A 72,089-nucleotide genomic window follows, 5' to 3' on the forward strand; every position below is an offset into this window, starting at 1 on the left:
ACTTCCACATCAGAAAAGAATTACTTTGGTCTTCGAATAAAATAGTATTTGTATTTGTGATAAACGATGGAAGCCAACACTAGTAGAATGGTTACTTTGAGTGGCGTAAATTATGCCATTTGGAAGGGCAAAATGGAAGATTTGCTCTATGTCAAGAATTTTCATCAACCTGTCTTTGGAAATAAAAAGCCTGATAATAAATCAGATGAAGAGTGGAATTTGTTGCATCGGCAGGTTTGTGGCTTTATTAGACAGTGGGTTGACGATAATGTGTTGAACCATATTTCTGGAGAGACACATGCTCGGACCCTATGGGAGCATCTTGAAAGTTTGTATGCTCGAAAAACTGTGTAATAACGAGTATAAATACTCCTAAGACCACTACACCCTCAAAAGAAATAACACTCTTTTGATTTTTCCACCTCACTACAATATCACTCACACTCTATTTTTCTTCACAGACTATTTTCTTACAGTCTATGGAATACCTCACTTTTGCTCTCACTCAGATGTATTGTCTGAGATTTTGGTGTATATAGCAAATGATCTTGGTGATGATACAGATGAACCATAAGCCGCCTATTTATAGGAATGAATTTCCAAACAGAGTTCCCCTGCGGTTGCTTTGCAAAGTGATGTTCCAAACAGAATTCCCCTGCGGTTGCTTTGCAAAGTGATGTTCCAAACAGAGTTTGGTATGGAAAGGATGTTTCCTATGACCACTTGAAAGTGTTTGGTTGTAAAGCTTTTGTACATGTGCCTAAAGATGAAAGGTCGAAATTAACTGCCAAGACAAGGCAGTGCATCTTCATTGGTTATGGCCTTGATGAGTTTGGTTACAGGCTATATGATCCAATTGAGAAGAAGGTTGTGAGAAGCCGTGATGTTATCTTCATGGAGGATCAAACCATTGAAGATATTAACAAAGCGGAGAAGATAAAATCTTCAAGTTCTGAAGGTTTAGTTAATCTTGATCAAGTTCCTCATACAAATGCTGATGAAGTTGGTGGGCTCGATGACGATGGTGATGCCCAGAATCATGTTCCAGATCAGCATGTTGATGATGATAACGATGCTGCTATTGATGAAGCAGATGCTCCTACTCATGAAGTCGTGGATGAGTCAGATATTCCACTTAGAAGGTCTACTAGACAGCATGTTCCTTCTTCCCGTTATTCACCTAATGAGTATGTATTACTCACTGATGGGGGAGAACCTGAATGTTATGAGGAGGCCATGGAAGATGAGCACAAGGATCAATGGATTGAAGCCATGCAAGATGAGATGAAATCTCTGCGTGAGAACCATACTTATGAGTTGGTGAACTTGCCTAAGGGCATGAGAGCTTTGAAGAACAAGTGGGTGTTCAAAGTTAAAGCCGAAGAACACAGCTTGAAGCCCAGATACAAAGCTAGATTGGTTGTTAAGGGATTTGGTCAAAGGAAAGGTATTGACTTTGACGAAATATTTTCTCCTGTCGTGAAAATGTCCTCCATTCGGACAGTTCTTGGTTTGACTGCTAGTCTTGATTTGGAGATTGAGCAGATGGATGTGAAGACTGCTTTTCTTCATGGTGACTTAGAAGAGGAGATTTATATGGAACAACCTGAAGGCTTCAAGGCAAAAGGTAAAGAAAATCTTGTATGCAAACTCAAGAAGAGTCTCTATGGATTGAAGCAAGCTCCCAGACAGTGGTACAAGAAGTTTGAGTCTGTTATGGGGGAGCAAGGCTACAAGAAGACTTCTTCAGATCACTGTGTGTTTGTACAAAGATTTTCTGATGGTGACTTTATCATCCTTCTGCTATATGTGGATGATATGTTGATTGTAGGCAAAAATGCTTCCAGGATTGACGAGTTGAAGAAACAGTTGAGTAAGTCTTTTGCAATGAAAGACTTGGGTCATGCTAAGCAGATTTTGGGCATGAGAATTACTCGTTCGAGAGATGAAAAGAAGCTTTATTTGTCGCAGAAAAAGTACATAGAACGTGTACTAGAGCGCTTCAATATGAAGAGTGCTAAGTGGGTTAGCACACCTCTTCCTGGTCATCTGAAATTGAGCAAAAAGTTGTGTCCTACAACAACAGAGGAAAAACAGAGAATGGCCAAGATTCCTTATTCCTCTGCCGTCGGAAGTTTAATGTATGCAATGGTATGCACTCGACCAGATATTGCTCATGCCGTCGGTGTTGTTAGCAGATTTCTCGAAAATCCAGGGAAAGAGCATTGGGAAGCTATGAAGTGGATACTCAGGTATCTAAGAGGAAGCTCAGGGGGAGCTATACCATGGCAGTCGAAGTTGCAGAAGTGTGTCGCACTATCAGATATGCTGACCAAGGTGGTACCGAGAGACAAGTTCGAATCGTGCAAAGAACTTGTCGGCATGCACTCAAATTAGAAGCCAGTGTACCCTCCTTCAGGTGAATGGGACTGGAGGGGGAGATTTGTGGGGTCCAGTCCTCTATTCCATATTTTAAGAAAGGAAGATTTTTCTTCCTTTGACAAAATCACATTGGTAGCAATTGTGGAATTGGCCAACAAGTCAATTCTTTTGTTCACATAGCCGTGATGTAAGCGCTTACCTCATCTTAGTCGTGATGTAAGCGCTTACCTCATCATAGTCGTGATGTAAGCGCTTAGCTCATCATAGTCGTGATGTAAGCGCTTACCTCATCATAGGAAATTCATTCCTATAAATAGGCGGCTTATGGTTCATCTGTATCATCACCAAGATCATTTGCTATATACACCAAAATCTCAGACAATACATCTGAGTGAGAGCAAAAGTGAGGTATTCCATAGACTGTAAGAAAATAGTCTGTGAAGAAAAATAGAGTGTGAGTGATATTGTAGTGAGGTGGAAAAATCAAAAGAGTGTTATTTCTTTTGAGGGTGTAGTGGTCTTAGGAGTATTTGTACTCGTTACTACACAGTGTAAAATTCCTCTATAGTGATATCAGCTGCTCCTCTTGGCCGTGGTTTTTCCCTTATTCAGAAGGGTTTCCACATAAAATCTTGGTGTCATTATTGCTGCATTTTATTCTTGCTGATTTAACCATAAGTTAGTGTTCCGCGTTTATCACTAATACCGTGAATATTATTTTTGCGGGTCTATTTTATTCCCAACACTTCTAACATCCTTTAGTTTCTTCTTCTGTTAAATAGCTTTCTTCTTCGTTTGAAAGGAATGATTGGACATTTTTCTTGGTTACAACTTTTAATATTTGCATGAGTTTTCAAACTTTTTGGTTTATGTTATAATCATTCTTCTAGGTCACAACTTTTAATATTTGCATGAGTTTTCAAACTTTTTGGTTTATGTTATAATCATTCTTCTAGGTCACAACTTTTAATATTTGCATGAGTTTTCAAACCTTTTTTGTTTTTGTTATGATTGATTGTAGGATTTGAATTATTTTAAGTTGTGCCATATCACTGCCTATCTTTATGTTAAATAGATTATCGAAAGCAAGGTCGAGAAAGAACTAAGTGTTTTTTTTTTTTTTTGGGCAGATTGGAGGGGCAGCCTTTTTTCTCATGCCATATATGACATCTTGGGAAGCCAAAAATCTGTAAGGTTATTTGATTTACATATTAATAAAGCCAAGAATCTATGAAGTTATTTGATTTATATATTAATAATTAGATACTGAAATACAATCTTTTTATGTGGAAAATTTCATGAGGGGCAATAAAAAATTAGAATAGAGAATTTGAAAAGTTGATCATTTCAATTTAAGCTTGAAGCGTAGAAGAATTTCTTCACTAATTATGCAAGCAGTATTAAATACAACTATTTACTCTTTATTTCCTATAACGCCTCTATGACAATGTTGCTATGAGAACTCTGGACATATTGTATCAGCTTTTGTGATCGCATTTACTAACTTTTTAACATTTAATAATTTATACAATGTGCAGGTTAATGAGTTATCGATTAGAAGAGAGAAAAAGTAATTGTGTCTAACAGCCAAATAGGGCTACCTTTTCTTCATAGACATTAAATTAGTTCCCTCTTCTCTTTCCTTGTGGGATAAAGTGAACGAAGGAACACATTGTTAATTGATTCTAATAATTTTGATGTTGTTCATATTTATCAATAGGTTGGAGAATGGATTATTGCAGCTTGATCTCATTAGCACGATCAAGGAACATAAGCATGCGTTAAGAGGCTAAAATTAGAAATAATTTATCAACTTTTTCTAAGATCATGGCCAATCTCAAGTTTATTATTGGGAAGTTAGGACGAAAGCTTTATTTCATGTTGTATATGAGTTTAATACAAAATTTTAAAATACCAGTATAATTTGTAACATAATAATAACTCGAAATCTCAGTTTATAAGTTACAAAAGGTTCAAGCAACCAAGTAAAGTCCTGCTAAAAGATTGTTAAAATTTAACATTAAGATGCCACCAATATTTTTAGATCTATCTCAATTTTAGGATTGATTTACGTTGTTTATAGCGACCGAAACAATATTTCTTTTATGAATTTAAATGATGAAGAAGTTTTGATGATAAAATAAGAGTATTAAACTAAATTAGATTTAAGGAGTTCAAATATTTATTTATATTATATTCTATTAAAAGAGGAGTGATAGGCAAGGACATAAGTGTGGAAAACTAAATGAGCAATGGTATTATAAAGTACTTAAAAATGCAAACATAGTGAATATGGAACAAGAAAAAGAAAAAGTATAAGCATATAAATAAAAAAAATTATAGCGTTGAAATATATATAGAAGGATAACTCTGTTCGAATTTGAGATGAGAAAGTCTTTGAAATATGATCAGAAAAATCATACTCCAATAAATAAGGTCACCTAACTGAAATATAAATATAAATATAAATAAATATTTATGGTTTTGATTAGTTTGTAAAATAAATAAAGTAAATAATTAAATAATGCTAAAAATTATCGTTAACCTTTGAGGTGCTAAATATGCTAACATTCTCTTCTGTAAACTTTACAATATTATTTTACAACAAGCTGAAACCTGTATATTCATGATTATTTTATTAACTAACCGCGCATCGCGCGGATATTATACTAGTTCACAATAAAGAAGGAAAATGAAGAGTTGCAATAGTAGTTACTTATGAAGAGCTATATAATGAGTATATTAAAGATGCTAATTGGTGGTCATGTATTAGTAAATATGATTTCTAAACAAACTCTATGTATTTGTAGATGTCAAGTTACAAAATTATGATGCATCACAGCAGCAGCAAGATGAATCTGACACCCCAGTTCAGGGCAAAGAAATGATTCAAGACAAACATCAGTTAAATAAAGGGAAGTTTGAACAAAATATCAAGAATGCAGGTGCTAAATGTCAGAAAAAGAAGCCAAAAAAGAAGAAAAAGAGGATCAGCAGCACGATTCCTCAAGAATATGCTTTGGGTTAAACAAAAACCAAAGCAAGTAAATACTAGAGAGGTACTGGATAAACCTGATAATCCTAAGTCTCAAGAACAAAGCTGCGACAGTGTGGAGACCAACCAGAAAGACAATAAAATCACAATCATTGATAGTCAGGGTAGCAGTTCTAAGGGAGTTAAACCTGATCATATGTCTCCTATTACTGCTGATACTGAATGCAGACAACAAAAAGGTGGTCATCTGGTATTGGACTTGGGTAGGCTTGAATTCATACCACCTGTAATCCAAAACAGACATGGCCCGGACATTGAAAATAACTCTGAACATGACTATTGTTATGACACTAGTGAAGATCAAATAGAAAGTGTATCATCTGAAGAAGAAGTCCCAGACAGCTTTCTAGATGCCACAGAAGCAGAAGACGAGCAAATCATTGATAGCTTAATTGAGGTTTTTTCCCCTGCTCCTAAAGACATAAAGGACCCTATTACTCAGGAATCTGATCAAGTCATTCAGAAGCAAGGTCTTTCTCCAAGAGGTAACAAACATAGAAAAGGTAAAAAGGTAAGAAAGGAAAGCAATATAACTTTCCTTGAAGATCAAGAACAAGCAGAAAATGTTGTTCCTCCCTCTAAAATTTCTTTATGATTAAGTTCATAATATGGAATATTAGGGGGATCACTTCCCAAGGTGCTCTTGAAAGACTAATTCAGTTAGTCAGACTGTATAGAATTAATTTTGTTGCTTTACAGGAACCTTTCCTAAAGAGTAACGAAATTGATAAGTTTAGGAGAAGGCTTGGATTTGACCATGCCATCTCCAATTCTCATAGTAAAGTTTGGATTTTTTGGAATTCTGGCATTTTTTGTTCTGTGATTTCTAAAAGTAGGCAACAAATTACTTTAAAAGTTAACTTGCAGGGAAGCACTGATCCAGTATGGATCACCACTGTCTATGCTAGATCCAAAGCAAACAAAAGAAGATACCTTTGGCAGAAACTAAGAGATTTAAACTCCATGATTGATGGTCCATGGATCATCGGAGGGGATTTTAATTCAATTATGGAAGCCGAAGAGAAAAAAAGGGGTGTTCCTTTTAGATTACGTACATGTCTTGATTTTATTAACTGTATGGATGATTGTGGCATGACGGACTCTGGTTTTGTAGGTAATGTCCACATTTGGTGTAATGGGAGAGGGGGAGCTAACAGAATTCATATGAGACTGGACAGGCTTATGCAGAATGACGAATGGGCCAGTAAATTTCCAAATACTACGGTGGAACATCTTTCTAAGACTGGATCGGATCACAATTTACTCTTGGTTAGCTGCTCAGATAATGATCAACACGCGACCAAATATTTTAAGTTTCTCAATTTCTGGACGGACCAGGAAGATTATCTTTCCTTGGTCAAAACAGTCTGGGAAACAGAGGTATATGGTAATCCTATGTGGAGGTTACATCAAAAGCTCCAAATTCTAGCTAAGGAGTTAAGTAAATGGTCTAGAGAATGTATCGGAGATGTGTTCAAGAGAACCAAAGACCTGGAAAAAGATGTAGCAGCTGCTGAAACTGCTTATTTTGCTTCAGACTCTGACAGTGATCGAGAGCATCTCAACAGATCCAAGGCTAAATACATTAGATGGTTGAAGATGGAAGACTCCATCCTCAGACAGAAAGCTAGACTGAAATGGGCTGAGGATGAAGACTCCAATACTAAGTACTTTCATAGTACTATCAGGGCCAGAAGGAGGAAAGCTCAAATATACAAGATTAAAGATCAGCATGGCCAATGGGTAGAAGGAAATACTAACATCTCTGAGGCTGCTATTGATTATTTTAGTCAGATGTTCACTGGAAATACAAGGGTGGAGAACCTGGATTTTGTTAGGCATTGTGATAATCTGATCAATGATGAGGATAACATTCTATTGACAAAGATTCCAACTACAGAGGAAATCAAAATGGCTATTGATTCTATGGATCCAAACAGTTGTGCAGGACCAGACGGGTACAATGGCCATTTATTCCAAAATAGTTGGAACATTATCAAAGTTGAGGTAGTATCTTTTATGCTTTCCTTCTTTCATGGTGCTGAACTCACTAAGTTTTATACTCATTCCTGTTTAACACTTATCACCAAAGTTACTTCCCTTGATTGTTTTTCAAAATTAAGACCAATTAGTCTAAGCAACTTTTCAAACAAAATTTTGTCAAAAATCCTTGCTTTAAGAATCAACAGCATTCTCCCTAAGATTATATCTGATAACCAGTCAGGTTTTGTTAAAGGTAGGCAGATTACTGAAAATATACTGCTAACACAGGAGATAATTCATGGAATCAGGTCCAAATCCAATAGTTGTAATGTTGTTTTCAAACTTGATATGTCTAAAGCCTATGATAAACTTTCCTGGAATTTTTTGATCTCTGTTCTTAGGAAGATGGGATTTGATGAGATGTTTATCAATTTGGTTTATAGATTGATTTCTAATAACTGGTACTCAGTGATCATCAATGGTACTAGATATGGTTTCTTTAAATCCTCTCGAGGTTTAAAACAAGGTGACCCCTTATCCCATGCTCTCTTTATTATTGTTGCTGAGACTCTCTCTAGAGCCTTGAACTATCTTTTTCATAATGATAGATTTTCTGGTTTCTCAATGCATAAAAAGGGTCCTCAAATTAATCATCTTAGTTATGCAGATGACATTGTTCTGTTTACTTCTGGTGATAAAGTCTCTATTAAGCTTATGATGAAACAGTTGAATTTGTATCAAAAGGCTTCCGGACAAGAGATCAACACTGACAAAACTTTCTTTCTTACTCATAGTAAAACAGACAGGCTTTATAACAGAAGGATTAAAAAATGGACTGGTTTTAAGCAATCCATTTTCCCCTTTAATTATCTAGGTTGTCCCATATACTGTGGTAGAAAAAGAATTTATTATTTCTCTAATATTTCCAAAAAGATTCTCAATAAGATTGCAGGATGACAAGGCAGATTATTATCACCAGGAGGTAAGGCTGTGGTCATTAAACACATTCTTCAATCTCAGGCTCTTCATGTTTTTGCTGCTCTTATGCCTCCTTTACTACACTTTATGAAATTGAAATGCAATTTGCTAATTTTTTTTGGGGAGAAAAAAACGGCAAAAATAGTTACCACTGGTCTTCATGGGAAAACATGAGCTTTCCTACTAAAGAGGGTGGACTTGGCTTCCGAAGTCTGTTGGATATCTGTCATACTTTTGCAGCTAAAAGATGGTGGAGGTTGAGGACAAAACCTTCTTTGTGGGAGCAGTTCTTATTAGCCAAATACTGTCAAAGAAGTAATCCCATGTCCAAGGTCATAGCTTCTAAAGATTCTGCAGCTTGGAAAGATCTACTACATATCAGGGACAAAATGGACATCAACATTAATTGGAAGATCAATTCTGGTAATGTACTTTTCTGGTGGGATAATTGGACTCTGCAAGGGTCCCTTTATCAGATGATTAACCCAATCCCCAAACCTGGCAATGTAAAAGTGAAACATTTCATACAGAATCAGCAATGGGGGCTAGATAATCATGATCCTTCCATACCTTTGGATATTCTGAATTTAATCCAAAGTATTCCAATAGGTCAGGAAGGACAGAAAGATAAAGCTATTTGGAAGTTAAGCACTAATGGTTTTTTTACCTGTTCAACAGCCTTTGAATTCCTTAGAAACAAAAACATGGCTGATCCCATTTATAACTATATCTGGATCAAGAAAATTCCTTTCAAGATTTCTTTCTTTATGTGGAAGCTTCTCATGAATAATCTTCCTCTTGATGCGTCTCTGTCAAGATTTAACATTAACAAGGGTCCTAGTTGTTGTTGTTGCAGGGTAGCTTGTCTTGAAACAGGAGATCATGTATTTGCAGCTAGTGAATTGGCTAAGCAAACTTGGACCATGATCACCAGCCCTCTAGGACTGAATATTACAGGAAACACTGTTCAGGCAATCATTTGGCAGTGGTGGAGACAACAACCTAGAAACATTGTTCACAAATTTCTTTTACTAATCACCCCAGTGATAGTTTGTTGGGAAATTTGGAAAGCAAGATGCACCAGAAAGTTTGAGAATAAAAAGATTACTGCCTCTAATATTTGTTTTCAATCTCTGTTTCAGATCAAGGTGGCCTTCGGGAAAAAATTCAAATTTATAGACTACACCTGGAATTGGAGCAAAGTTTGTCTGATGGCAGAAAATTTCAAGGCAGTGATCACAAGCAAAATGATCAAATGGATCAAACCAGTAGGCAACGCTTGGAAGCTCAACACGGATGGAAGTTACATGAAGAATCATAACAAAGCTGGAGCTGGGGGTATTGTTAGAAACGGAATTGGAAATATGATTATGGAATTTTCCTATCCTACTCAATTCTGCACTAACAACTATAGTGAAGCAAAGGCTGCTTTAATAGGCATCTCTTGGTGTGTCAACCATCAATTTGAAGCCTTAGAAGTGGAACTAGACTCCATGATAGTGGTCCAAATGATCAACGGCATCATCAGACCTCCTTAGAAGCTTCAGGACATAATTGAAGATATTCAATCAAAAGCTCTACAGAGAAACATCACCTTCAAGCACTGTTATAGGGAAGAAAATGAAGTTGCGGACCCTCTAGCCAAACACGCTGCCCAAAATGAGGTTCCAATAATTGTTTTTGCAAGAATGTGACCTGCCAAATGCTATTAGAGGTCCCCTCAGGATGAATAAATTAGATTTCCCTTCTTTTCGGAGGAGAGTTAAGAAGAATGCTACTTGGCAATTTAATCCTCCTTGATAGTGTTATTCTTTAAAATGCATTAACTAATCACTGTTTCAATGCATTACGATTTCATTGTAAGATCTGTTAGATCATCAAATTTCATAGGATAGGTTTGCTCATGTCCTAAAAACATTACGGAGGTAAGGCCTTATGTCCCACTCTATTTAACTGTAACTGTTGTTTTTTTGGAATTCAATAGACGCGGTAGGGGTCTTGCCAAACCCCCCATCACCCGAGAAGTGAAAGCCCGGATGAATGATTTTTTTGGTAAAAAAATAAAAAATAAAAAAAAATGTAGATGTCAAATCTATGGATATATGTCTTTACCTTATCACTAGATATTTTTAATATTTTTTGTTATTTACATTCAAAAATGTGTATAAATTCTTCAAACTTCTAAGGAAGCTTGCAATGAAGGAACTGAATATTGATATATTCATGGAGGTTGAAGTCGATCACAAAGTTGACCTTTTAGCAGCTTAATTAGTAATTGTGATACATTTCATGTGTTTGAGAAATTGCTCTTTTAATTTTTTAGGTAATTGCTGGAAGGATTCAAAGTAGTGTTTTCACTGATTACACGCTTAAGGTAAGTGAGACGAAGACTCTACTACTACTATTTTCTTTCATTGTTTTTTCACTTATGTTATTTAGGTTGGCTATTTGGAGAGGTGTCACATTTGTCTTTCTTCCATTTTTTTTTTGTTAGATTAATTTTCCAAGTTGCATAAATCATACCTACGGTTTTTGGAAGAAAATTATTATAGATAATTATGGTGAATCTTTTTTATTTTTTATGAACGATTATGGTGAATCATGTCTAAATATTCTGATGTTTCCTCCTTTCTTATCTATATCTATATATTATTAAAAGCTGAGAAAAAAATCCTCTCCTTAAGCCAAGTGGCATAAAAAAGAAAAAGCCAAGTGGCATTATTAAGACAAAATAAACTACTTTTCTAACTAATAAAACTTCTGAATATTAGATTGATAATTTGAATTTCAAAAACTTCCCAAAAAAGGGTACATAACCGTGCATTTTGTGCATATATTTTTAACATTCAGTTTTTAAAATAAAAAAATAACTTCTTATACCTAAACCAACCCCACTCCGTCATCCACGATCCCCCTTTCCCTACTCATGCCCATAGAGTAGAGATTTAGATAAAGCAAAATTGACTTATATTTTGCTGCAATCTATTGGTCAAATGAATTGTTGAGAACTTCCTAACATGGAAAAACAAAAGCATTGATGTTGAAAAGCGGAGCACATTGATTTATCAGTTTACTGCAGAGGTAGTATAATATTGTACTTTTTTTTTAGTAAGTCTCATAGACCTCCTCTAGGAGTTGGGACAAGTCCTTGAGAACATATGCATTTTGTATCAAAAGCCATAATTTAGTAAACTCCTCATTTCATATACAATATTAAATTTCAACTCAGATACATGTGATAAAGCTATGCATTTAAAATCTTTACGTCAATATTTAGTATTAAACATGTCGCTTGAAAGTGTAGTATTGTTCATGTTTAATGGTGGTTAGATTGAACATGTGGATGCAATTGTCTTTGCAATTGAAAGTTCCCCATATCATTGATAGTTGATAGTATTTACTTTTCCCTAAAGATGGACTATTTAAATGGGCAACTACAAATAATTTGCAGTAGCTTATACTGGTATTGTGTGGAAAATGATTGGGATTCATCTTTTACCATCTTTGGTCATGCATTGATAGTTCATATTTGATATTTTCAATACAATATTTCCAAATTTTATGAAACAGTTCATTTATTTTTATTTGGTTCTGCTGATTCATGAACTGATGAATGTATAAGGAAAAATTGAAAAATATGTATGAAGAGTTCCTTTAGGAGTTGGAACAGATCTTATTGCCCACACAATATATAAGGTATCAGTGAAATGGAAAATGAATTCCATATGTTGCTGCATATTTAATTTATTTTAATCTTTTCAAACATAATGTATTTGTTGAAGATAGCTGAAGGAGGGAATCTATGGTTGCAAATGCTGAAGAATCGAGGCTGCCTACTGGTGTGGCATGGATGAGCCATTGTGGTAACGGTGATGACAAAATGAGCCAAACTATTGGTGAGTGGCATAAATGAGCCATTTTCGATAGTGCAATGACATATTTGAGCCTTTTCCATATTTTTTAATTTTGAATTTTCAGGAAAGAAGCTTCTAGGAACTCTATTTTCCTTTACCTTCAAACAATTCGAGCTATATATATATATATATATATATATATATATATATATATATATATATGAGGATAAAGTTGTCTTCGTTTTCCAAATAAAATGGTACTTCGAAATTTCAAAATCGTTGAATTGATCTAATAGTATGTAGGGTTTGCTACTTGAAAGTTATAACAGTAATAAATCAAGCATAGTTCCTATTCCTGTTTTCCATTCACATTTAAGAAATTAAGGAGACTAGCTGGATGTCTGAAATTCAATAGATTAGAAGGTCGTTGTACACTTTCCATTCAAAAGTTATTTTGTTTTCGTTCTTTTCTCAGAATTACTATTACTATTTTCTGTGAGTTTTTCTATTTATTTGTTGCAATACATTGTCATTCTAATTAGGCTTTTAACACGTTTAAGTTGTATTTTATTCGCTTAAAATAACAGTTTTATTTTTTTTCCTCTTTTCCTTTTTTCCTGAACTCTATAATAGCATTTAGTATTTACTGATCTCATATTCACTGTACCTTTCACAATGAGTGCAGTCTTTACCGAGAATTATGTTATCAAAGCTTTCGATTCCTTTCCTCCATCAAATTTAAAAAAAAAAAAAAACTATTTGAGGTCAATCTACTAGCATCGAGAGTTGAAAGCGTCTTTGAAAATTGACAGTAACCAATTTTTCTTGCATTTATTAAAGGTGCCGAGAACTTGTTTTGATGAAGTCACAAAAGATGGAGAAATTAAGGCATGTTTAAATCAGAAAAACAAAGAGGAAGAGAAATCCAAAGAAGGCAATAGTAGCAAGTATCAATGTCAAACATGTGATAGATACTTAGCATTCTTATGGTTACTCGATTCATAACATCATGATTGCCCTCCTCGGCAGTGGGGCAATGTAGAATACTCAAGAATCAAGCAACATTCAGTTTGGATTGTTAATGTTGCACTTCGGGATTATATGATTTCCCTGGGGATTATGGAACACACTAAAAGCAGGGATTTAGGAAAAAACTTAATTAAAGAATTTTCTCTTCCAATTTTAAAGGGTTAATTTATTAACGTGTAGGCTGAGCTTAAAACTAAAGCATGAGAAGACTCTTGAAATTAGTTTTCTCATTCAATGGACATGTAATTATCTAATATGCATACATGAAACAAAAATGGGGAAGTGGGATATTGAAAACGTGAAATAGATTTGGCCTAATAGATGGTCAACTACATAACACTAAGATGTTGAAAGGAGAATTGGAGGTATGACCGTCTATTTTGTGGGATGAAAATGGAAGATTGTACTAAGTTTATGCACTCAGTGTCCATCTTATTGTTGATGGGCTTGCTCAAGAAATTCTTCACTTATTGATCAAAATGTAGACAAAGCAGAAAAGTCAATATCAAGTACCATAAATTATTGTTAGTCTTCAACAATAATCAAGATGTTTGTATTTGCTTAGTGTTACACCCTATTTTGAACGGGTCCAATATAGTTTGCAACTTCACGGTTCTTCTAACTGGTTTTAAAAGGGTTAGAGTCGCCACCAAATTTTTAAGGAAAAATAGGAAACCTATATGCATTTGTGTGTCTACTCCATTTTTAGTCCACGAAACCTGTAAGATTCTAGATAAAGGTTTTATTTATCCCGAGGGGAAGGTATTAAGCATTCCTGAGAGCCTGCCCAAAGACAGTCCTTAGACTTAGTTTAACTGAACACTAGAGGGGGATTATCTATCTGTTTATCTTTATTATTACCTGTTTTCAAAATGTTATGACTTCATGAAAAGCTACACTAGGTGATAATATCCTAAGTATATACAGTGTATAAAAATGTATTTATATCAAGTATTCATAAAGAATGTATAGTAAAAAAGAATATATAAAAGAGTATAAAGAGAATGTACCTCGTAAGTATAAAAGTATATCTGTTAGTACAAAGAGTGTATATATATGTTAGTGTAAAGAATGTGTAACTATATTAAGAAAATAAAAAAAATTGTAAGACTATGTAAAAATAAATATATCAAGGATATAAAGAATGTGCGTCTATGTAATGTGCGTCTATGTATATTAAAAGAATGTATGTATATTAAACATATAAAGAACCTATTTCAAGTGTAAAAGAGTGTACGTCAAACCTAAAATGTATAAAGAATTGTATAACTAGGTATATTAGTGCATAAAGAATGTAAAAATAATTTACGAATATTCATTGGTGTAAAGATTTTATATAACGAAATTATTCAGAAAAGTGAAGTTTATTTGACTTGTTTCTACCGTTTAGTTAAAAAGAGTTTTTGTTTAATGAATATCCTATCAAAAGAATAAGGAACAAAATAATTGTAAAAAGTATTGGTAAAAAGTAAGTATAAGGAATTGTGGATAAAAAATGAGTGAAAATGTGTAATGCCTCTAAAGAATAAAAGATTTGTAAATGGACGATTTAATATTTGCCAAGCGTCAAAATGTGAATTTAACTTAATTAAAAAATGTATTAGTGTACACGAAACAATATAAAATGTAAGTTGTATTAAGAGTGTATAAAGAATCTAAATTAAAGGATGGACTAGTATTTTTGCCTAATCGTCAAAAGTGTGAATTTATTTAACAAAGTATTTATACCAAGTCAATTTAATCTAGTTATGAAAGTATTGACGGCCTAAGTCTTGCCTAAAGCGAATGACAATTTTAAGTTTAATAAACAAGGCGACAAGTAAATAAATATATCAACCCGTCATTCCAAAAATAAAATTTCCACTATACTATGAGTTTACACTACTAAAAAAACAGGGATTTTCGACCAAAAATTTCGACCACACGAGGTCGAAAAAACCTTTATTTCGACCAATTTTTCGACCACACGCATAGGTCGATAACAGCTTGGTCGAAATTTTTTTCGACCACGTGTGGTCGAAATCACATTCTACCGAAATTAAGGGAAAAATTATTTTCGACCACATGTGGTCGAAAAAATTATTTTTATATTGAATTATATTTAACTTTTTCGACTACGTGTGGTCGAAAACATTATTTATATTTAAATATAAAAAGAAAATAAAAATTCAATTTCGACCACATGTGGTCGAAATTGTAAATTGGGCCCAGAATTTCGACCACATGTGGTCGAAATTGAATTTTTCTGGGCACAATTTCGACCTCGTGTGGTCGAAATTGTGAAATATCTGGACAGATTTTCGACCACAACATTTGCCTGCTTTTGGCAGCCCACCTGCCAATTTCCAAATAGTCAAATTCATCAACCAAAACAGCTATCCAATTCATCAACAGTGCAACACAACAACCATAAACAATGTTCAAACACTTGAACACTTAAACATTGTCCATTCAAACACTTATAAACAATCAAATTCAACCTCAAAGTACTTAAAATTAAAACTACATTCAAACACTTAAACATCATAAACATCATTCAAACACTTAAACATTATAAACTTAAAAGTGCTTCTAATTCGAACTAAAAATCCCCATATTACAAACTGATAAAGCATGAGTGCATGACAAAAAAGACGAACTAAAACAAAGAAAATTTCTTCTTTTTTTAGCTTTTAGATGACTTCTAATACATGGTTAATCAAAGAAGCTCGGAATGCACAAATTAAGGCTAAATTTTCACCACCATATTAGTTCTCCAAAGGGAACTCTATTTCCTTTGAAGCCATTGCTGCGCTACTTCAATTATTTGTGAAACCCTTTTAATTCTTTCATTTTCTTCAACAGATTAATCTAGCTAGGTACTATATAATCACTTGGAGGTTGAGTTTCTGTCTCGTTGACTGGCAAGGATGGCATCAATGGCATCTTTTACTTGAGAAATATTTGAAGCTTTTCCACCCTGTGTCGGCCAAAATTCATCTGTTGCCAACACCTGTAACCATACTCACAAGAGTTTAACTTTTGTACATTGACTCATTGTAAAATTCTTTTACACTATAAAATAAATTGAAAGGTAATCATAAGTAAATATTCTTATCTGGTGAAATAAGTAATCTTAAAAATAAAATAAGTAATTTTCTAAAAAAAGTTAAATTACATTGATAGTATAAAATTTCATTACACTAAGTTAGATCGTAATAAAAGTAGAGGTAGTAGAAGCTAAGATTGGAGCTTAACTCAAGAGAATAAAAATCAAACAGAAGCACAAAAATGCTAACAAGGTTTATAAATATTCACCTTCACTTGCAATTGAAGAAACTTGACGTAACTGATTGCTTTCTCTAACATGGTGACCAAATCAACCTGCATTAATATACATGAACCAAGGATTAAGAATTTTCCTTAATATGAACATACAAAATTGTAGGAGTAATAAAGAAGTAAAGGATTTAACCATGTACCTTGGAACCATTGGGAACAAGTTCTTGTAGTATCTTAAGTCACTCACTGATCCGCTCTCTTCCTGTTTAAGCTTACAAGATATGCAAAAGATGAAACAACAATAGCAAAAGATGCAAAAGCGAAGTGCCCACTTCATTGAGGTGAAGCGCAATTTTTTTTTTTAAAAAGAGCAAAATAAATAGAGAATATATATATAAGCAAAAGTTCAAATTCAAAACTAAAGTAGATATCCATAGACTAAAAGTTCAAATAAAAAACTAAAGTGGATATCACAAAATCCTCCAGACCATAGGACAAACAAAATCAAAGCTACTAATAGTTCGACATCTAGTTCTTATTCTTCTACAAGATTGTCAAAATCTTGTACTCCCACATCATCATCATATTGCTCATCATCTTCTTCAATTTCATTATCATCTTCTTCAACTTCATCAACTAGGAAATGACTTGCCGCTTCACCGCTTCATTCTCAGAAGCGTCCGCTTAATTGGGTAGCCTCCGCTCCACTTACCTGAAGTGACAAAGCTTCGCTTCACCGCTTTAAGCGAAGCGTAGCGGTGAAGCGCCAGCTTTCCTGAACACTGGCACAGTGTATGCTGAGAAGAGTCGAAATGGGCAAAATCCTTCATACATTTTCAATAGGTTCCAAAGAATTGAATTTCTGAAGTCCAGGTCATGCATTTATAGTATTCTTTTTCATCATCTCAACGCCAAAATCTCTTTCAATTTGATAGGAATGAGAGAATGTCAACCTTATCAAATATAAGTACGTTTAATTATGCTATTGACTACTAGTATATGCTAACATGGCTCAGCTGATAAGAAGATGATATTTGGAAGTTGATTCAGGAACATGCTCAATTACTCTAAAGGGGGAAATAATCCTCCTAACACGAATAACTCACTTCCTAACCAACAACCAAACGACCCTTTAAAGCACAAAAATTTGAGGCTCAGATACTACATTTTTGCTCGGACAAAGAGATGGCAACCACGCCATGGCTGCAAAATCACCAGTCGCATGCCAAAGAGAGCCTCAGATGCAGGCCATCCTGGGATTTGCCAAGCCAAGATACGGGTCGGACTGCCCTCAATGCCCTTGTTAGCCCAGACAGTAAAACATTATCTTCATCACAACCTCTTTTGCTCAATTACTCCAAAAGGAGGAAACAGAAACACACACTGAGATATACAGCTGAAGCCGGAGGCGGACCCAGAATTTTGAGTTCGGGGTGCTCTATTAACTATTTATATCTGTTTCCTTTATATTTTCTATACAGTTATACACTCCGTAACTGAATTTAATGGGTGCCGGAGCACCCAAAAATTCTACATAGGTCCGCCCCTGGCTGAAGCTGTAGATTGAAGAAAATGCATGCATATTTTTCATGAACAAAGGGCTGTTGGTTTAGTTGCTAAAAAGAAAATCATTGGCACAACAGAGAGGGGCAACCGCCCTTAACAGAACATCCCTTTTCTGTCTCTGGCCAGAATTTTTTTTAAAGAAAATTCTTGGCCCTTGCCTAAAAATTTCCCAACTTTCTTCAAACAAAAACATCTTTTTTTTTATGACAAAACAAAAAACATTTTCTTCATACCAAACACACCCTTTTAGCATAATAACACAATACAATAGGTAACAACCATTCAAACAAGAGCTACAAGACTAAAATTAAAGCTCAGATCTGTTTATAAAACAAGAAAATAAAGACATCGCCATGGCTGCAAACCTCGGGTTCAGATCCGGGTTGCCCCGCCAAGATACGGGTCTCGTTAATTTCTCTTGCCAAGCATTAATTGTAACCTCAGGATTCTCTCAAGCTCTTCTTTGTGAGATGAACTTAGCATGGTAGAGAGAGGAGAGAGAGAGAAGAGAGTGAAAGAGAAAGGGGGGAAATGAAAAGAAAATTAAAGAGACTAGAGTCTAAATCTTTTGAAATTTTCGACCACATGTGGTCGAAAATAATTAAGTCAGATTTGACCGACTTTGACTTAATTATTTCGACCACATGTAGTCGAAATTAGATTTTTATTTTTATTTTTTAATTAATTTTTATATATATATATAATTTAATTCTGTATAAAATGTTTTTTTCTCATTTATTATTTGTATAAAAATTAATTTCGACCACACGTGGTCGAAATGTATTTTTCCTATTAAAAAATCGACCCAGTATGGTCGAAATTCTATAAAAAATTAAATAAAAATTAAATTCTTCAAATTTCGACCATCCGTGGTCGATTTTTTTTCGACCAAATGTGTGGTCGAAAATGACCATTTTTTTAGTAGTGTTATGTTTTGTACAGTTATATAAAAAATGCGGAAAGTAAATACAAACAGTGATTCGATGAAGTCTCCGGGTTCCTTCCGAGTGTCGTCTTCGGGATGTATCTTCGGGTACCTGTATAAACACTTAGTAAAAGTGTTAGTAAGAGAATAAATAACTATTGAATGAATTAAAGAAATAATGAATAAACTTAAAATAAAAAACCCGTCTTTTGTACATCGGAGGCCTTGGAAATCGACGGAAATTTCTTCATCGGGCAAAAGTGTAGTATTTGTAATAAATTGCAAGATGAAAGAAAAAGTATTAGTTAAATTTTTTTGAAAAAGTTAAAAAGTAAGGTATGTGACATAAAGTCTTTAAAAAGTGATTTGATAAAGATTCTTTGAAAAAGTAATGTGACCAAAGTCCTTGAAAAAGTAGTTTGACAAAAAGTTATTGAAAAGATGATTTGACATAAAGTTTTTTGAAAAAGTGATTTGACAAAAGAATGATGAAACTTGATTTGCCCCTAGAATTAGTGTAGTGTATGTAATGTAACAAATGTATAGGTGAATGATGTATGTAAAGAGAACATAAGAATACACATGAAAATATAGGTAAATATAAATATGATGTATAGCCAATGTAGAGTAAATGTAAATAGCAAAATATATAGAAAACAAAATAGGCATGTAGTGTGATGGTATTGACAAAAGTGTAAAGAAAATACTGGACAATGTATACATGTATTGAAAATAAATAAAGTTGTAGAGACAATATAGCAAAAGATAATGCATAAAAAATGTAGAGACAATAAGTGCATTCCTTTTAATGAAAAGTTTCTCTCTTCTTTTCTTAGTAGTTAAGTAATGTAAATATGTACATGTATATGTATATAACGTATTTGTATAAAAAATATATAAAAGAATAGATAGATGTAAGATAATATAAAGGAAAAGTGTGGAGAGGGTAAGAAAAATGTATGTAAAATGTAAAGAAAAATGTATAGAGAATACAAAAATATAAAAACAATATATGAAGAAATTTAAAGACACAATGTATATAAATAAATGTAAAAATAATATAGATAAATAAATATAAAGGCAATGTATATATAAAAAATATATAAAGACAATGCAAGTAAATAAATGTAAAGACAATATATATGAATAAGTAAGCAATGTATGAATGAAATATAAAGACAATTTAAAAAAAATATAAAAAGAGGAAGAAAGTGCTAGCTTTGCTAGTCTTCCTATAGAAAGAAAATCTAGAGAAGAAAAATGTGTGTGAGGTAGTGTGCAAGTGATGAGAAAAATGAGAGGGGAAGTCCTCCTTTATATAAGCAAAGGTAAATCACTTTTTATCCAAACCCATGTGCCAAAACCATGGGCTTCACAAAATCATGACTTCTCAAAACCATGTGCTAAATCTTATCTGTGTTTAAAATTAGTTCCTCCGACTTCCATGTAATAATAGACTGTAACTAAAAATAATAAAGTATAAAAATATATTTAAGATAATTTCGTGAATAAAGTAAAAAATGTGATTTGAATTAAGGAGACTTGCTAATTAATGAAGTAAAACTGTATTAGCATGTTGTTTATATACAAACGACTGTAACAAAATAATTATTTAAAATGAAAATAAATTGATAAAAATTCCTATTATTTAAAAATAAGGATAATCATCAATAAATTATATTAAAGTTAAAAATGTATAAAAACAGTATATTGTGCTATTTAATGACTAGGAAGCCTAAAGAAGTTAATTTTTAAATACAGAGGGCCAAAATTGGGTGTCAACACTTAATAACATGGTCGATCCCATTCTGTATCCATCATTTCTCTTTTAGCTGTTGACATAGTTGAGTGACATTAATCAAGTGTTACTGGCTTATCTATTAGGTTGATATAAACACCAGAATGTGTAAGTTTTTACCATCTTTGACTTCATAAGTTTATTTGTTATATATTGCATAGAAGTAAAATTACAATTCATTTAATGTGCTCAAATAAATATAGATCGCGCATCGCGCGGATACGTATACTAGTTGTATTTAAACTGCGAATATGAACTCTACAATTGTTCCTTAATTGTACTTGATCTCTTTTACGTATCTTTCCTATTTGAACTACGCTTAATATCTTATTTTTCTAGTGCTATACTGTTCATATGTTACAAAAAGTTAGGTTATTGGATACAGTTGAAGCTAACTAATTAAGAACTTCTTTTGTTAGGTTGACCAAGGGTTGCTATATTTTGGAAACTGGTAACCTCCTGCTGTATTAACGCATATTGACTATCGTTAATATTTCTTTTCTAATCGAAAAAAGAAGTACGACAGGCTTTACCTGACCCTTATGCCTTCTTCTTCTCCTCACCCAACTTAAGAAGTTAAGGACCTTGACAGATTGAACCATATGGAATAAAAAATATATTTTAAATACATAGGGTATACACGCAACGTCCGTATCCAGAAATTATTCTCTAAAATATATGCAAACAAATCGTGATAGCGTCCTTTTGAGATCATAAACCTCTTTGAACTTTACGCAAAATCAAACTAATGATCTTAATATTCATGATATTTGCTCTATTATTTCCTTAATATACATGATTTAATAGAGATTGTGAGTTGAGAGTTGAAACTTACACAAATGGTACTCATACATACGATCATATATGAGCATCCTTATTAGTCCATATACGACTCACAAAGTTGCTTTTTTCTTCAAATTTATGCATGCTAGACATAACTTACTCTTGAAAATAACTATTGGGTTGGGTCCACCCATGAGGGGGTGTTAATATGCGCGTTAGCTTTTGCTCCTCCAAAATTCTACCTATAACGTATAAATACACCATTATGGGGGTTGGAACAGAATGATTTATCAATATTAACATGACGGCTAAGGTTTACAAAGAGAAACTCTCAACATCTTCCTAGAGAGGATTTTTAGGCCATGAAAACAAGAGAATTCATCCGTTTTGTGAGGATTTTTGATGACCGGTGACACAAGTCGTGGTTGCTGTAAATCTGCCTCTGCTAAGGAGAAACCCGTAAATCTCCTAAACTAGTATTACGATTAAAATACTACATAAAAGGATTTCTTTCTTGCTATATATTTCTCTCCATTGTTATATAACTGGAGCTTAGTTTCAAGCCAATTGCCTTTCACATCTCACATCCTAGTCTTAGCTTCAATTGTTTGTTTTTTGCTACAAAAGTTTGTAGGTTAGAGAGAGAAACATATAGTTCATTAAGACCCATAACTAAAGAGTAGGATTGGGCATAAATACTGAAAACCGAAAAACCAGACCGAATTGAATTAATTCGGTTTTCGGTTTTTCGGTTCGGTTTCGGTTTACGTTTTTAGAAACTTCGGTATTCGGTTTTTAGAGTTCGGTTCTTCGGTGTTTCGGTTTAAACCGAAATTTAATATATATATATATATATATATATATATATATATATATATATATATATATATATATATATATATATATATATATATATATATATATATTCATGGCACACACACCCCTATTGGGTGTTATTTCATGAAATTTAATACATTACCCAAAGAAATTAAAATAGACCAGACCCAGTAAGTTTAAGCAAAAAAAAAAAAAACCCAATTGTAACAAGCCCTCTTTTACTTTTGTATCCCTAAGTTTAATGTCTCCCAGTGCTGAACATCCCTCCTATTTCTAATGTGGGGATTGGTGCAAAATTTTCAATCTTGAGAAAATCAAATATCCTTAACAAAATAAGGTGACTAGGATGTGTCTTTAGGATTAATGTATGTCCTTTATGTGTTTTCTTAATTATTCTTACTGTATGTATATAACACCTAGTAATCCTATATCATGGTTATGGTTTTCTGTTCTTATATATCCTGTTTGTTTGATTTTGATTTCAATTTATCAGGTTTATGTTTTATTGCCTTTGAGAATATGAATTGGTGTAAATGGAATCGCTTCTAATACTATATAAAAAAAAAACGAATTGAAAAAACCGAGGCCGAACCGAACTGAACTTTAAAAAACTGAAACCGAAAGAATCGAACCGAACTAGTTTGGTTTGATGTTCACTGTCCACCTTCAAGAAATCGAAATCGAAATAGCCGAACCGAAGTTTGAAAAAACCTAACCGAAGAACCGAACGCCTACCCCTACTAAAGAGTGTCTCCGCCATTGAAGCCGTCTTTTTTGGTTACATTGGAAAATTGACTAAACGAAGTTCTTTAATTCTTTTAAAAGCCGCATGACTTATTTTTGCCAGTAGAAGAAACTCTATTTTCTTTAACACATTGTCCCAAATTATCAAAATCTCCTCGTGTTTGTGGCTTTCATTCGCCAAAAAATCCGCACCTTGATTCGTCATCGAAGCCATCAGCCAAACGCTAAACTAAGTGCAAAATGGCGGATAATCGACTTACTTACACAATCTTATAAAGCTGAAAAATTGTATCTCTCGTCAATAAAGTGCAAAAAAGCCAGAAATCCTCTCAATTAGTACTTGAGCTTGTAGATAAGGAAATACAACGAAGCAAGATCTAGGGAGCAGTCTAATAATACATTTTAATCATCTGAACCACACAAGAAATTATTAACAATTTTGTTGAACTTCTCCCCATGCTCCAGTTGGGGAACGTGAGAGGCATTCTTAATGACTTCCAATCTAGCCTTCTCTCCCAGAAGCCTGCATTAATTTATGAATCAAAGATGGTCATAAAATACGACACCCCTTACCTTTGTCTATGTGAAAACACCACGTCTAACCCCTGTTTGGATGGTGGTTTCCCGTGGTTCATTAATGTATGGTTTTCTATGAAATCATGTTTATTTCCATTGTTCTTAAAATTATGTGGTATGGATTCTTAATGACTTCCAATCTAGCCTTCTCTCCCAGAAGCCTGCATTAATTTATGAATCAAAGATGGTCATAAAATACGACACCCCTTACCTTTGTCTATGTGAAAACACCACGTCTAACCCCCTGTTTGGATGGTGGTTTCCCGTGGTTCATTAATGTATGGTTTTCTATGAAATCATGTTTGTTTCCATTGTTCTTAAAATTATGTGGTATGGTGTTGTAAACCCGTGGTTCATTCCATGGTTATAGAATCATGAAAAGTCCTAATTTTTGTAACCACGGATTTGGTGGTTTTTCCGTGGTTACATATTTCATTTCTCCATTATACCCCACCCTACCACTGACCCCCACCCCACCCTTGCCCCACCCTCCACCATTCATCCCACCCCATCCCTGCCCCACCCTCCACCATCCATCTCACGCTACCCCCACCCTACCACTCACCCCACCCTCGCCCTACCACCCACTCCCACCCCCAACTACCCCACTCCTCTGCCACCCACCCCAACCACCACCCAGTACCCCTCACCACCGCCCAACTCCACCCCACAACAACTCACCCCCACCCTACCACCCACTACGCCCACCCTTATCCTACAACCACCCACCCCTCCACCACCCCCACCCACTACCCCTCACCACCACCCAACCCCACCCTCACCCTCATACCACAACCACCCACCTCACACCATCCACCACTCCACCACCCCCACCCACTACCTACTTATTTTTTAAAGTTCCTATTTTATTCTTTACCTGAGTTTTATTAATATATATAAACTAATTTTTAATTAAGAGTTAAGGGTATTTTAGTAAACTTACAAGTTATTATACAGTACCATACAGTCAAACCAAACAATACAAATGTTATTAAACCACAACAAACAATACAGTCTATCCAAACATGGTGTTCATTAATACAGTACAATACAATACCATACCATACCATACTGTACATTAATGAACCACGGGAAACAACCATCCAAACAGAGGGTAAGGACATCAAAGCAAGGCTTCAGTGCAATTTTTTTGGTAAAAACTCATGTTTGCCGCCGAGGGTCAGGTAAAACTTATTTGACGAGAAATCAAATGCCTCAGTCCCAAACAAATTTGAATCCTCTATTGGATCTTTTAGACAAGAAAACCACGCAAAGAAATCTACTTGTTTAGAGGCCTTGAAGTCGAAATGTGTTTATTACATTGGATAGATTAATATGCATTTTGCAAATATGCTTCAACACTTGAAAAGATAGATAATTTCTGCAATTTTTTTCGTGCACACCACTTTAGCAAAATAATGGAGTGCAACAATCCGATTAAATTGTTGAAATTGGTCAAAATTACTGATATATGTTTTGTTTTGATTCTCAATGCCTACTTGGTTTTTAAATGGTATTCATAGTTTCTATAGACAGGTAAAACCGAGGACATGGATATCCTCGGTTTCCCGACATTCAAGTTATGGTCGGTCAAGATTAGACCGACCTTATCAGACCCGATATCAAAGTTCGACTTGGAACGAGGCGTTAAAGCGAGATGAAAAGGCAGTTAGGCACCACAACTAGAAGACCGAAATATCCGCCATCAACCGGATATTTCGGCACCGATTATGTTAAACAGTTGTCAACAGATTCTGTTTCCCTTTTTAGAATTGTACTAGGGTTAGGACTCTTCTACTATATAAAGAGGAGGCCCCCATTTATTTTAAGGCGGTTTTTCCCTATCAAGAGAGGCATATCGTGTACCAAGCAGACAATATAATCGTCAAACTTCCATTCATCTTTTCTGAATTTCTCATTATTACTCACTGTTCAATATCGGGTCATAGGGGATTGACCTCGGTTCTTAGTACCCGAGGCCGGTCAGCGCTCATCGCAGTCAGATCTATATATTTCATTTAATTTCTCTGTTTGTCGTATAATCTAACGTCGTGTTGAATTAAACCACATATCCTTAGCGCCGCGTACAAATTCAATTGTTATCTATTTTACGAGTAAACAGTTTGGCGTCCACTGTGAGGCCTAGGATAATAGTGGTGATTTAGTACGAATTCTAATAACACTCGATATTTTTACACTTGTTCTTTGAAGTTTAATTTCAGGTTTACCCGACATGTCAGACTCTCATTCTGTCAACTTTCACGCTAAATCAAACCACCACGAGGGAAACGACAATGGGGTACCTAATAACAACGTACCCCCAGTCGATCCTAACCAGATCAGATCATCAATAGGCGACGTGCCCGTCGGTGGGGATAACGTAGCCACGCTGCAACAGCTCCGGAACCAGTTAGACATGGCTATGGCACAGTTGCAAGCCCAGCAGGAGGTTATATCACAACTGCAAACTCAAAATCGAGCACCCGACGCTGCTCCATCCGAGCAGACCGAGGAAACTGAAGAAAGGCACATTGCTGGAAATAACGGGAATAATCTCAGACAAAATGTTAAGCTGATAAGAATGCTCGAAGAACTGACAAAACGAGTAGAATCCGGGGAAAAGAAGATAGAAGCGAATGACAAGAAGGTGGAAAACTATAACTGCAAGGGTCGACCAAATTCCTGGGGCACCCCCGGTGTTGAAGGGATTGGATTCAAAAAAATTCGTCCAAATGCCTTTTCCGCCAAGTGCTGCGCCGAAGCCGATCCCGAAGAGGTTTCGCATGCCCAATATCCCAAAATATAATAGGACTACCGATCCAAAGGAGCATGTGACTGCATATACATGTGCTATTAAAAGCAATGATCTCGCCGAGGACGAGAGGGAGTCGGTGCTGCTTAAGAAATTTGGGGAAACCCTGTCGAAAGGAGCAATGATATGGTATCACAACTTTCCTGAACATTCAATTGACTCATTTTCCATGCTTGTGGATGCTTCTGTCAAAGCTCATGCTGGAGCCATTAAGGTCGAAACCCGAAAATCAGATTTGTTCATCGTTAAGCAGCGAGATGATGAAACCCTCTGTGAGTTTGTGGCCCGGTTTCAAATGGAGCGTATGGACTTACCTCAGGTCACTGATTACTGGGCCATTCAGTCTTTTACTCAGGCACTCAACTCAAGAAGCTCGATTACATCTATGGAGCTAAAGCAAAATCTAGTAGAATACCCGGCAATCGCTTGGGCTGATGTACACAACAAGTATCAATCGAAGATCAGGGTCGAAGATGATAAGATTTTGAGAGCCTCCTCGGTATCATGGCGCCCTAGCAAAGGGAATGATCAATCAAAGAGAACAACAGATCGAGAGTCGAGACCGTCATATGACAGGTATCGACCTTATCCACCTGATCGAAGGGGTAACGAGCGCCACGACAAACCGAGCAAGAATGATAGGAGGGGCGATCGAGGCCCAAATAATCATGGACTGATGAATAGAAATGCTACCGACAGATCCTCGGGGAATAAAGAGGTCCCAAGATTGTCTGAATATAATTTCTGCGTCGATGTAGTGACCATAGCAGCGACCGTTATCCTCAACCGGGAAACAAGACACCCAAGGCCGATCCAGTCTGATCCTGAAAAATGGGATAAGAGCCTGATCTGTAAATACCATCACACCCACGGTCATCGAACCGAAGATTGCCGACAGTTAAGGGAGGAAGTAGCTCGTCTATTTAATTTAGGTCACCTTCGAGAGTTCTTAAGTGAACGAGCCAGAACCCACTTCAAAAACATGGACGCCTACAAGCAAGATAGGCCGGAAGAGCCTCAGCAAGTGATCCACATGATCATGGGAGGAACGGACATACCCCAGGGGCTGGTAATGAAACGCACCAAAGTTTCCATAACGAGAGAAAAGCGAATTCGAAATTACGACACCGACGGTCCTATCTCGTTCAATGACGAGGATATGGAAGGCATCGTTTAGCCTCACAACGATGCACTGGTAATATCTGTCCTTGTCAATAAATTTAGAATTAAACGTGTGCTGATTGATCCAGGTAGCTCGGCTAATATCATCCGATGAAAAGTCATCGAGCAGCTGGGACTACTAGAGCAGATCGTGCCAACAGTTCGAGTCCTCAACGGGTTCAACATGGCCTGCGAAACAACGAAGGGTGAGATCACCTTACCGATCAACACGGCCGGAACCACGCAGCTGACCAAATTTTATGTGATAGAGGGAGATATGGGATACAATGCATTGTTGGGAAGACCATGGACTCACCTCATGAAAGCGGTCCCCTCAACTCTGCATCAGGCGTTAAAGTTCCCGACTGCAGAAGGGATCAAAACCATTCATGGCGAGCAACAGGCAGCAAAAGAGATGGTCGCGGTCGAAGAAGCTATTACGACGACAAAGATACCGGTATTGAACAAAGGGGAAAGTGCCAAATAGCAATCACAGATTCCGATCCCGGGGTCCTCGGAAGATCGGGATAGGAACACACCAGATGAAGAACTAGATTTCGGAGTTCCGAGGTCCTTTGTGGTGCCCGATGATTTAGATGCCACCAAATCCACAGTCGAAGAACTCGAGCAAGTTATACTGTTCGTTCATCTGCTGGGACAGGAAGGTATACCTGGGCACGGGGTTAACCCCTGAGCTCAGGATTTTTTTTTTTATTGAATTTCTTAAAAATAACTTCGATTGCTTTGCCTGGTCCCATTTAGACATGATAGGTATCCCACCGGAAGTGACAGCACACAAGTCTAGACCCGAGTTTCCCTCCAGTAAAGCAAAAGCGAAGGCCGCAACCCGAGGTCAAGCATGCGTTCATCAAAGATGAGGTATCGAAACTCCTTAAAATAGGGTCCATTCGGGAGGTTAAATACACGAATTGGCTAGCTAATATTGTTGTGGTGCCTAAAAAGGGAAATAAATTTAGAATGTGCATAGACTATAAAGATTTAAATAAGGCTTCCCGAAGGATTCATTTCCTTTGCCCAGCATCGATCGTATGATTGACGCTACGGCTGGTCACGACATACTGAGTTTACTCGATGCCTACTCCGGGTACAATCAAATACAGATGGACCCGGGGGATCGAGAAAAAACCTCTTTCGTGACTAGGTTTGGCTCATATTGCTATAACGTAATGCCTTTCGGTTTGAAAAATGCTGGTGCTACCTATTAGCGGCTAATTAACCTCACGTTCGAACACCAAATAGGAAAATCAATGAAAGTTTATATAGATGACATGGTTGTTAAGTCCTTGCGAGCAGAGGACCATTTAAAGTATTTGCAGAAAACTTTCTGCATATTAAGAAAGTACAACATGAAGCTGAACCCGGAAAAGTGTGCCTTCGGCGTCGGTTCGTGTAAATTTCTCGGATTCATGGTATCGAATCGGGGGATTGAGATCAACCCGGACAAGATAAAGGCAATCGAAGATATCACCGTAGTAAACAACATCAAAGGGGTGCAAAGGCTGACCGGACGCATAGTCGCCCTGAGTCGGTTCATTTCCAGATCCTTGGATAAAAGCCATCGGTTCTTCTCATTGCTAAAGAAAAAGACCGACTTCGCCTGGACCCCCGAGCGCCAGAAGGCCTTAGCGGAGCTCAAGAAGTACTTATCGAGCCCACCTTTGCTACGCACACCAAAGGCAAATGAGCAGTTGTATCTATACTTGGCGGTGTCCGAGATAGCGGTAAGTGGTGTCCTGGTTCGAGAAGAAGAAGGTACGCAATACCTAGTTTACTATATAAGTAGGACCCTAGGTGATGCTGAAACCCGATACCCGCACCTAGAAAAACTTGCATTAGCTTTATTGAGTGCATCTAGAAAGTTAAAACCTTACTTTCAATGCTATCCTATATGTGTCGTAACATCATATCCATTGAGAAATATCATGCATAAACCCGAACTCTCGGGCCGGTTAGCAAAATGGGCTGTCGAAATTAGCGGGTACGATATTGAATACAGACCTCGAACTGTTATTAAATCCCAAATACTAGCGGACTTCGTGGCCGACTTCACGCCGGTCATGATCCCTGAAGTCGATAAAGAACTACTCCTCACTTTGAGAACTATTCCGGGAGTCTGAACCTTATACACGGACGACACTTCTAATATGAAAGGGTCCAGGTTGGGGATCGTTCTCAAACCACCAACTGGTGATATAATAAGACAATCTATTAGATCTGTTCATTTGACTAATAATGAAGCCGAATATGAGGTTATGATTGTAGGTTTAGAACTAGCAAAGAGTTTGGGAGCCGAAATCATTGAGGCCAAATGCGATTTCCTCCTGGTGGTCAACCAATTGAACGGTACATTCGAGGTCAAAGACGACCGAATGCGGAGATATGTAGAAACGCTACAGGTGGTCCTTCGTAGATTCAAGGAATGGACACTCGAACACGTGCCTCGAGACCAACATAACGAGGCCGATGCTTTGGCAAACCTGGGATCATTGGTAGAATTGGAAGAGTTTAATTCCGGCACTGTGGTACAGCTAATGAGTTCCATAATCGAGACCAGCCACGCTGAGATAAATTCAACCAGCTTCACTTGGGATTGGAGAAACCAATATGTAGACTATCTTCAAATAGGGAAGCTACCACCCGATGCCAAAGACTCGAGTGCCCTTCGAACCAAAGCAACCAGATTTTGTTTGGTCGACGGCCAGCTATACCGAAGGTCGTTCTACGGTCCTTTGGCAAGATGTTTGGGGCCGGGGGAAATTGGCTATGCTATGAGGGAAATTCACGACGGGACTTGTGGAAACTACTCGGGAGTCGACTCACTGGTCCGTAAGCTGATCAGGGCGGGTTACTACTGGAACGAGATGGAGAAAGATGCCAAAACCTTCATTTGAAAATGCAACGAATGTCAAAGGCACACCCCGTCGATACACCAACCGGGGGAAGAGCTTCATCCAGTTCTTTCTGCGTGGACATTCATGAAATGGGGAATGAACATAGTAGGGCCTTTGTCCTGGGCCCCAGGATAAGGCACATTTTATTTTACTTATGACTGATTATTTTTCTAAATGAGTTGAAGCACAGGCACTTGAAAGGGTCAGGGAAAAGGAAGTCATTGACTTCATTTATGACCATATAATCTACCGATTCGGGGTACCCGCGGAAATTGCATGTGACAACGGGAAGCAGTTCATAGGGAACAAAGTCAGCAAATTCTTCGAAGAATACAAGATCAAAAAGATCTTGTCCACCTCGGACCACCTGAGCGCGAATGACCAAGCTGAGTCAACAAACAAGATCATACTGCAGAACTTAAAGAAAAGGCTAATCGACTCTAAACACCGATGGAAGGAGATTTTACCCGAGGTTTTATGGGCCTACCGCACTACGGTGAGATCAAGTACCGGGAAACGCCATTCTCCCTGGTATATGGCACTGAGGCTCTAATACCCATCGAGGTCGGTGAACCAAGTTTAAGATTTCAACATACTACTAAAGACTCGAACCACAAAGCGATGTCTGCTAGTCTGAATCTCGTGGACGAAAAAAGAGAGGCTGCCTACGTCCGGTTAACAACTCAAAAGCTAAGGACGTAAAGATATTATAACCGAAGGGCTAACCTTAGGCATTTTCAAATTGGGGACTTAGTCTTGAGAAAGGTCACGCTTCACACCAAGAACCCCAACGAAGAAAAATTGGGCCTGAACTGGGAAGGGCTATACAGAGTCACCAGCATAAACGGGAAAGATTCCTATCAACTCGAGAATGGAAATGAAATACAACTTCCAAACAACTGGAACGTGGCATACCTAAAACGATACTATTGTTAAAGGTACGAAGTGACCTTTTGTTTTCTGTTCTCTTTGATTTAAACAAGCAGGCATACATCGAAGTGGACATCGGAAGCAGCGCAATAGAATCTGAGAAGCCATAGACTTAGGACTGAAAGCACGTGATGCACTTTTTTCCCTTCGATCGGTTTTGTCCTGAAGTGGGTTTTTCAACAAGATTTTTAATGAGGCAGCGCCGTACAACGTGCTACTAAAATATGGAAGACCGGTCAAGAACCGGGGACTGAAGACTGTCCATATCGGGTCAATAGCACCCGAGCTCTCATACTTCGAACTCAAGTACTAGGGGACTATCATATCCGGGGTTCATAGATACCTATGTAAAGCCAAGTCTTGAACGATAGGATTTGATGTAAGAAGACCAAACGATCTATTGAATCGTGTCCGATTAGCTTGTTCTTGCCACGACAATTATTATAAATTTATTTCCGGTTCCATCAAGAAAAACGAGGAAAATCTTCAAAATATTTAATATTGCATGTTTAAATGTCACCGAACCGGACCCCCCAAATATACGAAATGCATAAACTCGAAGACTACAGTCTGAATACGAAATGCGTTAGCCTAAAAGACTACGGTCTAAACAGTTAAAAACTATGGTTTAAAAATGACCACGTTGTGCGACTCAGAGACGTCAATGTTCGCAAACAAGGCCTTTCGCATATGCCACACACTCGAGAACGAGTCATTATCACTTTAAATATACATGCTAAGGCAATGGCGCATATCAGACAAACATTCAACCGGGCCAATAAATATTTAATTCTTAAATACAAAGTACAAGGCAATAAAAAAAAATGATGAATAAGCCGGGAAAAAATATTCTTATATATAAAGTCAAGGATTTACAAAGGCACAGATAAACGACCTTGAGTCCAAAAGACAAAAAGAAATACAAGGCCCCTAAGCCTAATCTTTTCCCGAGCTTACAACATCACCCTCAAGGTCGCTATCCGACCCCTCAGGATCATACACGGCCTTCGCTTCTGCTTCAAGCCCCCTAGCCTTCTCGATTAGATCGGACAAATCTATCGTGGTGGCCTGAATCTCTTCAAGAGTCTCCCTTTGGGATAAACACTGTATATATTCGGCCCGAGCATCGCTAGCCCTCTCGGCAGCGGTCACGTTGGATTCATACTGAGCCAACATACTATCATATCCCAAGATTTGGCCCAGGGCTTTGTTATATTTGGCCTGTAGATCGGCAATATCCCGGCCAAGGACATTGCGCTCCGATTCGGCCTAGTCAAGTCTTGACCAATGTTCGGCAGCTTGATCAGACATCATACTGAGTTGCTCCTTGAGAGCATCCTGCTCGGTGACAACACCAACTAACTTTTCTTTGAAAATATCGAGCTCAGGTTTGATCTCGTCCAGTTCTGCCTGAAGTTGGTCGATCTGGGTCACATAAGACCGGGCCTAAGAAGGAGTTACGTTAGCATCAACTGTTAACGGTTTATTATGAACCTCAAAAGCCCTTACTTTCTCTGCTAACTGGTCATGCTCCTGTTTTGCCTCGGCAGCCTCTTTTCGGGCCGCTGTCAGATCCGACTGAAGGACGGTGGGGTCGGGAAGGCTCGAGATATACTCTAGTTTCTGCCCGTAAAGATCCCTGAGCGGATCCGCATCCCGAGTTTTCTTCTCGAGCTCCGCCTTGAGACGGTCCACGCCCATCCTAAGTCGGTGGAAGCTTACGTGATGGAGCACAGAGGCCTAAGAAAAGAAGAAGAGCAATTGTTAGGATATGACAAGAAAGTAAAGTTAAGCGTAAAAACAAAGAGAACAAGATGTACTCGGTTCAAAGTATGTTGGGCCTCGTTGAAAAGGCAGGATTCGCTAACCTCTGCCATTTTTTTCCGATCCTCTTCGGTCACTAGAGGGTATAGGTAGCTGGCCACCCCGACCGGGCCCGACAACATGTTCATGTCGACCGGTACCTTAAACGAGACTAGCATTTTTTGGTTCGGGTCTACGCTAGGGGCCGGGAAATTTTTCTCCAATCTAGGGTTGAAATTGACACCAAAGTTACTGGCCACGGGGGTTGACAAGTGTTCAAATCCCGAACAGCCCGTGGCCGGGACATCACCTCTATCGGTCCGATAGCCAGATACCTCGTTTGGCCCCGCAGGGTCCTCGACCATCTTGCCTTTGGCTGTTGCACCGTCAGATGGTATATCCATTGTTCGGGGCGGCGAGTCCTGTATACAAGTAATGGTCTCAGCCAAAGCCATAACCTATATTGGAAGGACAGAACCTATGCCATATAAAGGCGAAATGTAAGGTACCTTCGAATCTGATACGAAAGGCGCTGCCCTCGATCCCGAGGCTGCAGCAGTATATCTCCCCGAATCTCACATAGATAGGGGCTCGGTAGCAGCATATTGGGGCACCCCGATCTTTAGCTCAACGGTTTCCACACCTGCCGGTCTCGGGATACCTTTGTTCGAGACCACCGGCTCCTAGTTTGAACTTCCCCCCCAAAGAGGGAATGGTTTCTGTCGAGATTTTTAGCTCTTGGTTGATATTTTCCCTAGAAGGTTGATGCCTAGGCTTCATCATACGAATGATCCTTAAGTAAGTCAATGACATCGGCATCTAGAATCTGGGCTCGGGCGTCATCTGTAGAGGGCTTTTTGATGGTAAGCCTTGATCTTTTGCTGACCTCGGAAGGGGCGCGAGGAGATTCGGCGGATCGCCTTCTCTTCTTCTCGACCTTACCTCCTTGGCCGGGAGCCTCGATGTTCGCCTCATCGGCCGAGGCCTTTTCATTATCCAGCCCCCAAATTTTGGTGGCCTTTGAAAGACCTACAAAAGGGAAAAGGGTGGAACAAACATATCAACCGTGGCATAACGCGACAGGACAACACCATGATAAAGAACTTACCATGATTATCGGCCTCCCATCTGGACCGGAATAGCGCACGCCAGTTGCGATCGGCGTAGGTGAGCTGAGAACAAATGTTCCTAATCCATTCCTCCACATTAGCAACCGCGCCAAGGGTTCGAGAGATTGCTACATGCACATGAACAAAATTAAGAATTGTTATAAATCAAATATCAGCGATACGACCGGGGTATTTGAAATGGAGATCACTTACGAGTTGGGTTCTATTTCTCGGGGAACGGCATCTTGTCGGTATGAATTAAATCCTTGTTCTTGACCCGGACAAACCTCCCCTGCCAACCTCGATCCCTATCTTCATCAAGGCTAGAAAAAAGAGCTTTCTTCGTTCGTTTTGTGAGCTTAATCATGCCTTCCCGAAACACTAGAGGACTATACAACCGGAGGAGGTGACCAACCGTGAAAAGTTCATCCACATTTGTTGCGAAATAACGGAGGAGAACCACGATCCTCCAAAACGAGAGATGGATCTGACCGAGGCATACCTCGTATTTCTTGCAAAAGTCCACAATCAACGGGTCAAGCGGACTGAACGTGAAGGAGTAAGTATAAACACTCAGATACCCCTCCACATAGGTCGTTATGGATTCCATTTGGTTGGGAATAACGACATCCATACCTTTCCAACCACAGTATTCTTTAACCTGCTCGAGTTTATTTGGGGGAATCGTGCATATATAATTCGATATATCAGCGCCCCGATCCCCCTGCTGGGAAGGTTTTTCGACCTTGAAATCCTTGGCAGTTATGTAATCGGATAGGACAAAATCCAACAATATCGGTTCCAATTTCGGAGCCGAGGATGTCTCGCCGGCCTTAGTTTTGGAAGACTTGGTCATTGTTCTAAGAATAACAAGGTTTGAAGGTTTCTATGGAGGTTTGAAGATTTGATAAAGAATTGAAGGTATGAATGTATGGGTATGAAGATTTGCGTATTCAAGTGCACGAGGGTAAAAATATTTTTTGGTGAAAATCTGAAAAGTGAAAAAGTGAAAGGAAAAAGTTTGCTTTTATAGAGTGAGGCCGAGACGGTTTGCATTCCGTAACCGTCTTCTCGCCCAACCAGGACTTGACATGTGGCCGATGTCAGAGCGACGCGACGGATGGGACTTTGATCCTATCCATCCATAGGAAGCGTACAGGAAAGGGAACCGGACCACCCCTCCAGGTTATCGAGGCATATATAAACGGTCCAGGCCACTGCTAGCTTTAGTTCCCGGATAAGTTACTTAAACTCTTTTTCGGATCAAAAGCCCGCAAGTGGACTTCGAAGCGGCTAAGATCGGGCATTGGCATTAACGCAACTATGATTGGATGAGGCTCCTATTGGACCACAAAGGATGCGGGTTCGAACTGACCAATGTCGAATACGAAGTAAAGAGTAGACAAACGTGGCGGTCGATAACAAGACGTTTCAATTTTTTATGAACAACAAAGCGAGATAACGACAGATTGGATATTTCAGAAGCATAAACAAGAATGTAAGTTCAAGCAAGAGAAGCAAGTCAAATACGCTCGGTAAAACCCAGCACGAAATCGATCAATAAAGTTCTATTCATTAACTCCATAAGGCAAAATCCCGATTTTATCGGGTACATCAGTTCAACAAAAAGGAAAAGAAAAAAAGACCTATTTTATGATCCTAGACTTAGAACAAAAATAACCTCCCAAGCCGGTACGGAGAGCAACGACATGTGACACCGACTAGACGACCCCGAGATTTTTCTTGGGAGCAGACGAACCAGCGATATTCGGCTCTGGCAGATATTCCTCATCGATAACTACGATCGGTATGGGTCCTTCACAAGGGATCTCCCGTCGAGTCTCCATGATATGGTGTGTCCTGACCCGAGAACCAATCCCCGAATGAATAACCGAGGTGCTCGCAGCGGCTCGGGGACGGGGTTTTCTCACTGACGCCGTTGTCTTTCTTCCCCGAACGGTATTCTCGGCGCCCTCTTCAACAATGGTTTTCTCTTTCAAAGATTTTCTTGTTGGAAGCCCTGAAAATCGAAGACGAAGTTAACATACGACACGAAAAATTAAAAATCGTATGAACAGGTTGGGAATTACCGTGGCTTCTGCCTTTCTACCCTTCGGGTGCCATACTCTGCTAGGAACGGCCCGAGTACGAGAAGCTCCTAAAAGTGAAACCACCCATTCAAAGATGGTAACGATGAGTTCAGGCTCGATCGGATTCGGAGCAGGGTTCCATATCTCAGGGAAATCGACGGATAATGGGCGGTGAGTTGAGCCGTACGTATCATCACGAACCGGTGGAGCCATCCCCTGTCGTAATCATCTTCGGGGTCTATAAGCCCTGGATTTTCTCGAGGAAGCCGGTGAATTATCCCACCTCGGATTACCCGAGGCACGTATATATGTAACAGGTGGTCAAGGGTGAAGGGAATCCCAGCTATATTAGCCAACACTTCGATGCAGTAAACGAGCCTCCAAATTTGTGGAGCGAGCTGGCCGATACACACACAATATCGGCGGCAGAAGTCCTCGATCACTCGAGGTACGGGGAGAGAAAACCCGATGGCAAAGGGATAGGTATAAGCCATCGAATAATCGACAACGTGATAATTCATCTTCATCCCATTTTCAACAGGACATACATCAACACCCGCATTGAAGTTTCAGTCCTCCCTGACCACGAAAATGTTAGCATCATCAATGCAGGACTCGAACTTTTCCACGGAGTTGAGGTGATACGACACTTTGCAGTCATTTGCGTATTTGAAACCCGACAGAAGAATATCCACTGCAAGAAATTCTAACTCCCCATCAGGGCCGGTGGCCCCCGTCGGCAACCAAGGCGGTGAGTGGGGAGGGGACGCAGAATAGCCTTCGCCTTGTATTAACAATGGAAGAGAAGCCATGGCCGTGGTTGACATACAAAGCCAAACAAGGGAAGATCACGCCCTAGCAAAGAAGGTTCAAAACTTGGAAAATGGTATAAACTTGGTATGGGCACAGAGAAGGATTTTCTTTCTTGGAAAAACAAGGTTTAGGTTTAGAGGATAAAAATGCATGACAAAAGAGAAGATACATGGGCTTTATATAGAGAAGAGTCCAAAAGGCTTTGTAGTGGATCAAGAACCCTGACAAGGGGAGGCTTCCCAAGAAATATTTGACGGCTGAAGTAATGATGAGCTGACATCGGGCAGAGTGCGGAAAGTTTGAAAGGATGTCTTGCCTTAGGCTGGTAGGGACAGCTTGTTTAGCTTCATCTGGATCCATTTCCTGTAGTCAATATTTTACCTCGGGAAATAGGAGACTACCTGTATACGGGTAAAACTGAGGATATGGATATCCTCGGTTTCTCGGCATTCAAGTTATGGTCGGTTAAGATTAGACCGACCTTTTCAGACCCGGTATCAAGGCTCGACTTGGAACGAAGCATTAAAGCGAGATGAAAAGGCGGTTAGGCACCACAACCAGAAGACCGAAATATCCGCCATCAACCGGATATTTCGGCATCGATTATGATAAACAGTTGTCAACAGATTCTGTTTCCCTTTTTAGAATTGTGCTAGGGTTAGGACTCCTCTACTATATAAAGAGGAGACCCCCATTTATTTTGAGGTAGTTTTTCCCTATCAAGAGAGGCATATCGTGTACCAAGCAGGCAATATAATCGTCAGACTTCCATTCATCTTTTTTGAATTTCTCATTATTACTCACTGTTCAATATCCAGTCATAGGGGACTGACCTCAGTTCTCAGTACCCGAGGCCGGTCAGTGCTTATCGCTGTCAGATCTATATATTTCATTTAATTTCTCTGTTTGTCGTATAATCTAACGTCATGTTGAATTAAACCACATATCTTTAGCGTCGCGTACAAATTCAATTGTTATCTATTTTAAGGGTAAACAATTTCCATTTGTTTTTGAAAATGGTCCTTGAAATTGTTGCCTATACAATTCTACATTTTTCCAAGTAGCATAACTAATCCTCGAGAGTGTTTTGGCAAACACAAAAAATAGCCTTCTTAGGGCATGTGCTAGGTAAAGGGGAGATCGGTGCAATACTTGGGACCATCTAAAACCAAAACGAAACTATAAAAACGAAAGGGTTATTAATTAAGAGCAAAACAAAAGTATACTTATAGTTCAAATGTGATTTAGGGATGGGAAGCGGGATGGGACATGACAATGTGATTTAGGGATGGGAAGCGGGATGGGGCGGGACAATGTGATTTAGGAATGGGAAATGGTAGTGGCAGTCCGAATTTTGCATAATCGGGTTCAATAAAGACGATCATGACCAGTATGTAGTATAAGCAATATCGGGTACAAAAAGCAGGATCTGGTCACTATCTTTTATTTTTTTAATCTTTTTTGTTTATAACACAATCTCAAAATGAAGTCATATTAAAGTCCGTACTTTATAATTTTAACACGTGGGAAATGGGATGGAACAGGACAGGAAGGGTGAAGCCATATCCCCCAAAAGCTTTTGACAGTCCGGTATAGGACTACCTCGGCTCAGCTCAAGTCTTTTTTTCCTCTCTTTTCTACCACATTTATTTAGCTATGAGCCGACGAGCTTAACATATTACTATCATTATTCTCTAAATTTTCATTTAGCCCACTCCTACCTTGCCTCACTCTTCATTTTCAAGAAAATTATCTTAACCCGCCTAACCCTGTTTATGATTCTCATTGCCCAATCCCATTGCCATCTCTGATGTGGTTACATTTAAAAGAGCTTTCAACACCACTATATAATAGTACTAGTGATAAATAAGCAGGGACGGCTCAACATAGTCTGGGGCCTAAAGTTAAACTAGAGGCCTCAAACTTATTTGACAAAATTTATGTAAACTTCTGCATGAAGTTATTTTTCTAAAATTTTGAGAAACAAACTTACTAATATTTTCTAATGAGTTCGTTTTAATATTTCATTGCCGTGACGATATGTTTAATCCATTCAATGTACCTTTGTCAGGACTTAGAAAGTGAACTCGTTATAAATAGGAAAAATAAATAGCTGCATATAGAGGAGGAAAAATCAAAATTGAAGGAAGAAGTAAATGCACAAAAAATTTATACTTTATGCGTTCATTTTAGTTGTCATGTTTTTTTTTAATCCCTCTAAAGAAAACATTAACTAAAACGATAATTTGATTAAAGTACTCTTATTTTGTTCACTGATTTCAATATAATACTATTCTTCTTTTCACCATTTTAATCTCTCTTCACATTTATTAGAGTAAGTGTAAAAGTGAAAACATAATAATTACTTGTATCTTTGATTTCTAAAATAATAAGTATTTTAGACCAATAAGTTTTAGTAACCTTGACAAGTAAATTGAACTGAAAGGAAGAGCAATTTGCTCACTTATTTGAACTTCAACCAAAATCAAGAAAAAATATGAACAAACTTTAAAACCTTTTATTAATATTAAATTATAAATATATAGATATATTCTAATGCATATCATATATAGTGATTGTAAATTTTGGGGCTCTCAAAACGTGGAGGCCTAAAGCCATGACTTTAGTTGCCTTGCCATCTAGTCGGCCCGTAAATAAGTCATAGATAAATGATACGTCATAGTTTATATATATTAATGCATTTACTATTTTGATACCACAGCCCGATGCATAGAAAGTCAAGATAAAATAATATGAAGTGGTTGAAGAGTTGGGAGAGAGAGTACATACTCTTTGAGTTCAGTTGCCTTGTCAAGTAGGAATATCTGATCATGCTCTCCCCACACAATTAATACTTCCTACGTACACCAATAAAGCTATCAACATTACATTATTTTCCAGAGAAGAAAAAAAAGGATAATTAATCACTTGGCATTTGCAAACAAAAAAAAAAAAAAAAAAGTAGCAAATTTTTGTTTAGAGATGAATTATTAGTAAGGGTTAAGTAATATACCTGTTGAAGTGGAGTAATATGATCTACTGTGTCATCTCTTCCAAGGCTCAAACCTTTTAACAGTTCCAGCTTCTCCTTCCTGTTTTCAACATATAATTTCTGCATCCAGTACTTTTAGTTGCAATTAACAATAATACAGTTTTGATTCCTTATTTAGAAGGAACGAAAGAGACTACATCCACCAAATTATGCAACATAATATGAATCTTTCTGAACATCAAACAAGAAAAAAAAAATACTATTGTTTTCAAAAACTCTTTTTCTCTTCGGGTGTGTTTGGTACGAAGGAAAATATATACTACTATTTTTCTGAAAAATAAGTAGGTTTCTTATTTATTTTCTGATATCCGGTAAATAAGCAGAAAGTATTGTCCCAAATACATTTATATATAGTCTAAGAAAAACACTATTGGTGTTGACATGAGGATGGTGGTGGGGGCTATATGGGGTTGTGGGTGGGTGTGTTGGAGGACGGACATTAGACAATTTGTGTGGAATGTCATTTATAGAATTTCTTTTCCCTACTTGCACTAGGGAAGACATTTTTCTCATTTTTGAAGAACTTGTTTTTCTAGAACAAATATTTTTTTAAAATTTTGATCAATTAAATATGAGAAAATTGAAAAACATTTTCTAGAAAATATATATTTTCCCTCGTACCAACTAAACACACCCGTCATCATCTTTTCTTTTTCATTATCCCGTGCTTTCCCGAGTTTTCCCTTTTTCATTAAGTATGAATTATCCTGCGGTATTCAATATTCGTTGATTGGATTAATTAGGATTTGTTCTAATTAAGTAGGATCCACAATATCATGAATTTCTCAATTTCCAGATCCGTGTATTCCAGAGAAGCAATGGTGCAGTTGCTAAAGTAAAAGTCAAATGTACCTTAGCATATTTTTGGATTCAATAATGCATGCATTTTGTTTGGTGAAGCATGTTTTTGGAAAATTTTGGATGACCATGTTGTTGTACCAATTAAGGTGAATTGATAGCTATGTTCGTTTCAATTAAATACTTGTCAAAGCGGTCCACAAAAGCTATAAAACAGCTATACCTACCAACCAAGAAATTTGTCTAAACTTGTTGACAGATCCAACTGCCCCTGCTTTATTATTATTAAAAATAAAATAAAATTTTGATGAGAGATCATTCGTTACGGTTCTTTTCATTCTAAATAATATCTTCAATTAACTACAAATTCTTTCCACTAGATTATTGATTCATCCATGAAAGGACATCATTCATTATTTTTTACTGAAAAATCTTTATGCAAGAACGGAAATAGTTGATGCATACTCCACTAAATAACGATCTTCCAATTATTTATTTCCCTAATATTAAACGCAAAACTGCTAAGCAAAAATTTAGGAAATCAAAACCAAAGTCTTGTATTAGTATTATTTTATTAGTATCTCAATTTCAATTTGTTTGTCTTCTGATTCGGCATAGAGTTTAAGAAAATAAATAATTTTTTTGAATCTTGTGATATTAAATTAAAGATGTGTATAACGTACTAAATATCATTTGAATCTTGTGGTTTAAATATGTTATGTAGAATGTTGGATATAAGGAGTTACATATTCAATATAAAATGTGACATTACTTTTTTGACAAGTTAAAAAGGAAAGTAAGATAAACGGGGAATATTATTGTGACCAAAAGAGAAACGAAATGGAAGTGAAAAGGAAAGGTATAAAGATAAACCAATATTAAGGTTACCAGAAACTTTGAACTAAAGCTTTACACAGAGAAGGAAAGATTAAACATAGCATTACTCACATGATCCCAAAAGATCTACCACCTTATCTTTTTCAAGTGTTAATTAAACAAAATACAATATAAATAATCTTTGAAATATCCGTGGTAAATAATTTCTCCATCCATAACTATTGCCTCCGTCCCAAATAAACAATCACTTTAGGTCAAAAAATTATCCCAAAATAATTGTCATTTTAGAAATTTCAAGATTATAATTGGCAATTATTCCAACTATACCTTTAATTGCAATAATATTTAAGAGGAGGAAATTAACTTTTATTACATAGGGATAACTTAGCAAACTATATCTATTGTTAATAAATGTGAAAAAAACCAAAGTGACAATTAAAATGGGACCGCCGGGAGTAATATTTTTATGCAAATACTTAGCACAAATATCAAATTTAATTTTTACGTCAAATTTTAATCCAGCAATTGGTTAAAAGTTAAAGAAGCTCGAAAAATCGTAAAAAACAAGAGATTTTGGATGGTCGTATAAAGAATTTTACTATTTTAATTTGTTATTCCCACTTGTCTTATCTTCTGAATTGCTAATCTTACACATTAATTATGGACAGTTGACACTTGACAGTGTACAAATTAGTTTACAAGTACAAGGGATAAGTAATAAACTTACGTTGATGAGATCATTGAACAAGAAATCCGGCAAATATGGTGGACGCCGATGAGCAGACAAACTAATCAACTTCCGCAACTGACTCGCCGTCGCCGGCAACAGTAAATCCTCAATCTTCTCTACGTTAGCTCTTTCCATTAACCCATCATTATCTTTTTTCTTTATATTAACCCCTGAACTTGCTATTATTACCTTTTCTACCTTCCCCGGGCACATCTTCCCCATATGATACGCTACAAATCCACCATAACTTGTCCCAATAACCGAACACTTTTCAACGCCAAGTTTCTCTAAAAGCTTTACCACGCAGGTTGCTTGAAAGACCTCGGACCTGTCGGAGTGGCGAAGTCAGAGTTGTTCAAGATTTAATATATACATATGTGTGTCTAAAAAGTAAGTTGTGACTTATATATTCAGTATAATTTTCTATCTATTTTCGGACGAAGGGTGTTCAACTGACCACCTTCCGTCTACACCACTGACCTGTCGGAAGATTTTGTCGTTGAACGACCAAAGAAGACAAGGTTAGGAATATATATGTCGAAGTCGTTAGAAAAGAATGTTATCTGTGGACGCCATTGCCAAACACCATGAGGACCAAAACCGTGGATTAAGATAAGTGATGGTTTTATTAATTGGTTGTTTGATGATTTTTTTGGACCCCAAAAATGGATGGTGGTTTCATCGTCGATTTGTATGGTTTGAGAAGTTAGACCGGCGTTGGTGAGGCAACGGCGAAGGAAACCGCCGTATAAGGAAACTGGACTTAGCCAAGAAAACATAATGTGGTTGTTATGTTAAGTTTTGAAACGTTACTGGAAGGGAAAGAATGCGGAGTGTTATGTTTTTTTATTAAAGAAGTTTTTATTCCATCTTTCTCCATTTTTTTTTATTTTTGAATTTTGTTTGTACTATTTTCTCTCCCTCTCTCTCCCTCTCTCTTTTTTTTTTTTAAAAAAAAAGTTTTAAGTTGGTGGATGGGTGGGATAAAGATAATAATGTGGGATTGTTTTACCCCTAGTAATTAATTAATTCTGGAATTATTGTATTCCACCTTTGTGTACTAAAATAGTGGGATTATTATCCCATATAGAAAGTGGATAAAATAATCTCATGGGATATCCTTACTTATCTCATCCCATGTACCAAACGAACCCCTTATATTCTTAATCTAAAAGAGCTTTATATTGCCAATCACCTAAAATGATACTTACTAAAGATAACCTTCCTTAAAAAGTGAGATTATTTTTTAGATAGATAAGTCAGATGAAATTGTTATTATATGTTAACAAAGGCGAATTCGGGATTTCTAGAATATGGGTGCGCCACTAATAAAAAGAAGGAAAAAATATATTAAGTGGGAATTGATCCCTAGTCCTCTAGGCTAATAACTCAACCCTCAGCCAAATGCACCATTTAGACTTCTTGTAGTATGAGTTCCAACAGTTAATATTATACCAATTTTAGAAGATATATACATAAAATACTAATTTTACGGAGAGATTATGAATTCACGTGCCCTATATTTTATACACAAATTCGCCCCTGCATGTTAATACACATATAATATAAAAATTCATTGTGATTTTAGTTTGAGTTAGTTTATATTATGTTACCATTCTTGAGTTAGTTTATATTATGTTACCATTCTTGAGTAATATTCCTTGTTGACCAAACTTTCAAAGCTTTACACAGATCATGAACTTTTAACTTTGTTAAGATCTGTTTCGATAGAATCTGCTAAAATTTACATAAAACTTGAAAGGAACATGGCAGAGCGGGTGCTTTCTAAAAGGTTAACACCTAGAAAGAATTTGTGAAATGGCAGCCCCACCAAATCTGGAAGAAGATCCCCATATTCAACGGAAACTATTATGGGTGGTGGAAGGCTAGGATGCATGACTTCATCATGGCTGAAGACTCAGAGCTGTGGGACATCATTTGTGATGGCCCTCATGTCCCTATAAACAAAGATGAACCTGGCCTGGCAACCACTCCAAAAACAAGGCAGGAATATAATGAGGCAGATAGGAAGGTTGTGGAGAAGAACTACAAAGCAAAGAAGATTATTGTCTGTGGCATAGGAGCAGATGAGTACAATCGAATTTCAGCATGTACAACTGCTAAAGAGATCTGGGAAGCTCTCCAAACTGCCCATGAAGGAACAACTCAAGTAAAAAACTCCGAGATTGACATGCTCACTATAGAGTATGAGCTGTTCAAAATGAAAGGGGACGAATCTATCCATGACATGCATACTAGATTCACCTCTATTATTAATGAACTTAGCTATCTGGGAGAGGTCATCACATCTACCAAGCTGGTAAGAAAGCTATTTGGAGTTTTGCCTGACTCAAGGGAAAGCAAGGTAAATGCCATATCTGAAGCCAAAGATCTCACTAAGCTGACAGTCGATGAGCTCATTGGAAACCTTAAGACGTATGAGATAAAGATAACTATGAAGAAGGCAGAAAAGAATGAGGTGAAGAAGGAGAGAAACGTAGTTCTCAAAGCTACAAGAGGAGAGTCAAGTGATGACGAATTTGAAATGGCCTATCTTACTCGGAGGTTTCATAAGATAATCAAAAAGAATGGTTGATTCACCAAGATAGGAAGCTCTGCCAAAAACTTTAGAGGAAACGACAACTGCTGTCACAAATGTGAGAAACCTGGTCACTTCATGAAGGATTGTCCTCAAAACAAGCAGGACAATTATGATAGGACTGCCAGGAGGAACCAGGTTCTGGACAGGAGATTTAGAAGAAGAGAAATTGCTGACGAGCTAGTGAAGCAAGCGCTTGCTGCATGGAGATATTCCTCTAGTGAATCTGAAGATGAAAATGACCAGGGGGACACATCAATGATGGCCATTGAAGATGAAGCAACCGAAAATGAGTCAATAAGTGCGCTCATGGCTGAGTCTGACACGGATGATGATGATGATGAGGATAAGGAGAGAAACTTTCTTGACATAAAGAAAAACTTGAAAGTTTACTCTCAAAAGAAACTGATATCATTATCAAGCGTGTTAATTGATGCCTATCACATTCTGGTTGCTGAGAAGGATGAGCTGAATCAAGTAATTAATGAGGTAGGGCAAGAAAGGGATGACCTGTGTATATCCTCTGGAGAAATGAAGAAACAAATATATGAGACAAACTAACAAAACATTTTTTGGAAAGCCAAGTGAGAGAAGGGGTGAAAATATCCTTCAAGGGAAAAGGTGAAGCAAATGAAACCTTTCTAGTGCTTGAAAAGGAGTTAAAGATAGCAAAACTAAGTCTCATTGCTGAGAATGAGAAGAATGAGTTACTAGAAAAGGATTTGAATAGGGTCAAGTTTGATCTTGACAAAGCTCTCAAGTGGACCTAGTCTTCTGACGTGATTACCTCCATGTACAAAAGTAAAGGAGACGGTAAAGAAGGGCTTGGCTTTGAGAAGGATAAAATGCACTACAACCCTCACAGCAAGTATGTCTCCACACCTGAAAATTGGTTGTGCACTCACTATGGAAAAGCAGGACACTACAAGGAGGCATGTAATGCAAGAATTGAAGCTCTTCAGAGGAATGAGAATTTTGTCAAAAAGGGGGTTAAAATAGGAGGAGCTGGTCCTTAGAAGAAAGGTTCTCGAAAAGGGGTAAAAAGAACAGGTCCTCAAAAGAAAGGATCTCAAAAGGGGAGAAGGAATGTACTACCCATATGGGCTAAGAAGAGCTTGATTCATCCTTTTTACAATTATAAAGGACCCAAACTTGTCTGGGTTCCCAAAACCAATCAGTAAATTCGGCTACAGGCTGGGGAGAGTGAAATGATGCTGTTATTTCGGTTGTTGGTCTTTACATATCCTAGTTCCGTTTTCTCTCCCCTTGAAGCCTTCATAGGAAGGTATGCTACGTTGGTGACAAAAAGGAAGATTTGAATTCTGGAGGTGTCGAAATCAAAGAACCGGGTGTATATGCATGACTGAATCAGGAAAGAATAAGCACAAACAATGGTGCACACTTCAAAGTTTTTGCCTGATACACTCAAGAATCTGTCCAGAAATCTGGTCTCTCTGCGGTTTAGGTGTTACACCCCTCGTTTTCGTAGTGGTAGAACTTATGATTTCCTAGTTGGGTATGCCTTGGGAATTGAGACCCGAGCCCGAGTTTTGGAAATAGAAAGTGTCTTACCCCGTGTGCAATGGTACCAACAGGTATTCCTGGTGATTTGCAGGATTAGAAGTTGAATGAATCGAATCGATGCGATCTGAACTGAATTAGAAAAGTCTGCAGACACTAGTCAAGATCGACGGGTCGTTGAACCTGTCGACGGACCGTCGTTGTGCGGCGTCGACAGGGTTCCGCAGCCCTGCATTCTACAGGCGCAGATCGACGAGCACGTCGACGGACTGTCGACACGTCGACGGGTCATCGACCCGATCGTCGAACCGGACCACTGAAGCAGTTAATTCTCTGAGTATAAATACGTGGTCCATGACTTTATGTCTTATTTCTCTCATTCCCAGATCAGAAAACCGTAATATTTTGCTCTCCCGACATTTATGGCATAGTAGTGAAGATTTGACAAGACCTGGACCCCGTAAACCCGAGCTTGTGAAGAAGAAGGTTGTTTCTAGGGTTTCTCCAAGAATAGGAAGCTTAGGGAGTTGAAGTTAAAGTGATTCTTGGGATTCTTGACCCCCTCAAGGTATGTAAATGATTCCTACCCTTGTATTTGAGTTTACTATCAAGAGTTTTAGTGATTTTAGGTAAAGAAAGGGTATTTGTGGAATTGATAGATTGATGAAGGGAAAGGTAGTGACATGAGACTATATTTAAAGCAATGATTAGGTTTGGATTTACGTGTATTTGGATATATATGGGCATTATCATTGTAAGCTTATAAAGGAGATGGTCGTCTATAATTCGTTAAGTTTTTACGTGCTTGGGGATGATTAGTAAGCAAAGCAAGTAGCCTAATTACGGCTTATGTTATCTTAATTGTAGATTTACAAGTTCAAGAAGTAGAAGTTGGACGCTTTGATATACGTCAAGGTATGTTAAGGTTATTCCTTTTTTTTTTTGCATGATCCTATGATACGAACCGATAAACGAGTAAGAGAGTTTCCATATTACTCTATTCTTATAAGTACTAAGAGAAATACAGTTGATGTCCCCATACCCCGGCTATGGTATTTTCCCCATATACAGATCTTATGATTTCTTGTCCTAGTAGTATGAGTTCAGTAAGGCCCATAAGAGGCAAACTATCATTTTGTTGTTTGAAAATCCTGTTGTTCTGTTTTACTTGTACTATGCATTCAATTTCAGTTCTCAGGGGTACAGTGAAAGACACACTTGACAGGGGGTGAAGGCGTGACCTATGATATTACGTTCTATATGTGAAAGGCACACTTGACAGGGGGTGAAGGTGTGGCCTGTGATGTGACAATGAGGTGTGTACCTACTATATATATATATATATATATATATATATATGCATGCCCATACTTCTCGACTTACAGATTCAATCAGATGCAGACAGATACTAGTTCATACAGATTTATGCAGATAGTTATTTCAGCTGATGAGTTCAGATCTTATTCATGATTTCTATACATATATACATATTGTATTTATGCCTTACATATTCGGTACATTATCCGTACTGAATCCCCGTTGGTCGGGGGGCTGCGTTCATGCCCGCAGGTACAGGTAGACAGGGAGGTGGTCCAGCTTAGTAGGACCCTTATCCGGCAGAGATCAGTGCACTCCATTCGATTCGGAGTTGCAGTCTATTTTGGTAGGCCATCCTTTTGAGATGTATATAGATGGGTACGACGGGGCCCTGTCCCGTCCTTGCTACAACTTTATTCTAGTAGAGGTCTGTAGACAGTTGTATGTAGTAGTCAGACGATGTAGCCTTGTCGGCTTATATTCTTTTTGTGTACAGTATATATAACAGCCTAGCTGGCTTGCACTGTTCTTCCGCATGTTGTGTATATATATATATATATGCAGATTGTACAGAGTTTAGATGTTTCCTCTTTATGAGATTAGTTTGTGCTGTTTATGGGCTATTGATGTTCAACATGTTTCAGATAAGCGTTTAGGGGTGTTTGGTCGCTAGAGGTCGGACCCCTCATCACAGCTCATCGGTTTGGGTCGTGGTAGAAGTGGTATCAGAGCTGTTTCGTCCTAGGGTTGTCTACAGACCGTGTCTAGTAGATTCTTGTTTATAGGCGTGTTGTGCACCACACTGAGAAACAGGATGCTACAGGACATTTAGGATGATGTCATTCTTTCTCTCCTAGATTGTGCGATAGAGCCATGTGTTAGGCGTTCGCTTTCTGATGAATTGTTATGATTTCAGCAATGCCTCCCAAGAAAGCTACAACTGCCCAGAAAGGCAAAAAAGCCACAGGAGAGGCCACTAGCCGTACACGGCCATACATAGAACACTTCAGCATGTGTTTGGCGTTCGCTTTCTGATGAATTGTTATGATTTCAACACATACACATAAACATCAACTTCAATTATAAAACATCCAATACATAGAACTCACATTCTCGCCCACATTGAACTGGTGAAAACAGAACTTCAATATTGCATATAAATACCAGAATTCAGTACAATTTCATACAATAAAACATTATTTCCAAAAAATGAAAACAAATGGTACATCTGAATACCAACATAAATAAAAACAGTAGCTTGAAAGTCTTAAGTCTTAAGTAGCTTCAAATCAACAAAATACATTACTTCTAGCTGAACAAAAACAACATTCAATATCAACACTATAGCTTCCATGACCTCGGGGCAGCGAAGGTGTGGTACTTTAGCTTACATTATTTGAAACATTAGCCCTTACTTAATCTCTAATCCCTTGAATCCTTCTTTTTGTGATTGCTATAGTTCCTTTCCACTTCAGTCCACTTGTTGGTTTGAAACCAATATCACCAATTCCATCAGCTGATCTTACTACCTTTCTTAGTCCAGTTGATACTATTCTTTGACTTGGCAGCCCAGGCTATAAAAAAAGAATCTAATAAGTTGAAGTTATTATAAGAGAACAATACATATAATGTAATGTATCAATAATTACATTAAAAGTTGTGAAGCCATTCTCAGCTTGAAACACACCCATTATTATCAACCTTGGCCTTTTATATGGGTTTTTTTTTGCCCATACCCTTTCCCTTTCCTATTGTCGCAGCAACTGAATTAGGTGCAGTAGATGTAGTAGGTACATCAAATGTAGTAGGTAGGGGTGGGCGTTCGGTTCTTCGATTTTATCAAACTTCGGTTTGGCTATTTCGGTTTTGATTTTTTGAAGGTGGACATCGAACACCGAACCTAGCTAGTTCGGTTCAGTTCTTTTGATTTTGGTTTTTTGAAGTTCGGTTTCGGTTTTTTCAATTTGTTTATTTTATATGATACTAGAAGCGATTCCATTTACACTAATTAATATTCTCAAAAGCAATAAAATATAAAATTGGTAAATTGAAATCAAAATCAAACAAACAGGATACAGAAGAACAGAAAACCATAACCATGATATAGAATTAGTATGTGTTATATACATACAATACGAGTAACTAAGAAAACACATAAAAGACATACATTAATCCTAAAAACACATCCTAGTCACCTTCCTTTGTTAAGGATATTTGATTTTCTCAACTTAAGTGGAAAATTAGGGATACAAAAGCAAAAGAGGGCTTGATACAATTGGATTTTTTTGGGCTTAAACTTAATGGGCCTTGATTATTTTAATTTTTTTGGGTAGTGTATTAAATTTCGGTGGGCGTTCGGTTTTATCAAATTTAGGTTCGGCTATTTCGGTTTTGATTTTTTGAAGGTGGACACCGAACACCGAACCAAACTTGTTCGGTTCGATTCTTTCGGTTTTGGTTTCTTGAAGTCCGGTTGAGTTCGGTCCGATTTTTCGATTTTTTGTATTTATGTCCAGCCCTAGTAGTAGGTACATCAGATTTTTGAGAACATGTAAACCAACTTTCAAGTAGATGATGCACATCCCTTCCCATACCGCTTCCCCCTTCCTCTAGCACCTCTTGTTTTGTTTAAACAACCAACATCTCTTGAAGGCATTTCAGTTGCTACACTTAGTGTTATGTTAGGAGCAGAACATGAAAACTAGCTGCCAAGATCATGATGTGTTGCAGTTGATGGAAATTCAACAACAACAGGTGAGTTATTTGTAGTGTTAGATGGATCAACTGTTTTCTTAGGTCTGCCTCTCCTTCTCTTTACAGCAGGCTCAACTTCGGTAGTTGTTAGTTTCTAACATAAAAAAAATAAAATTAGATAGTTGAATGATATTAAAATATATTAAACAAAGTAGTACATTACCTTTGGTCTGCCCCTTCCCATTGTTGGACATGATGGATTTGCAACAGGTGGGTTATGTTGTTATATCCCGCATTTTGTACGTTCGGATGATTCAAGGTAATCGCGGGAAGTTAGAAGCAAGGCCATATTTTTATTTTGTTTAGCACACAAGTTGCTTATGAAATTTTTTGAAGTGGAAATATTAAGAAAGGTCAAGGGTAAAAAGGAAAATTCGCAATATGACTCATGGAAATATGGAGGAAACTAAGGAAAAATTTGGAATTTGGAAAAATTAAATATTCATGAAGTGCAAAACAAAAAATAAAAATAAAAATGGGCTTGAAAATTAAAGGGGGCCATTTGGGCCGTCCATAATAGATGGGCCAAAGCCCATATGGGGACAAAATTAATAAGTCCAAAAGATGACTTATTAGTCATCTTATTCATTTCATTCCTAGAAATTTCAAGAAGCTTAAAGAACAAAAGAGAAGGAGAAAAGAGCCAAAGGCCATTCGGCCATGTCCAACTCCAACAAGAACCTTGGAAATTTTTTATCAAAAATTATTTTCTTCTAGCCAAACAATCCATTGAAGGGTCCTTAGCAAAGTGAAGTGGTTATTGGAGCAAGAAAAAACATATATTCATATAAGTTGCAAATTCTAGCCAAGTGAAGAATCAAGGAAAAAGGTAAGGTTTAATCCTTTTCTTATATGTGATGGATGATTATGTATGTTGTAGTATGTGAAAGTGGATGAAATTCATGGAAATATGGACACTTGTTGTGGCCGTGCATGTATGTGTGTGTGTAGGAATAATGATTTAATTATTTTATCTAGTGTTTGGTTGTTGTTGTTGTGGATGCTATGTTGATAATGAAAGTTGGATGATTCTAGTGAGGTTGTGATGGTTGGAGAGTTGTTTTAGAAATTAGTGTGATTTGAAAATAGTCTTCTTGTATTTATGGAAGATAATGTTGTTAGTGTGTAAATTGTTGGGTTGTTGTGATTGAATTTGAAAGAAGGAATTAGATTGTTATTGTTCTTATTGGAGTTGGAAGGTCTCGGGGAAAATAGTATGTTGATTGGGTTGTTTGGAATGTTATGTGAATTGTTGAAATATTTTTGAATCATGTTAGAAAGATTTCAGATTAATACTTGAATGTGGGATCATTGGTGTTAGTTGGATTATATGTGATTGAATTGAATATAAATAAATTGCCGATGAATTGTGTGACGAAGGTTGCTAATGTTAGAATGTATTTTGGATAAATTGTTGAAAATGTTAGTATGATTGTTGGTATTGTTGTTGCTAGTTTGGCCGAGTTGAATTCTCGGATTGTTGTTGATAAAATTGGCCGAGTTAGATTCTCGGGGACGGTGTATTTACAGGGGAAATGCTGCCGAAATCTCGGTAGACAAAGTGTTAGTTTAGGATGAGATTCTTGGATATCTATAGCTAATGTTCGTATTCATTAACATTGTTATAGATTTTGGGAAGGCCAAGAGTTAAGTCGGACTGACTAAGGAAGCAGACAAGGTATGTTAAGGCTCGTCCCTTTCTTTCAAAGGCATGATCCCGATGTTATGATTTCATGATCGTTTCCATATTCTCCTTGTTTTCAAAAGATAGATGTTTATGATTTCAAGGCATGATTCTTTTTCGACAACCCGTCAATGTTTTCCAAAAATGTACGTATTTTTCCAAAAACAAAGGTCTATGGTATTGTAAGCTTTTATGACAAAAACGATGGATATGTTTTACAACGATTTTGATGATGTCGAGGATGAGAATTTTTCTATGATGACTATGATAAGAATGATTTCTTGTTCGAAAGGTACTTGATGTGATTTTTGCTATGATTTTCCAAAAATGACTTCTGAAATGTTCGTAAAAGGTTCTGTACTTCAAACGCTCATAACCTTCTTATACTAAATCGGATTGACCTGAAACTATTTCTGAGCCTTCAGGTGTCGGTTTATGTATGCTGTTATTCGTTGCTCGTCTCATCTTATAATAATTGTTCCTTCAAGGTGAGGCAAAGCGGCCATGGTTATTCCATAATGTAATCGGAGGTTACCGACCTTACGTCACTCCGATGGATACATGACTTTCTTTGGGCTCTCATGCATGCTGCTTATATGATATATGTATATGAAATATGTATGTGTACATGGGGGATATGGGGAAAAGGGCCATATGTTGCGCTATAGACGCGACCCCTAGTTGGGTCGTGACATATGTGCAGTGTTAGGTGGATCATGTGCAGTACTTGTTGATGAACTAGCATTTATTTCATCACTCCTTTTCAAAGGACACTCTTTTTTTTTGTGACCCATAACATGGCAAAGACTACATGTCATGGCCATACCAGTTTTAGGTAATTTACTAGACTTCTTGATTTCAGTTGTCTTTTTCCTTTTATTCGTTTGGGCCTGCCTGTCATTGGTTTGACCACTAGTGGTGTAACAGTAGAATATGTAGACTCAGACTAGAATGACATATTATTTAGAGGTTGAATGAAGTGAGAATATGTTATCAAGTATCTCTCCTTTTTGTAGCAGCTATCAATGTATTCAGTTGGGTCATACTACTTATAAAGCATTGCAGATATGGCATGTGGACATGGTATCCCCTTCAGCATCCATGATCAACAACTACAAAACCCTCTTTCTTAGACACACAATGTGTTGTTTGTTTCCATCCATCACTTCATATCCTGTTTGTCCATTAAATTCAAAGGAACAGTCCATAGACTTGTCAATGTTATCCTCCAATATCTTCATTCCCATGGGAGAGATGTTGCATATCCAAGTGTTTGCAAATTCACTTAGCCTAGCTATTCTAGTCAACTTTGCTCTTATCTCCTCAAGCATGCTAATAATAGTCTTATGCCTTGCTTCCAGAATTCAAGCATTAAAACTCTCGCACATGTTATTGTCCACTGTATCACACTTGATTTCAGTATTAAAAAATATCTTGCACCAAAACTCTTTATCATAGTAGAGCAGATCATCCACTATTCCCTTACCAAAGCTTGGATAGTAATTTCAGATTTGCCCTAAATTCTGCCTCATAAGTGCTTCTAGCACACTTCTAAAATAATTGCTTCTTTGGAAGCCCTCTCCAATATTTGACCAATTTGCAAGAATGTGCCTAACACACCTCCTTTCTTGACAAGTTGGTAAAAGCTCCCTAGTTGCTGATTCCAGTCCTTACAAAAGATAATAGGCTTTGTATTATTACATGAAAAATTAAAAGTAGCATTAAAAAAATAGAAAGTATGAAAAAATCAAAAAGTATGATAAGAACATACCTTTTATATGTGTGAAATTATAGTGTAGCCGGTGCCATCTCCTAATCCCAAGTCTTCCTTCAGCAAAGTCAAAAATCATCTCCAAGTATTTTTGTTGTCATATTCTATAACAACCCAAGTAAGTAGGGGTGAGCATAGTTTGGGCCAACCCAAAATCCAAATCGAAATCCAAATTTTTTGGATATTTGTTTTGAATTTTAGGATTATAAATTGGACAAAGAAATTATTTTTAAATTTTTTGAATTTTAGATTGGATATCAGATTTAGTACTTTGAATTTTCGGATATCCAAAAATATAATTTTTTTATATCTTATATTTAGCCCTACTCATATTATATGTTCCCAACACTAATTAGTCCAAAGGTCCAACAGATTATGTAACGATCCGTCCGGTCGTTCTTTAATACTCCGCGAACCCATGACTAATCTACGTCTAGGATCGTAAATAATAAGCCCTATGGGGTGTTTTATGGATTAATAAAGGGAAGAATCAATTTCGAAAAGAGTTAGAAGTCGTGGGCCCAGGGATGGAAGCGGACCGCCGCAGCTGTCCCGCTATTGCGGAACCTCGACCGCTGCAGCGGTCGAGGCGGGGCAGTAGCCGCGTTTTGGTCCCTTGGGTTATTTTTCACCCTCCTTTTTAACAAAAGCCCCCCCCCCCCCTCCCAAAGGTTGCTATTAGGTTTTGCACAAGGAGAAAAACCTTTGCCACCAAGAGAAAAGGTTTTTACCCTGCCTTCTCCACATCTTTCCCCGCGACTAACATCTCTCCTGGATTCGTATAAGGGCTAAGAAGGCGAGCAATTCGTGGAAATTCAATGTAGTTGTTTGTCATCGAGGTAGGTTATGGTTTACTTGAGTTAGACTTTGATTAGCAACTCATATATACATTTAGAGTTGACGGGAGACTACATGATTAGGTCTTCAGACACGGAGTTTTGGATGGATACCTTCGCAACTTTATGAAATTATGTGTAGTTCGTAGCTAGGATAACAATGAGTATTTTAATTGTGTGGTGAGTGTTTGTATCGTGAGATTTATGTGTTAAAGAGTTAGGAAGTGATTCAATATCGTGATTAAAAATGGGGCATTGGGGTTTTCAAAATACGTATACCTAGGTAGATATGAATCCCATATGTATTTCCAAGTTTATTGTAATGTTCATGTGACTGAAGTTCGTGTTACTCCAGAGAATTGAAGAAAGGTAGAGTAGTGCTACACCCACCGAGGGCATGATTCATGACATTATTTTCATTCATTGGCATCATTGCATACATGGCATGTGGTCATGAGGTAATATAGGGAGCAAGAAGTCTGAATACGTATCAGTTGTGTTATCCGGTCCTAAGGCCGAGTTGGGTTGAATGTGAAGCATTAATTATCAGATAATCATTGGCAGCAAGGTAACGGTAAGTATGAGTACATGATGTGCATCTGCGTCCGAGGTTCTTTCTGGAGCGGAGGATTTATGGCTCGGGTCCGGTAAGTATCTGGAACGAGTGGTGCATGGAATCATGGGTCCCCTGCAGGTCATGACTACTGAGCAAAGACGTCAGTTAGCATGTATGTACAACATGATTCGGGTCTTGCGTCGCTTTTTCATAGCATCTACATGACATTACATGTTTTACTACTATGTTTGTATATTTTTGTACCGTCAGTCTGTCATATTGTATTTTGCATCTTTTATGATTCGTTGAGACCGTGTGAGGTGGTGACTAATATGAAGGAAAGTGTAAGGGCGAAGCACTAAGTGGTAAGTTTGTCCCACGAGGGTATCATAACCGGCAAGTGGACTGGATAAAGAGGTTTTACGGCTAAAAGTTAGAAATTAGATGTTACTATAAATTAGAAGGTAGGACTTAGGAACTTGGCTGAAGGGAAGGTGGAATGGGTTTAAATGAAAAGTTAGAAAATCGGTACTTTTCTATAGGAATAAAAGAAGTGAATAGTTGGGAGTAAGTAGGTAAATTCGTGATAGTGTGAAATAACTTACACTGAGAATCCTGATGGTCTTGACTTATCTGTTTATTTTATTGACTTTATATTGTGTTGCGTGAACTAATCTTAGTAGACCTATGATGCTTACTAGTATGTGTGGTGTACTGATACTACTCTTGCTACATTCTTTTGGGGTGTAGATATGTTGCAGGTGTAAGTTGATGTTTCTTCGTGTGGATTCATCGGGCATTCTCCTACAGCCTCGCTCATCTCACTCTAGGCAGAGGCTGTGGCATTTATTTTGTCTTTTTTTCTTTTTACATTAGGAGCTCTTGTACCTGTCTAGACTTGGTCCAGGGAAAGTCTTTTTAGTTTTTTTGTATTTAAAACAGAGTCTGTGTAAGCTTTTATTTAACCTTTGTGATTTTCAACAATTGTTATGATTAATCTATGAGTAATTCGGTTGGTTGGTAAGGGTTTACCTACTAGGTATGTCAAGTGGTAGATGCCCGCACGGCCCGTGGGTTGGGTCGTGACAGTTGGTATCAGTGCCTAGGTTACCGGTCTCACAAGTGCAAGAGCAAATGTCTAGTCGAGTCTTGGGGAATGGTACGATGACGTCCGTACTCGTCTGCAAGAGGCTATAGGATATCTAGAAGTTTCCCTTCATTCATTCTATCGTGCTGCCCCAATACGCCGTCTCCTAGTTGAATCCAATTGGTATCGGGATGATTCCAATTGCTATCTTGACGGGCTAATTGGTATCTGTCGATTCCAATTGGTGTCTCTCTATTAGGGCTCAAGGAAGACGTTCTATAAATAGGTGCGTGATTAATTGTGTGAACGGATGGAACTTCGGTGATAATGTTGGTGTATAGATTGTTTGCTTATTCTACGAAGATTTGCAAGTTAATAGCGCATTCGTACTCGTTAGGTGAAAACTATGTTTTTGCGCGCTAAGCAATTAAGTGAGCCTCTACGCGATCCGAGCTGGTGGGCAAAAGTTCAGCCCACTGGCATTGTAGCACCGCTGTAGCAGTAAGGGGACCGCTACAGCGGGCTCACTATAGCGAGCGCGGACCCAAACTTATACAGGGTCCCGCTATAGCGAGGCTCCCATCGCCATAGCGGTACCGCCGCAACGACCAATTGACCGCCGTAGCGGTACCACGAGACTAGTAGCCTTTCTTTTCTCCCCCGTTTTTCCAACCTGTATGATTCATCACACAAACCAAGAGGAAACCAATTCCAAAGCAAATACCTACATAAAAACATCCGCCCGACTAGGGAAATTGTCTTACGAGCATTCTTAAACCGGGGCACCCGCACCAAAAACAACATAAGAAAGATTACCTAAACATCCCAAAAACAACCAAAACAAGAAATTGTTTGAACATAAAGCCTTGCAAGGGCCAGTGATAACTAAAGCTGATATAAAAGAGGGGGGGGGGGGATCTCTAAGCCACTCCATGGCTAGTCGCCTCGTCACCACCCTCCCCCGAGTCACTAGAGTCCTCGCTGCCAAGTCCGGACGTACTAAGAAAGGAGAACTGAGAGGCATCTCTGGTAGTCACCTTGGGAGGCTTCACCTTCGGGACTAGGGCCTTCAAGAGGCTCTTGACGCCTTTCCACATCTTCACGAACAGCTTGTCCCTAGCCCAGCCTTTCTTCTTCTCTCGGTCTAAGTCATCCCGGAGATCCACATAGGCCTGAGCCAAGGATCCATAGGCGCCTTGCAAGGCATCCACAACCTCCCCCATTTTGGTCTGGACATCCATATAGCCCTTCATCTGCTCAGTAATAAAGTAGTCAGGACCCGCAGTACTGCTAGATGACTCGGCCTCTATGGAAGGCTGTATGAACCCCATCATGGCCGCCTTTACCGCAGCGATATCTACCTCCATGCGCTTCAAGGTTCTAGGGATCTGTGACTGACCACTCTCGCCCTGCGGGCCATCATTGTCATCCGAGCCAATCCTCTTTCTCTTGCCCCTACCCTGTGCTCTCTTGACCTTCAGTGGGTCAAAGGTGACATCACACTCCACATAGCGATCCCCATGCTTCATAGGTACCTCAGCATTACGGGAAAGATAGGTAACCGGGGAGGGAAATATCAAACTCGGGCCAGCCTTGGCCATAAAACTCCGCTACTCCTCAATCACTTGCATCCCTGCATTTACGGGCACACCATCCAAAATGCAAGCCACCACAAAGGCCATGGATAAGTGACATCAGTAATATTGCTCGAAGGGCGAACCCGTCGGGCAACGAGCTTCAGCTACCTCCGAGTCTCAGGAGTGAAGTGTCGAGTCTTAATGGCAGAACGGGTGACCCCCCAGGTAGCTTTCCTCCTTTTTGAATCTTTCACTAGCATCCTCACTAACCACGGCCCATTCCCCTCATGATCCTTTTCCCAAAGCTCAACTTGTGAAGGGTTGGGCAGCCAATGAACAACATTAAGGGCCCCAAAACCCTCTTTTATGTTAACTCCTCTGATAGTAATCTTTGGCTCTAGGGCAATCCAATTAACGGTAGGGAGCATAGCATAGAACTCCCTAACCCAGTTACAGTTGATATTCCAGGGCTCCTCGACTAACTGACCACAACCTATGCGTGTGGAGTCTGATAGAAATCCGGGGCCAGCTCCTCTACCTGGTCCATAATAAAGGCTAGCTCGTGAAGCAGACCCTTAGTCTGCTGTTCCATATAGCGCCTCCTGCAAGCATGGGAGGCGAACTTAACGTATGCAAGGAAGGGGGCTGGTGGTTGTTGTCCTTGTTGTTGTTGTTGTGGATCCGCCATAGTAGAGTGAGAGAGTTAGTCTGAAAAGGGGGAAAACAGAGTTAGAATAATGTAGCACTAAGATTTAGCAGTGATAGGCCATGCATGTAGTAGTAGAAAAATCCCAATTTTCGTTTCTGCTTCAAGTAGGTTCGCTGCGGCGGTGAAAAGATCGCTGCAGCGGAGTCTCTATAGCGATAAAGGAGCCGCTATAGCGAATAAGGTGTTGCCATAGTGTTGCCTCATCGTTGTAGCGAGCTCGCTATAGCGAGCAGGTGACCGTTACAATAGATACCTCCGAACAGAAGGGCCGCTCCCAGTGACAACTATCGCCACAGCGGGATCGCTGCATCGATGGAAGGACCGCCATAGCGGACCCATCTTCCCCAGTCCGAAAAACTCCCAAAACCAACTTTTAGGAAACTCAAATTTTCACCATGGTTTCTCCATTTTTGTCAGGGATCAAGTAGTATGATAGCATGCATGACTTTTACAACCTATAACACCCTATCCCAACCACCATGGGTACCAAAATTTTGAGCAAGAACATCGAAAAATTGCACCACTACAACCGTCCCTGCCCCAACATAAAACCACTCTATTTTTAGCAGATCTTTATTATAAAGTGATGCTAGGGAAATATGAACTGCAAAATAACCCTTCATGATACAAGAAGATTCCCACCCCAAGAAGTCAAAACCCATTTTCTAGGAAACCAATTCTTTTTCTCTAATCTCGCAAGTTAAGCATGAAAATTTCGAAATAGAAAGCCATAAACAAGTTATAGGACAGTGAAAGAGAGCGCCTACCTTGAAATAACGAGATATTTGCAAGCTTGGCAAGAAAAAATGAACCTTGGGTGTAGAGAAATTTGTTTCTCTTTTCTCAGATTTTGTGTAGTGTTTTAGTAAATGGAAGGGGATAGAGTGGTTATAAGAAAGTGGGGAGGGAGATGAGGTGATTGAGTAGGGAATGGGGGGGAATAATTTTCGTGGGAGAGGGGGAGTTTTTCAGTTATAAGGGATAAGTGGGAAGTGGAAGGGGTGAACTGAGTTCACCCCATTTATTTTTGTTTCCGGTCGACGACCGCTGTGGGTGGCGAATCCGCCGCTGCAGCGGTGGCTTTGAAAAATTATTTTGTTGTTGAAAAAAAATTCCTTTTTCCTATATCGATAAACTCGAAATCCTGTCTCCTATGTAGGGCCCAAGAGTGTGACCTTTACCTCACCCCACTTTATTTGAAAATGAACGGTGGTTTAATTGATATCTGGTGTAACGACCCGTCCGGTCATTATTTAATACTCCGTGAACCCATACCCAATCTAGGTCTAGGATCGTAAATAATAAGCCCTATGGGGTGTTTTATGGATTAATAATGGGAAGAATCAATTTCAGATAGAGTTAGAAGTCATAGGCCCAGGGATGGAAGCGGACCGCTATAGCAGTCAAGGGATCGCCGTAGCTGTCCCGCTATAGCGGAACCTCGACCGGCGCAGCGGTCGAGGCTGGGCAGTAGTCGCGTTTTGTTCCCTTGGGTTATTTTTCACCCTTCCTTCTAACAAAAGCCCTCCCAAGGCTGCTATTAGGTTTTGCACAAGGAGAAAAACCCTTGACACCAAGAGAAGAGGTTTTTACCACACCTTCTCCGCATTTTTCCCCGCGACTAACATCTCTCCTGGATTAGGATAAGGGCTACGAAGGTGAGCGATTCATGGAAATTCAATGTAGTTGTTTGTCATCGAGGTAGGTTATGGTTTACTTGAGTTAGACTTTGATTAGTAACTCGTATATGAGTTAACGGGAGACTGCATGATTAGGTCTTCGGACACGGAGTTTTGGATGGATATCTTCGCAACTTAACGAAATTATGTGTAGTTAGTAGGTAGGATAACGATCAGTATTTTAATTGTGTGGTGAGTGTTTGTATCGTGAGCTTTATGTGTTGAAGAGTTAAGAAGTGGTTCATTGTCATGATTAAAAAGGGGGCATTGGGGTTTTCAGAATACGTATACCTAGGTAGATGTGAATCCCATATGTATTTCTAAGTTTATTGTAATGTTCATGTGATTGACATTCGTGTTACTCCAGAGAATTGAAGAAAGGTATAGTAGTGCTACGCCCACTGAGAGCATGATTCATGATATTGTTTTCATTCATTGGCATCATTGCATACATGGCATGTGGTCATGAGGTAATAAAGGGAGCAGGAAGTCTGAATACGTGTCAGTTGTGTTATCCGGTCCTATGGCTGAGTTGGGTTGAATATGAAGCATTAATTATCATATAATCATTGGCAGCAAGGTAACGGTGAGTATGAGTACATGATGTGGATCCGCGTCCGAGGTTCTTTCCGGAGAGGAGGATTTATGGCTCGGGTCCGATAAGTATCCGAAACGAGTGGTGCATGGAATCATGGGTCCCCTGCAGGTCATGACTACTGAGCAAAGACGTCAGTTAGCATGTATGTACAACATGATTCGGGTCTTGCATCGCTTTTTCATAGCATCTACATGACATTACATGTTTTACTGCTATGTTCGTATATTTTTGTACCGTCAGTCTGTCATATTGTATTTTGCATATTTTATGATTTGTTGAGACCGTGTGAGGTGGTGACTAATATGAAGGTAAGTGTAAAGGTGAAGTACTAAGTGGTAAGTTTGTCCCACGAGGGTATCATAACCGGCAAGTGAACTGGATAAAGAGGTTTTACGGCTAAAAGTTAGGAATTAGATGTTACTATAAATGAGAAGGTAGGACTTAGGAACTTGGCTGAAGGGAAGGTGGAATGGGTTTAAATGACAAGTTAGAAAACCGGTACTTTCCTATAGGAATAAAAGATGTGAATAGTTGGGAGTAAGTAGGTAAATTCGTGATAGTGTGAAATAACTTACACTGAGAATCCTGATGGTCTTAACTTATCTGTTTATTTTATTGTCTTTATATTGTGTTGCGTGAACTAATCTTAGTAGACCTATGATGCTTACCAGTATGTGTGGTGTACTGATACTACTCTTGCTACATTCGTTTGGGGTGTAGTTATGTTGCTGGTGTAAGTTGATGTTTCTTCATGTGGATTCATCGAGCATTATCCTACAGCCTTGCTCATCTCACTCCAGGCAGAGGCTGTGTCATTTATTTTGTCTTTCTGTACAGTAGGAGCTTTTGTACCTGTCTAGACTAGGTCCCAGGAAAGTCTTTTCAGTTTTCTTGTATTTATAACAGAGTCTGTGTAAGCTTTCATTTAACCTTTGTGATTTTAAACAATTGTTGTGATTAATCTATGAGTAATTGGGTTGGTTGGTAAGGGTTCGCCTACTAGGTCAGTCAAGTGGTAGGTGCCCGCACGGCTCGTAGGTTGGGTCGTGACTGATTAGTACCCTACGTCCCTACCCATTATAATATTAAGTCCAATATAGAATTTCATACTAAATTAAATATAATATATCTTGTAAAACTGGAGTTTACTTCACCACTTTAAGAATAAGGTAGCTTTCAATGAAACAAGGAGAACAATGTAGAAATGAACTATGTGACTTGATACCTTTTGGTTTATGTGGTAACAACTCTTTACTGAATCCACATATTTGATTTCACATTATACTAAGACCTACAACTTTATAATTGGGGCAGTGGATCTTGTTCCTGATTAGCCTGCCTTAAAGGCTCAAAAGTCAAAATCAAAAATTCAAAATATCCAAACCGATTAATCCGTAACCGAACTCAAAAAATTCAATCCGATCTAAGATTATTTGGATTGGATTTGGATTGTAATTTCTTCAACCTGAGAATCGAAAATCCAAACTGAAAATTTCATATCCAATCTGAATGCTCACGCCTACAAGCAAGTGGAAGCATTTGATTATTCCCATCCTTAGTCACATCAACTAGTAATTTCCCCCTAATTATTCATTTTAAGAAACAACCATCTAAGCCTATGCATTTCCTAACAACCATGAATGCCTTTTGAGTGTATCAAAACAGATGTAGAATGCCTCAAAAACCGGCCTACCAAGTTCATTAGCTTCACCAAGTTTCACAAGTACTCCCAGGGTTTTTCCTTAACAACTTATCCCTATAATCATGAATTCTCCCAAACTCAAGAATATGATCACCCATGATTTCCTTTAGCACTCTAGATCTTGCTCTCCTGGTTGTGATCTTACCAATATGGACTTTGAACTTCTTCCTAACTAACTCTTGCAACTTGAACACTCTTATGTTTGGTTGTTCAATTTTTTTCTTTAAGACACTGACCAAAAACTTAGAATTGCAAAAGTAATTTCTGGAGACCTTCTCATACTTATCTACTGGAATGTAAGTCCTAATAACAAAGTTATTACTTACACTGTCAAGGCTTGCAAACAAAAGCCACTTGCACTTTTCCTTGTAGCACCTTACAATGATTGTAGTAGGCTCATTCACATACTTCTCAATCTGAACTCTCCTTTGAAGTGCATACTTAGTAACTGCATCTCTAAACTCATTCACACTCTAAATAATGATACCCAATTGCCACATAATTTTTTTACAAGTTGGATCAAATCTCACACCCTTTGTAGCATAATTTCTCCTTTTTAATTTTGACAGTTTAACCCTTCTATGCTCCCTTTCTTCAAACCAACATTCATCTTCATCAGTTTCAAAGCTACAAGCATCAGAATTTGGGTAATATAGTTCATCACCCCTAGCCTTCCTTCTGAACCTTTTTACCTGTTTCAGTCTCATCAAACCTCAAATCTGGTCCAGCTTTACCACATGGTACTTCTTCAGTGTCTGCAGGAATTCTCTCCATTCTTTTCCTCTTCAATGCTTCCCTTCTCTCAGCCCTAAGCTTTATGTGCTCCTCATGCACATCACTGAAATAATCATACCCTCCATGTAAGTCACCATTTTCAGAATCTGGACTATCATCAGTTGATTCATCAGATCCCTTTACTGGGAAGTCCCTGTTTCCAAAATTTGATGAAGCAGCTGCCGGATCTAATGGATCTTGAGTATTTGGAGCTACTACATCTAATAGAAGAGTAATATTTGGGGCAGTATTTGGTGTTGAAGCTGAACCATTTAAAGCAACCTCACCAACTTCATCAACTCCAATATCTTGAATAGCACTTATTTCAATGGCCCTACCCCTTTATTAAAGGTTGAAATAGATCCCCCCTCAGGCATGCCACTTTGCGAAAACCTAGCAATTCTTAAAAGAAACCATATCATTGTCAATATCTCCTAAAATAACACTATTACGTGGTCGACTACTAAATTTGCAACTTGATTTGTACCATAATTCTTTAATACTGTGTCGCGCCTTGAACCTGGCATGTACGTAACGCGACACTTGGTGCCTGACTGCATGTGACTGAGCTGGCTGAATCAACATGAGACATGTACTGAATGCGGAATATAATTTAAAACATGGAGAGTCTGGATAACATGAGTCATTATAATAATACGGAAAATACTGTTTAAACAAAATGCGAAAATAGTCTGAAAATATAGTAGTGCAGCCCACAAGGCTAAATATAACTGAATACTGAAACCGACATACTGACTAGTCTATGAAACCTTTGACATGAATATGAGATTGCTGAACTATTGCTGGGATAAGGCCCCCCAGCATACCTGACTGTCTGACATAATAAGACTACTGTGACGACCCAAATTCGGTCCGTGCGGGCACCTACTTATTTCCACCTAGTAAGCGAACCCTTTCCTTCCCAAATCACACCTTAAAGGAACAGTATAAAAGAACTCATTGATAAATCATTTTCCATTTCTAAAATATAAAAGTGTATACAAGACTTTACAAATATTTTCCAAAATCTGGTCTGGACTAGTACAAAAGCTTCTAAGTTATAACTGGAACCAAAAAAAATTAAGTGAAATAAGACAACTCTATTGGAATGAGGTAACAAAGTCTTTGAGATAGCACCGGCAAGTCCTCGGAACTAATAAACCACGAGCTCAACCTGAAATAGACCTACACTCCAAAAAGGGTGTAGCAAGAGCAGTATCAGCACAACACTCGTGTTGGTAATCATCATAGGCCGACAATGATTAGGAAATCATAATAACAATATAGACTAACATATAAGTATGGTACGCGGCAATTTAGTCAAATAAAAAAGATCCTACCGTTACACGGCTATGATACAAAAAATTAAACCATCTCCAACCTTATTCCCCTCCACGAATACTTCCCGAGGAAGAATATACCCCATAAGGCTACACATTGTAGGACAAGTCTCAACATGACCGGACCAAACCGAATAATAAGTCTCTCTCACGATATACCACCCACCAACACTATCTCAATCTACTACTCATTATCCCAACACTAGAGTCAATCACTAATACTCACAAATATGATACACAACTTAAGGCTCCAGTAAGACTACTACTCCCTTTAATTCCAACCTAGTTCCACCGGCTACCGATGAAATATCCAGCTAGAATATGCTTAAGATCACACTTCCCACACAACCCGGAATGTCATTTCTAGTGCCAGTTGCCAAGTCTGACTTACCTCCACAAAACCACCATAAACCCGAAGTATAATCACAAGAACCCCTATCAAGCCCATACTATCACCAAAATATCAGTATCAATGCCAAACCAACAGTATGAGGATATGAAATGAATGCAAATACAATGCAGTGATACACACACTCTTCGGGCAGACGATGTCTACGCTCCGACAATCATGACCCATGAGGGACCGCTAAGTCCATGTATCTGCTGTGGCGCACAATTGATCCAATAGTAAGTGTTGTGGAACGTGCAACCTCGTCCAAGTCAATGTTACGGTACGTGCAACCCGATCCAAGTAAATGTTGCGGCGCGTAACCCGATCTCAATAGGTGAACATATGAGTGAATGTATGATAACAATGCCAACATGAGTATATGAATGCTCGTGCTACACATGGACATATATCACAACAACAATATTAATATCATAACTTTCTCTTCCTTCCAACTAGTCTCCGATAACACATATAATCCTCCAACTATACAATAATCGCTAAGCATGAATTCTAGAGTTACTTACGAGCCAACAAACCCGAAACACATAAGGCAATAATTCCAATGGAACATAACAAGGCGACAAGCCCTAATCATTAACTATATCAACCTAAATATTCCATCCCAACTTCATACCCAAAGGTGTATATGATTTCTCCAACAATCCCTAATACTACATATGAATCGCTGGCCGAAGTCTAACCCAAAGGTAAGCAAGCAACACTAATAGTGCATATTCAATGGAATGAACTCAACGGAATAATACCAGCCAACACCCCCAACTAGCAAGGCAACCTGACGAAATAATACACACAACAATTTTGAATAACAAATACCAACCTAGAATAACCATCCCAATTTCTTGCCCGAAGACCTAGGCATGCTTTCTCCATCACTTTCTATTGAATAATTATGAAATACTAATCAGAGTCTACTCAAGTAAGCCGTAACCTACCTTGAGGCTGAGTAGGTGCCTCGAACATCCATTGATATTCACCTTCATATTTCCAAACCGGGACTCACCCAAAAGAGCAAGAGTCAAATCTAGGAATTATTGCTACCTAAATCACCTAAGTCCTACATAATACTCCTTTTATAAAATCTCAATTCCAAGAAACCACTTGTAACCCATTTGCAAATATATGAAAGATTGGCAATTTGAGGTTGGTTAATCTTCCTAGAATAAGACTTTGAAGGATTCTTCCAAGAATGACTAGATTTTAAGCTTCGAAATTCCATTTTATCAACTTAGAATTCGAACAATTAGGACACCTCCATTTTTAGTAGTTCTAGAAGATGACTCTTAGAAAATAAGCAATAAATGAAAAAGGGAGATGAAATAAATGAGGTAGAGGGGTTACCTTCTCCAAGAAATCGTGAGATTAGCTCTCCAAATGGCCCAGGTGGCGGCTAAGATTTAGGGTTTTAAGAATAATGGGGTCAAATTCCGAATTGGAGTTTAAATACTAGGTTTGTTCTGCGTCGTCCGCTATGGCAGAAGGGAAGCTCGCTGTGGTGGACTTTAGAGAATCTGGCTCACTCGCTATAGCGTTTGTGAAGGCAGCTGGCGCGGACGCGCCATGGCATTTCTTTTTCCCGCTGTAACGCCTCGCTGGCCCCAGTGACCTAAACGATTTTAATTCTTTCCAATTAAATTTCAGATTAATTTAAAAAGGTCAATTCTCCCACGTGGCTAAGTTCGCACTAATCAATGACATTTTTGGGGCGCGAATCTCGAGGAAATTTTGTAACGGCTGAATGGGTCATTACAACTACTTAAAAATAAATGATAACACCCCAAAGTAAATAGGGCTCACCAACTAATTAATATAGTGAAGTCCTAGTGAGCTGATCCGTCGTCCTGAAAATCAGCACCTGCATCATGAAATGCAGGATTCGGGCAATAGGTAAGTAAGTAGATTTGAATTGTACTTGCATGTAAATCCAACTGAAAGAATAAATAGATTTGGGTTGCTCGAGAAAAGGACAACCCAAATCAATAAACATGAAATAGCTAGTACGAAAACTGAAACAGAAATTGAAACTGAATACCTGAATCATGTTATAATCTGTAATGACCCGTTTGGTCGTTATTGCACTTTTGACCCATTTACCCTGTTGACCCTTTCCCAAGCCCTATTAGTACGATTTTGACCTGCGGGGATGGGTGGCACGATTTTTAAGGTAATCGGGCTAGTTTTATGGTGACTTATGAGAATTAGAACCTCACAGTAAAAAATGATTGATCGAAAGTTGACTTTTGGGTAAACGTGCCCGTAATTGAACTCCGACAGTTCCATTAGGTCTGAAATGTGATTTATGACTTAGTCGAGTCGTTGGTTCGGTCCCGAGAGGTTCATGAGTGATTTAGGTGGTTGGTTGAGAAACTAGCTTTTGAGATTATTTGGAGTTGACATCGGTCAAGATTGGGTCAATACAGTCCCGTTTGAATGATTTGAGAGTTTGACCAGGTTCATATGATGATTTTGGACTTGTCCACAAATTTTGGTTTGATTCCGATGAGTTTTGGATGGGTTTGGGTTGTATGATGTTTGTTTTCGGTTTCGACGTCGTTTTGAGAAAAAAAGGTACCATATTAAGGAAACAACCTTTTATTTGTGTTTCAGTTCAACAGTTAGATCTGTCTCATAATTGCAGAACTATAGCAACAAGAATCGTCGCGTTTCGCCATTGTATGAGAGAGATATGACCATTTTACTAAAGTATTGCACTGCTGGTTTTCTGGTTTTTTTATTTATTTAGTTTTTAAAAAAATCATTCGTGATCGCGACACATGGATTCACGGTAGCGAACAAGGAAAATGTTTGGACAGTGTATAAATCGATCAGTCCGAAATATTTAGTATTTTGAGCATAATTTGAGTTCTAGAGCTCCGTTTGAGGTGATTTTTGTGGAATTGTTCTCGTCTCAACTAGGGAGTAAGTATATAACCTTTATTTTGATGTTTCGTCAAGTTTATTTTCATTGTTTATCGATTTTATCCGAGTTTGACTGGGAAAAATTGGGATTTTGAACCCAAAAGTTGAAAGGTGGTAAATCCTGGTTTTGAAGATCAAGATGATGGATTTTGAATGGGTTTTCTGGATCTATACTAATTAATATATGGGTAAACTAATTTTGAAATAAATTTCCAATTTTTCCCTTGCGAGCTCGGAGTTACTTTTTTTGGTTCGTTTTTGGGGTTTCATATTAAAGTATAGCAATATGGGTCATGACTATTGAGACGTGGTGGTATTCCGTCCGTAGCATGTGTTTACAATATGGGACAATTGGCCAGTGCATTGCATTGCATCGCACGTGCATTTATATTACATCCATTCACATCTCTGATTCTGGTTGTTGTATTTATTGTATTGCATGGTGTGTTTGAGCATTGATTCCTTGGTTGATTATTGACTTGAGTTGCCGTGTGCCTGATGAATACATACTTGGGGGTTGATGGAATCGAGGATTAGAGACTTTCTCATGGGTCATGACTTGAGGTTACGAAGATCTATTGTGGTTCCTATTACCGTGAGATGACTTGTATTTGCTTAGTAACCATATTTGATTGTTTACTTTTTTGATTTCTTTCTTGTATACATGTTAGCTAATCGTTGTGGCCTATGATGCTTAGCAGTACGAGTGTTGTACTGATAATACTCTTGCTACACCCTTTTCTGGGTGAAGAGTTGTTCCAGGTACATGAACGAGATTCAGTTAGCCTTCAACGATCTCACGGAGTTTATCTAGACTTTTCTATTTAATTCTTATTCTAAACAGAAGTTGTATTTAGGTTGTGGTTGTAACTTTTATTTAAGTTGTATACTTAGAAGCTCTTGTACTATTCAGACTAGATTCCGTGGGTAGTTATTTGTATTTCCGCACTTATTAGCATTGACTTATGATATTAAGATTGCTTTCATTACTTAATTTCCGCATGTGATAATTAAAAACGATTAAGTAAAGGGAAAGGTTCGCCCACCTGGATGGTTAGTGTGGGTGGTCGCTCGATCCACGAGTTGGGTGGTGATGCTATCATAACCCTAGGTTACCCAGTCTATAAGTACAAGAGCATGTCTAGTAAAGTTTTGCAGATCGGTACGATGAACTCCGTACCTATCTGCGAGAGGCTATAAGATGTCACGACCCAAATTACTGATCGTGCAGGCACCTACCTTAGTGCTACCTGATAGGGCGAACCCTTACTAGCCAAACCCCTTTGTAATGTTGTTTTGAAAGCAAATATTACCAACAATAGTAAATAAAATTAGCATTATGAAGACATTCTTTATTTATTTAAAACAATTCAACTTTCCCAAGGATCTAGTCTAGACAGCTACAAGAGTTTTTAAATTACAAAGAGATAACACAATTAAAAGATAGCCTTCCGCCTTCGGAATGAGATGTACATAAGCTATAGGAAGATATCCGCCACTTCAACTAATGAAACATTCAAGCAACAACCTGAAACACATATATACCCTAAGGGATGTAGCAAGAGTAGTATCAGTAGACCACACGTACTGGTAAGCATCATAGGCCGACTAAGATTAGTTCACGCAACACGATATAAAATCAAACAGAATAAACAGATAGGTACAGTCGTGACAACATTTTAAATCCGACCCATACTTAAACAGTTCTGACATAAACATACTCGTATCCCATTACCATGTCAATGCAACACTAGAAAACAAGGACCAACAACCAACAATAGTTACATTCAAGACAGACTCTTGGACCAATTAAACCTCGGTAATTTATAAAGGACAGACTTCAACCTCCCTATCAACCGACACTCAGTAGGACCACTAATTCTCAACTTTTTCTCCTTACTTTAACATACTCGTAATTTAACGGTTAGACTTAATCAACACACAAACCGCAATATGGATACCAGACTCAAACCACTTATCAAGTGTCAAGTAAGAACAATTAAAGCAATGAAGTCAATGATAGCAAATCAACATACTCCCAAACACTTAGTCATGCTAATAGAGTCAACTCAACCTACCCCCCTCTATTTATCAACGGGTTATGAGGTTACTTGTAACCGCCTCATCTCCACAATCATGCGAAAATCAATTGTATTTTACTAGAATGAACCATGACTATATGCCATCCTACCGAAATCAGCTCTGTCACCGTCACAAAGTAAGAACACACAAGTACAATGCAATCAATGTTAATATCATATCTGTACACACATGCTAAATGGTAATGTTTGCCAAAATAGCCATGACCTGCAGGGGACTGATATGCTCAAATTACGCCTTTTATTAGCGTAAAGTGGATTTTTGTTTTTTCAAATATAGTAACCCAACAAGGTTGGGGTCGAATCCCACATGGAATATGGTGTGAAAAGGTTACTAAAATTATAGAATACTTTATATAGGTCTAATGTCTTAATCCGTTGAGTTTATAGAAAGTTGGTTGTTAATGACTAATTGCTAACTAATTGCGTTGGATTGTAATATATGGTAAAAGAAACCAAAGTTGTGTCCCCATCAGATAAAGTGTATGATCATGGGTATTGATCTTGATACACTTCTAATGGATCATTATATGAATGCACTTAACCGCTATGCGAATCTCTACTATTTCCCAATAAATAAATATTATCTCTTTCTATGATTTTCCCAAATATAACAAAGTGGACATGAAGAGCAGTTAATTATGCCAAGTAAATTCTTCTTATTCCTAAGTGAATTTATTAAACAAAGTTTAAAGCTTTGAGTTCTTGTCATTTATTTTTAACAAACCCTAAGTACTTTCCCAAGTTAAATAAAGTTTATGGCTTTAATCAATGTTTGCAACCATTAATTACAAATGAAGAACGAAGAATAACTAAACCATAACAATCCATTATGCATATATCAATCCCAATCCCCAATCACAAAACACCCATCCTAGGGTTCAGAACCTTAGCAATTAATTTAGCTACTCATAGAGAAAGAAGAACAGAAATAGATAATTGAAATCATAATGCTTACGAATGATCAATTGGAATTGAAGAGAAAATAATTGCAATGGTTTGTAATCCCAATAGGCTCCAAAAACTATGAGTATTCAATGCTAAGGAAATTAAAACTGAAATATGGTCAAGTGTAGTCTACAAAAACCCTACATCAAGTATTTATAATGGTCCAAGGTGTGGAAAATAAGTTGACAAAATTGCCCCCGTCGGATCATTATACGAACCGTAAATCTCTTGCTTGCATCCGTAAAATGGCTGTCTGTCTTATGAATCTAAGCCCATATTTTACGGACCGTAAAACATTTACGGCCATATATCTTGACCGTGAATCCAGGCATCAGTAATGGACTTGCTGTTGCTGATCTATGGTGGGTTTTTACGGACCGTAAATCTTATAC

The 72,089-nt window shown here is 38.0% G+C and overlaps 1 protein-coding gene across 6 annotated transcripts; it reads right to left on the reverse strand.

The window, feature by feature from the left end:
• Positions 1-15,704: 15,704 nt before the first annotated feature.
• LOC132635999 (uncharacterized) lies at positions 15,705-43,671 on the reverse strand. 6 transcript variants are annotated; one of them, XR_009580898.1, is made up of 8 exons: positions 43,299-43,671; positions 42,816-43,146; positions 40,415-40,513; positions 40,192-40,259; positions 18,474-19,145; positions 16,743-16,804; positions 16,579-16,644; positions 15,705-16,273 (listed from the first exon to the last, which is right to left on the reverse strand). XR_009580898.1 is itself a non-coding variant. In XM_060352627.1 (5 exons), exons 1-5 carry the CDS (start codon positions 43,595-43,597, stop codon positions 23,598-23,600), a joined length of 918 nt encoding a protein of 305 aa, XP_060208610.1. In that variant the 5' UTR covers positions 43,598-43,666; the 3' UTR covers positions 23,442-23,597. The 6 variants fall into 6 exon arrangements, 2 of the variants coding, with proteins under 2 accessions (XP_060208610.1, XP_060208611.1); XR_009580897.1 differs by having other exon boundaries at positions 16,743-16,813; XR_009580896.1 differs by having other exon boundaries at positions 16,743-17,339.
• Between the last annotated feature and the right edge of the window lie 28,418 nt (positions 43,672-72,089).

This window comes from Lycium barbarum, chromosome 4 (genome assembly GCF_019175385.1).
Source record: "Lycium barbarum isolate Lr01 chromosome 4, ASM1917538v2, whole genome shotgun sequence".
Taxonomy (NCBI): Eukaryota; Viridiplantae; Streptophyta; class Magnoliopsida; order Solanales; family Solanaceae; genus Lycium; species Lycium barbarum.

What these genes read in the sequence shown, in the direction of transcription:
- LOC132635999 (XM_060352627.1), bottom strand. Translation starts at nt 43,597, where the DNA reads ATGTTTTCTTGGCTAAGTCCAGTTTCCTTATACGGCGGTTTCCTTCGC. An exon ending in ACGACAAAATCTTCCGACAG is followed by an intron (nt 43,147 to 43,298) that starts GTCAGTGGTGTA and finishes CCACTCCGACAG; the next exon opens with GTCCGAGGTCTTTCAAGCAA. An exon ending in AAGGCAACTGAACTCAAAGA is followed by an intron (nt 23,719 to 40,191) that starts GTATGTACTCTC and finishes AAATTAATGCAG; the next exon opens with GCTTCTGGGAGAGAAGGCTA.